We start from the raw sequence: 72,089 nt of genomic DNA on the forward strand, positions 1-72,089 counted from the left end.
TATGCTAACAGACTTCCATCTTTTGCATGTAGTTCCCATCACCCCAAAGAAAATCTCCACAACCACAAGCTACCCAGGAGAAGAGCACTTGGAAATAGGCGCATTGCTTATGCTCGTCTTCCATTGGTCAGAACTCAGTCACGTGGCTGCATCTACCTGCAAGGGATGCTGGGAAACATAGTCTACAGTGTGCTCAAGGAGACAGGAACACAGATATTGCTAAGCAGAGTGCTGGGGGAACTAGCCATCAATTCATTCCATGATCTCCTCTATCTCAGCACTTGCTTCCTGCAGCCCCAACTCCTCTTGCACGGGAATTCTTAGCCTTTGATAAGAGGTGAAACTTCCAGTCCCTACTCTGAGAGTGCTCCCATTCAGCCTTTAACTATAACCCAGACAAACCACCAGGATCATTCTGCCTGTCACAGCACAGAAAACTCCAACCTTTATACACCGATGACGTTGCACCCACTACCGGGTGCTCGAATCCGTGCTGGCTGAAAGGAGGTCTGATTGCCCAGCAAGTCCATTTGTTCCTGCTTTAAAGCGATCAATCATTTACTCAGATTTCAGTGAAATGGCCTGAAAAGGGTAAGGAAGAAAGAGCCCAGAGTTTGGGCACGGGAGATTAGAGGTGAGTCTCAGCAGAGGCACTGAGCAGGTAGCCACATCAAGAAGAACAAAGCCTCAGGGCTCCAGACTTCTCACCAGGAGTTGAGGGGTTGCTGCGCAATTGAGGCTCAGTAGGGTTCTGTTGCTGCAGCTTCTGCTAAACTTCAGCCACAGTCCCTTCACTGCCCCAGTAATTAGAGGCTTCTCAGTTCAAGGTCATTCCTGGAGCCCCTCCTTGAGCACCTGGAGCACCAGCCCCCTCTAGTTCATTTCAGACAGCTCTTCTTCTGTAACCACCAATAAATATACACCCCAAAGATTTCACCCATTCAGATCCTCTGACCCAGCTATTCTACCTTTAGGAATCCATCCTAATAAAATAGTCCTGAATCTGGAAATAGCCTTATATACAAAAATGCTCCAAAGAATTGATGCTTTCGTACTGTGGTTCTAGAGAAGACTCTTGAGAGTCCCTTGGACAGCAAGGAGATCAAACCAGTCAATCCTCAAGGAAATCAACCCTGAATATTCATTGGAAGGGCTCATGCTGAAGCTGAAGCTCCAATACTTTGGCCACCTGATCGAAGAGCCAACTCATTGGAAAAAGCCCTGATGCTGGGAAAGATTGAGGGCAGGAAGAGAAAGGGGAGACAGAGGATGAGATGGTTGGATGACATCACCGATTCAATGGACATAAATTTGAGCAAACTCCAGGAGACAGTAAAGGACAAGGAAGCCTGGCATAGTGCAGTCCAAGGGGTTGCAAAGACTTGGACATGACTTGGCAACTAAACAACAACAAAGATGCTCACCAGCGATACCATAACAAAACAGCAGCAACAACCTATATGATTGCTTGGAATATCATCACCAGTCCAATATTAGGAAAACTATTTAAATTAGAGGGTGAAATATCAAGACATTGAAATACATGTTTATCATGAATTTATTATGAAGTGTCTAGACAATTATATTGAGAGAGGAGTAAGAAACAATAGTAGTATAAGTACAGTTCCGTATAAAAAAAGTTAATAATTAACAGAACCATGATTATATAAGATACTATCATAGGGTGAAACTGGGTGGAAAGTACACAGAAACTATACCATTTTTGAAACTTCTGCTGAGTCAAACTATTTCAAAATTAAAATTATTTTTTGAAGAAAGAAACTTGTGAGTGAGGAGACAGCCTAGAATAATAGCTAATAACACATGCTTTAGAAAACTAAATGTAGGAGATCAGTTATGAAAGGGATTTTAAATCCAATCTGCTTTTTTCATTTAATCTCTCCTCATAAAAGGCTCCCATAAGAATTCTTTCTGACAAACCCCTCTTCTTGCAGCTGACCATCCTATCACTTAAGTCTTTTTAGCAGAACAGGCCAGAAACCACAGCTGACAGACAAAGCTGGTTTCTTACAACTGTAATCATCAGAACAGTAGTAACATTTATTCATAATTTACCACTGTGGACCAAGCACTGTGCTACATGTTTTACAAAGATTAATCCTCTCCATGACTTTCAAAGGCAAATATTAATAATTCCGTTTTAAAGATGAGAAAATAAGATTGAGAGGTCAAATGAGTTGTGCACCATATCATGTGGCAGAATTTAAAACAGAGCCACATAACTTTAAATCTCAGGCTCCTTCCAACACAAAGCATTTATCATTTATTTAATTTTTTCAAGTTCCCTTATCTAATGTCACAGCAAATGCCCCTTAAGGGCCTCAGTTGCTCATCTGTAAAACTGAGCTTTTGGACTAAATAAGGGTTCTGCCTAAGACCTAAGGATTCCCCAGAAATTTCAGTTCTCTCTCTCCCTGAGATGTTTCTGCCACCAGACAATAGTCTCTTAGTTCAGTGATGCCCAATCACTTAGAGAACTTTGAATCGCATGGGTGGGACCGCAAACCCAGAACCTCTGATTTACCTAGCCTGGGCTGAGAGCTACTCTCCTGACATGCTGACCTTTCTCCTTCTCCAATGTGTATGCCATCCCATGACCCCACCAAACCCCTCTAGTCTGCCTTTCCCAATCATGTCTCTCACCGGAACCAGAATGATCTTCCTAAAAGAGACGTGACATGCATGGAACTCCTTCTTTATACAACTTCGCTAGCTCCCCAGAATTTACCAGGTAGAGTCCTTAAGATGGCTCACAAGGCCATTCCCAACCTGGCCCCAGGCCATCCTTCCAGCATCTTCTTCAGCCACTCCAGACCAGCACCCCACACTGAACACTTACATTTCCCAACATACCATGCATGACCACAACACCCAGCCCAAGCTCTCCCCATTTCCCCTTATCTGGAAGGCCCTCCCAACACCCCATACCTACTTTATCTTTTGAGCCAGGCTGCAAATCCATTGCCCCGTCCTGCCTTGCTGTTACTTTCACAACCCCCTGCATTTTCTGAGGATGCTTTCCTCGTTCCCTCAGGCAGAGCTTAGAATTCTGTCATCCATGTTCCTGTGTGTCTCAAAGATGGTTATTAAAGCCCGACCAGGCTGAATTATTAAGAGAACCAATGTTGCTTACTTCTCCTCTGAGACTGTGAGTTCCCTGAAAGCAGTGCCATGCTCACTGCTGCACCCCTAGAGCAGAGTTCAAGTCTAAAATATCCTATCAGATACCCTTGGTGCTCCAGTGGTTAAGAATCCACCTGCCAGTGCAGGGGACGTGGGTTCAATCCCTGGTCCAGGAAGATCCCACACGTCTTACAACTAAGCCCGTGTGCCGCAGCTACTGAGCCTGCAAGCCTAGAGCTTGTGCTCTGCAACAAGAGAAGCCACCACAATGAGAAGCTCCTGCACAGCAACCAAGAGTAGCTAGCCCCCGCTTGCCACTACTAGAAAAAGCCCACGTGCGGCAACAAAACCTAGCCCAGACAAAAATAAAATCATAAATATTTTTTAAAAAAAGAAAAAAAATTTTTAATTTTAATTTAAAAATAAAATATCCCTTCGATATTTGTTGAATAATGATTGAGTGAAAGAAGAGACTCAAAGGACAAGCATCCACTGCGTTCAGGTTTCACTGAGAAAGGTCCAAACACTTTCCACATAGTTTCTTTCTCAGCTCAACAAGGTCTCCCGGTTGACAGCCACTTCGATTGAAATCAGACCGGGTGGAGTGACAAGGAGAAGTGCAGAAAAAGTAGCCAAAGCAAGGACTTTTCCTCACAGTTGAAATCAGGGTTCTTATACCATGCTAAACAAGGTTCTTATACCATACACATGCTAAACAAGCCCACAGAAGCATTTTGTTTGCCTCAGAGTATCTCAAAAATTGGGAAATTTCACCCAAAATCCAGCTCCACACTTTCTCCCGGGCTTCCTCGATGGCACAGTGATAAAGAATCCCCCTGTCAATGCAGGAAACACAAGAGGCGCAGGTTCTATCCCTGGGTCAGGAAGATCCCCTGGAGTAGGAAATGGCAACTCACTCCAGTATTCTTGCCCGGAAAATTTCATGGACCGGGGAACCTGGCGGGCTACGATCCATAGGGTCACAAAGAGTCAGACACGGCTGAGCATGCACGCATTCTTTCTGCTGTACTATCTGAGGATCAGGCAAGCTTCGACCTGCATTCCCACCAGGCTGCAGTGACATGTGTGTATGTGTTGCTCAGTCCTGTCTGACTCTTTGCCACCCCCTGGACTGTAACTTCCAGGCTCCTCTCTCCATGGAATTTCCCAGGCAAGAATACTGGAGTGGGTTGCCATTTCCTACTCCAGGGGATCTTCCCAATCCAGGATCTAACCCAAGTCTCCCACGTTGAAGGCAGATGCTTTACTGTCTGAACCACCAGGCTACAATGACTGGAGCTGGGTAACTACAGAAAAAGCTCAAGCACTTTCCAATCTGCCACAGTCCCCACCCATCCCTATTGTCTTCACTCAGCTCACCTCTCTCAGTGATGTTTCCTGCCTGGCGCCCACAGGCATTTGAGTTTACAACCACCAGTTTAAACAAATCTGCTCAGCTTCAGTCAGTCAGTCAGTTCAGTCGCTCAGTTGTGTCCGACTCTTTGAGACCCCATGGACTGCAGCACGCCAGGCCTCCCTGTCCATCACCAACTCCCGGAGTTTACTCAAACTCATGTCCATTGAGTTGGTGATGCCATCCAATCATCTCATCCTCTGTCGTCCCCTTCTCCTCCTGCCTTCAATCTGTCTCAGCATCAGGGTCTTTTCAAATGAGTCAGCTCTTCGCATCAGGTGGCCAAAGTATTGGCGTTTCAGCTTCAACATCAGTCCTTCCAATGAACACCCAGGACTGATCTCCTTTAGGATGGACTAGTTGGATCTCCTTGCAGTCAGCTTAAGGAGTTAACATGCCTGTGTGTGCTCATTCCTTGCTCCAAGAATAAGAGAAAGGATCTTTTCAGCTCCATTTCTCTCCAGGCTAAGGAGTTTAATAAAACCCAGCAGATACTGCATGGATTTAGCCCCGAGAATGCCAGGGGCCAGGGCTGAGAAAAGAGATCCGGGTGGGGGAGGAGTGGGCACAAAGAGGCTATCAGGAAGTGTGACCCTCGCTCCACTGGGCTGAGATAAGCTGCTCAGCGGGACTGTTTGACGGGAGGTGAGGAAGGAGTTGGACACACACAGAGGAAACAGTCAGGCAGGAATTCCCCCGCAGTTCTGGGGACTAACAGCTTCTCACGAAGCTTTAGCTCCACTCACTGGCTGGCTATAAATTAAGCTCCAGAAAATCCACAAAGCTCAGCAAAGCCTCAGACAGCCCCCAAGGCACTGCTGGGAAAGGGAACTTTGATTCACACTTTAGCAGAGCCTGGTGATGGGAGTCGCAACCTGTGCTAGGAAGAGGGTCAGCCAAGAAAAGGGTTAACATTTCCTCACTCCTGACTACCCCTTCCCAGGGGTCCAGGTCACCTCATCTTCTTTCTCCTGCTCTGAGACTCCACCCTCTAGGAGAGAAGGCAGCTCACTTATTTTAAGTACCACCTCTGCTAGGCTCGGGATTACCTGGTGACTCAGCTGTGAAGAATCCACCTGCCAATGCAGGAGACACCGGTTCAATCCCTGGGTGGGAAAGATTCCCTGGAGAAGGAAATGACAACCCACCCCATTATTCTTACCTGGGCAATCCCTTGGACAGAGGAGCCTGATGGGCTACAGTCCACGGGCTCGCAAAGAGTTGGACAGGACTTAGTGACTAAAACACAGTAACAACAAGCTGATAGGCTCAAGGAAGACACGGGTTTGGGCTTCTCTGATTTCAGATGTCCCTTTTCTTAAATATTTTTTTTTTAATCAGAGGATAATTGATTTACAATGTTGTGTTAGTTTCTGCCATATAGAAATGTGAATCAGTCATAAATATACATCCGTTCCCTCTCTCTTGAGCCTCCCTCCCACCCCCGTCTCATCCCAGCCCTCTAGGTTGTTTGTCACAGAGTACCAGGTTGAGCTCTCTGTGTTATAAGACAACTTCCCATTAACTATCTGTTTTACATATGGTAATATATATGTTGCAATGCAATGCTCTCAATTCATCCCATCCTCTCCTCCTCTGTGTCCAAAGCCTGTTCTCTATGTCAGATGCCCTTTTTAAAAAAAGTGTTACAAAATTATGATTAGAGTGGAAATGAAATATGAGTAGACTCAGGGCCTCTAAAGGGCAAGCTTCTAGTTAATCCCACTCTGGTCAGGGGTTTTTCCATGTGCTTTCTCAGAGCACAGAGGCTGGGCTCATATTCTGATGCTGCTACCTCCTGGTTGGCAGGTAAATAACCTCTCTGTGCCTCAGTTTTCTCCTCTGAGAAATGGGAATAACACTAGACTCACCCAAGCTGTTGTTGGGAGGAAGGGGGTAATACATCTAGATGGTATTTGTTTATTTAATAAATGTGAGCTATTACTGTTAGCTCATTTATCTTCACAACAGCCCTGTAGAGCAGACATTATTCTCTAGATTTTACAGTAGGAAGTCTGCCTCCTCCCTACCCACTGAAGATTACACCCAAGCCTGCCATTGCTGAGTGGGATCCCAGAGTGCCTGGACTTTCTTCTATCTCTCCAGCTGCAACCAGGACCAGTTAGCTGTCTTCTGTTCTGCAAGGGAGGATCTGGGGCATCTGACAACCCAACATAACCCATTGAACAAGAAGCTGTGATGTGTTCATAGGTGATAAGGTAGAGAAGGTAACTAACTCCTCCTTGATAGACATTTCTGCAGGGGTCTTTCAAAAGATAAGCTTTTACTCAAGAGATGGAAATGTCAGGCACCCAGGAATAGGCCTCTTAGAGGTACATGAATCAAAAAGGAAGCCATGGTAACATGGAAGAGCACGTACTTGAAGGATGAAGACCTGCTAACCTTGTGACCTGCTCAAATCAGTTTAATTCTTTTAGCCAAGGGGCCTCCTGAGACGGTAACAGGCAGGAAGGCCAGGGGTCTCCAAATGGAGGAAATAGGCTGCAAGTGTCAGACATTTTTTATCTCTCTCTTAAGCTGCAGGAGGAGACAAACTAGTGATATATTTTTTTTCCCCTTCTCTATACAAATTTAAAAAGAGGTTTATCTTAAAATACTGTATTGCCATAATGACACCTGGTTCCACGTGAACTTAACTTTTCTCAAATCTTGAGTTAACCAACGCATTTTTCTTATAGAAATGTTTGTCTTAAGCTATGTTAATATACTACTATGCATTTACCCCAGATTCTGTCTTCAAGTCAGTTCCACCTAATGGCTCAGAACCAACTTAACAAGCCAGTATGTTATACTCAGACATTGTTCCCCTAATTTATGTAAACGAAACTATTTGTATGATAATCTGCCTCTATACAAGATTCAAGTCAATCGTTTTATGGCCCAGGATAACTCGTCTGGTGCCAAGATTATCCCAAAACACCTCTTATGGATGAGGGGCCTGGTGCCATTCTCTGAGTTTTAAGACATTTCTTTCTTTCATTAACAGACTGCTAGTAACTATATAACATCCAGCTATAAACTAGCAGGTGGGTATTCTTTCTGCCCCCTTCTGATGTCTATGTCAGAAGCTTTCTCTATCTTCTTTATACTTTAATAAAACTTTGTTACACAAAAGCTCTGAGCGATCAAGCCTCGTTTCTCGCCCTGGAGTGAACACTTCTCCTCTGGAGGCCAAGAATGCCAGCGTATTTCGTGGCTCAACAACAACCTTTCACTCCTTTGTAAAACAGGAAGAATAAAAAATAATATAGGGTTATTGTATAGCACAAATGAGGCTATATGTGTATGAAAACACTTTTGTTGCAGTAACAATAAAAAAGTAGTTTTTAAATGTTTATAATTGTTTTAATTTTTCAATAGAAATAACAGTTATCTGAGCTATTACTTCACACCAGACACTGAGTGCTTCATATACATTAAGATTCTCATTTAATGTGCCCAAAAGCTCTATTAGATACGATTATGTTGTCCTTTCTCAGGGGAGGATACTGACTGAGGCTGGGGAGACTTTGACCAGTCTTAGGTAGAGGAACTGTTAGGGGAAGCACACTGGTTGAAACCGTCCACCCTGGCCAGGCACCCTAGTAACCATTTGAATGAGTTGTTTTACGACAGGAGGTCCTGCTAAGGGACATGGAACTAATAAGCCACCACCAACCGGAAGAGTTCAAGAAAGGTCAAAAGGAGACACCACATGTCCAACCACCTCCCAGAATCCTTCTCTCTGGCATCCATCTTGGCTGAACAAGGCGTGCACCACCAGGAAGGACTCTGAGTCAGAATGACTGACTAAGGACAACCTGGAAACTAATCCCATCACCATAAAACCCGAGACTGCAGCCACGTGGCAGAGCTGTTCTCCTGGGTTCCCTTACCCTGCTGCTCTCCGCCCAGGTGCCCTTTCCCAATAAAATCTCTTGCTTTGTCAGCACATGTGTCTCCTCGGACAATTCATTTCCGAGTGTTAGACAAGAGCCCCGTTTCAGGCCCTGGAAGGGTCCCCCTTCCTGCAACAGAACCAGTAATAAATATGGTGCTTTAGAAAGCGTCCTCTGTGTAACTGAATTAGTAAATGAATAAGTGAGTGAACATTACCAAAGCTCATCCACCTAGGTTTTGATTTCTGCAAGCTAGGTGAATGTCCCTCCCCTCCCCAACCCCCCAACCACCCCCCATCCCCACCGCTGTCTCATACAGTCATTCTGGAGGAGGAAATGGCAACCCACCCTAGTATTCCTGCCTGGAAAAAATCCCATGGACAAAGGGACCTAGTGGGTACAGTCCATGGGGTCACAAAAGAGTTGGACACAACTGAGCAGCTAAGCATGCATGGACATGTAATCATAAAAAATAGGTAATTATATTACTTAATTGGATAACAGATTTTTAGTGCAGTAGAGATATAAATCAATTAACATTTTTGAGGGATTTCTCTGTGCCGTATGCTGTAGCTGTATTATCATGCAAAGTGAGACTCCTTACCCCATTTACAGATGAAGAAACTGAGGGTAAGCGATATCAAACAATTTACATCAGACAACCAAGACATCAGTAAGGAAACGTCTGTATTTGGATTCAGGCCTGTTTGACAACAAAGCCCATCTCTTTCCTCTACTCTACAACCTACATTCTATGAACAAAAATATTTATTTTGTTTGAGTAAAGACTACCATTTTCAAAGAGAAGGCAATTGCCTAATTAATTCAGTCATGTTTCAATATACGAGTTCTCCAAGGAAACCAACATATTTTAACTTACACTATTATGTCAGCATTCATCACGTGTGCGTGCTCAGTTGTATCTGACTCTTTGTGACCCCATGGACTGTAGCCCGCCAGGCTCCATGGGGTTCCCCAGGCAAGAATACTGCAGTGGGTTGCCCTTTCTTCCTCCAGAGGATCTTCCCAACCCAGGGATCAAATCCATGTCTCCTGCATTGGCAGGTAGAATTTTTACCACTGAGTCACCTGGGAAGCCCTATCAGATTCATACTAATTAAAAAAAAAAAAAAAACTTGTCCATCATGTAAAGTTTCTTACTTAGAAAACAGAATGTAAACGGTTCAAGTGAAGGTGCATCTGAACTGGAAAAACTACCTGAAAGGATACTACTGAACGCTGACAGCACTGCAGCCTCTGAGACTTCTTTAACAAGTGTTTGTTTTGATGCACACACTTCCTAAAAGCATGTAATCAAGGAGAATAAAAATAAAACCTTATCCTCATCAGTAGGGGATAGAGGGAAAAGTCTTAAATGTACAGACAAAAAAAAATGAGTTCAAGCTCTTAATTGCTGGTTAATGTGGGTCAACACAGTGATCTTTTTTTAACTGAAGTATAGTTGATTTACAATATTATGTTAGTCTCAGGTATACTGCATCAGTTCAGTTCAGTTCAGTCGCTCAGTCGTGTCTGACTCTTTGCGACCCTATGTATCACAGCACGCCATAGTGACTCAGTATTTTTGCAGATTATACTTCATTATAGGTTATAACAAAATAACAGCTAGAATTCCCTGTGCTACTCAGTATATCCTTTTTACGTATTTTATACATAGTATTATATATTTTATACATAGTTTGCTGAAGCTGAAACTCCAATACTTGGCCACCTGATGCGAAGAACTGACTCATTGGAAAAGACCCTGATGCTGGGAAAGATTGAAGGCAGGAGGAGAATCGGATGACAGAGGATGAGATGGTTGGATTGGCATCACCAACTTGATGGACATGAGTTTGAGTAAGCTCTGGGAGTTGGTGATGGACAGGGAAGCCTGGTGTGCTGCAGTTCATGGAGTCGCAAAGAGTCAGACACGACTGAGCGACTGAACTGAACTGATACATAATAGCTTGTATTTATTCATTTTATACCCCTAATTCTTCCCTCCCACATTCCCTCTCTCCTTTGGTAACCACAGGTTGTCTTCTATATCTGTGAGAGACAGTGATCTGTTTTGAGCCTCAGTTTGTTCATACGTAAATCGGGAATAGTAATACCTACATCACAGAAGGCAAGGTGAAGACAGTTTGAAAACTGTAACCCCCTATTCTATATGAATAATCAATCCTTAACACATTAGAGAAAAACAGTTTAAGAGCTTAGAATAGTTTCTTGTTCCTAAGAGTATGTGCATTATAAAGAGAGCCTAGAGAAGATAATGTTATATTAAAGAAATAGGTCACAAACTGGTTTGGTTTTATTTTATTTCAGCGTTTGGCCCGTCATGAAAGGGCAGTATTTGGGGGCTGTTCTAGCATCCTTTACATCTTCTTAGAAAGATGGCCTCCTGATTGAGATAGCACCTCTTTGAAGATATACAGGTTCACCACACACAGTCACCCAGCCAGGGTATTTGCCCAAGAGCTAGGGGTGCCATTCACCTAAACTGGCACTTCATGGGGTTGGATTCCAGGGCACAATCTGTAAAACTGTTGACCACAGAACTGGTTGGGAGTTAGCAAGAGGCTTATTGAATCAAAATGGGATTTCCCCATGAATTGTCAAATGGGAAGATGCCATTGTCAGAGTCAGGAATTTCATACACATCAGCTTCTAACACACCTTGCTGTGAACCTCTCTTCTAAACAACAGCACAGAAAGCTACCTGCTTCCATGCAGGGTTAGGTAAGAACCCAGTTTTCTCATTTTGTGAATGAGGTTAGTAATCACTGACCTCATGGGGCTGTTGTAAAAATCAAGTGGCATCAAGACAGGGCAAAACTTGCGCAGAGGTAAAGAATTGCCATGAGTAAGGTGAAGGGGCTCATGCAGGGAACAGCTGAGACTTGGATTTCTGTTTCCAATGTTAACAAACATGATCTGCCTGGAAATACAATCTCCCTTCATCTCTATAGTCCAAGAAAATGTCACTGCTACAAAACAAAAGTGTGACATCACCAGGGCTGTGGCTCTCTACCTTTGTATAGATCAGGATAACTTCAGTTCAGTTCAGTTGCTCAGTCATGTCTGACTCTTTGTGACCCCATAGACTGCAGCATGCCAGGCTTCCCTGTCCATCACCAACTCCCGGAGCTTACTCAAACTCAGGTCCATTGAGTCGGTGATCAGCTTTAAAAATACATTAGTGATGGGGCTCCTTCCCCTTGAAACTCTGAGTTAACTGGTCTAGGGATAGTTCCAGGTGTAAGAAGACCATGCTCACAAGATAATAGAACAAATGTCGCCAAGTTAGGAAGAAAACTTCTGTGAGATGCTAGGAAGAGCCAAGAGGAGTCAGAAGACCTATGTCTAGTTTTGCCAGTTTGATCTTGGGCAAGTCACATGTCTTCTGTGGGGCTCTTAGCATATTATAATATAAAGGGTCTGACCTCCTGAGCTCTAAGCTCCCACCCACTGGCACATTACAAAACAAGACCCCAGGTTTGTCATTAAAGTGTGACTTTCAAAATGTTAGCTTCTCTGAGCTTCAAATTCTCTACCTGTCAGATCAAAAGTCAATGGATTAAAAGAACAAGATCATGGAGTGTTGTGAAAACCTTGTGCTCCATCTCCCTATGATTTTGCCAGCCAATAAAATACCTCTCAGGTATATTTGGCAGAAAGCGTTGGTCCCTACACTCCCGCTGGTTTCTCCTCAGAGGAGATTGAGTGATTCATCTAACAGGGGAGATGGTAAGAAGCAGGCATCCCAACATCCATATACTTCCACTGGGGAAAGGTGAATTCTGCTACAGGTCCTGTGCGTGGAAGAGCTTCCCGTCCCAGGCTCCCTGCACTCACGTGGTATGAGGCACCTGGTTACACACCCAGTGAAAGAGAAAGTGTTAGTCACTCAGTCATGTCCAGCTCTTTGCAACTTCATGGGCTGTAACTCTCCAGGCTCCTCTGTCCATGGAATTCTCCAGGCAGGAATACTGGAGTGGGTAGCCATTCCCTTCTCCAAGGAATCTTCCTGACCTAGGGAACAAACCTGGGTCTCCTGCACTACAGGCAGATTCTTTACCATCTGAGCCACCAGGCAAGCCTGGTTAGAAGCCCAACCCTTCCCAAATGTGGATCCCAAGATCTAGCTGCAGCAAGGGTTGGGGTAGTAGAGAACGAGGAAGGGCATTTGGCCACAGACACAAGATATGAGATCCAATCCAACCAATAAACCTGAAACTAGGATCCCTGACTATCGCATATATTCTACAGATGATCCAGTATTCAAAAGCAGGATGAATCTGATTAACTGGCCAATAAAACCCCAATACAAATTTCCCCCATGTATCTCCAAAGGGTTGTTGTAAGCATCCAAAGAGATAATGGATGAAGGAATCCTTGCTTCCGCATCAGTTCTCCAGTAAAAGAAGATGAATTTATTAGACACTGAACAAGCAGGCTCCAAGGCAAAATGAAGAGTACCACTTATCCCGGGATTCTCTTAGAAAGGCAGCTTCATGTTTTAATCATGAGTTTCAGTAATTGCTTAATGAGCATGGCCTTTTTTTCCTCCCTGGTGCCACTGCTGTACACTTAGCCTCAGAATTCTAATGGGAATGTCTCCTCCAGCCAAGTCCACTCCTGGACTTTCAAGAAAATACGCAAAATGGTTTTGTCATTCTCTCTGTTTTTTGGTAAAGCGAGGAGAAATGCAGAACTGGAGTGAAGCTGTCCGCATAGAGCACCGTGGGGAGAAGAAAGGTAACATTTTTACAGACTATCAGCTTTGGGGCCAAGCATCTGGACTTTCCACGTGGCACAGTGGTAAAGAATCTGCTTGCCATTGAAGGAGATGCAAGAGACATGGGTTCAATCCCTGGGTTGGGAATACTGCTGGAGTAGGAAATGGCAACCTACTCCAGTGTTCTCGCCTGGAAAATTCCATGGACTGAGGAGCCTGGTGAGCTACAGTTCACGGGATCAGAAAGAGTCGGACACAACTGAGCAGCTAAGCACACACAGGCTGGGCATGAATCCTTGCTCTGCACCTGTTGTCTCGGGCAACTCAGACTGCTACAGCAGAATACCATAGACAGGGGGTCTATGAAAAGCTGAAATGTACTTCCCACAGTTATGGAGGCTGGGAAGTTGAGCCCACATCCTGGCTCACAGATGGCTGACTTCATACTGCATCTTCACCTAGCATAAAAAGGCAAGAGAACAAACTGGAGGCTATAGTACAGGTGTTAGTCACTCAGTCATGTCCTACTCTTTGCGACCCCATGGACTGTAGCCTGTGAGGCTCCTCTGTCCATGGGGATTCTCTAGGCAAGAATATTGCAGTGGGTAGCCATTCCCTTCGCCAGGGGATCTTCCTGACCCAGGGATCGAACCTGCATCTCCTGCATTGGAGGCAGATTCTTTACCATCTGAGCCACTAGGGAAGCTCTAACCATCTCCCAAAGGCCCCTACCTTTTAATACCAGCACATTGGGGGATAGGATTTCAACACATGAATTTGGGGAGGACACAAGCATTCAGTCCATAACACCAACTGTGAGACTCAGGATGATCTGTTGAATTTTACTGGGCCTGTTTTCCGGACCATAAAACGAGGATAACAGCGGCATTTCTCCTCTCAAGTGTTGAGAGGACTTCATAAGATGCTGTGTGTTCAGGGTCTAGAGCAATGCCTAGAACATGCTACCCACTCAATTAATTTAGCAACCATTTGTATTTTCAATCAGCCACTTACTAGTAGCTGGGCAATATACTTAGCCTCTCCGAGCTTCACTTTCCTCCTTAGCAAACAGAGATAATAAAATGCCTCCATTAAAGGGCTGTCATGAGAACTGTAAAAAGACTAACATATCTATCACTTAGAAGATACTCAATAAATATCTCTATTATTAGAGTTATTATGAAACTGGGGAAATTGAATGTAAGTATTTATCAGAAGATATTTTAGGATGAGTTTTTTAAAAGCTTCTGCTCAAAAATAAACTATTCAAGAGAAGAAATTGCATCTCCTTTCATCTTTGCACTCCCAGTGCCTGATACCTGCAACACAGCAGGAACTCAGAAAAATTCTGGTTGTGTGGACTAGAAAAATTCCCCAGCCTATCCCTCAGGCTTGACTTCATGGGTCAACTATGGCAAATTTTCAGCCCCTGATGAAACATTCATTAAGATTGTTGTTGTTGTTGCTGTTGTTTAGTCACTAAGTTGTGTCCAACTCTTTTGTGACCCCATGGACTGAGTCCACCAGGCGCCTCTGTTCATGGAATTCTCCAGGCAAGAATACTGGAGTGGGTTGCATTTTCTTCTCCAGGGGATCTTCCCAACCCAGGGATTGAACCTGCATCTCGTGGATTGACAGATGGATTCTTTACCACTGAGCCACTTGGGAAGCCCATTCATCAAGATATTGGTCTTTAAACTTTAACCTCCTTCTAAATGTGGTTAGAGATAAAACAGTTTTCTCCTGCAATATATGGTCAAGAAAAAGCTCAAGACTTTTCATTAATCTCACAGTATTCCCACTGCCAGGAGCTCCCACCTCCCTTCCTTCTTCTGTCCCATCTCTGCTCCTTCTTTCACACCTAAACCTCAGCAAATGCTTTCCTGGTCAGTTTATGAGCCTATGCGTGCTCCCTCTCCTAAGGACTCACAGAATCAAAGCATCATAAAGTCATGTGAGTATTTTAAAGATCATCTCAGAGAAAAACTCAGCAGGTGCAATAATACCATCTACAAATACTCTGGCTAAGTGCTTATTCAGACTAGCTTAAATACCTTGCAAAACATGAAACTCACCTCTACATGGTCCAACCTATCTTTGATCAGTTCTGTCAGAAACTTACATTTAACTCAGACCCTTTTCTCTGTAGTTTCTACCACTTTCCTGGCAGTAGCTTTGCCTTTTGCAGGTTCCCAGTATGAGATGCCCCACTCCAGTACCCTTGCCTGGAAAATCCCATGGATGGAGGAGCCTGGTAGGCTACAGTCCATGGAGTCGCTAAGAGTCGGACACGACTGAGCGACTTCACTTTCACTTTTCCCTTTCATGCACCAGAGAAGGAAATGGCAACCCACTCCAGTGTTCTTGCCTGGAGAATCCCAGGGACGGCGGAGCCTGGTGGGCTGCCGTCCATGGGGTCGCACAGAGTCGGACACGACTGAAGCGACTTAGCAGCAGCAGCAGCAGCAGTATGAGATGATTCTGCCTTCAATATTACAAATTGAATTTAATTTATGGGGCATGTATCCTATCCTCACAACCAGATTAAAAGTATCTAGCAGGCAGTCACCACATTTCATGTTCTTGATGCCCAATAGGTGCTTAATAAATATAAACTAAATAAACATTGGAAATGCTTCCTTGCTACGTTGCCTTCTTTCTCCTGGTCAGGCTCATCCCACTGGGACCACCATAAACAATTCCTTTTTCTTCTCAGGTGCTTAACAGCAGGGTCACGTAATGCTGAGTAAATGGAAAGAGAAAAGGAAGAAGGAAAAAACGTTTTTTAAAATTCTACCTTCAGGTAGTACATCGGGAGGCAATTTTCTTTCGCAGGCACATTATTTGCAACCCTGACAGTCACATATCAAAGTAAGGAACAATCTAAGTGCTGTCCACTTCCCAATATGCATGGGAGCTCAGGTTATGTCCTGGTGAGCTGTAAACAAATGGAAAGAAGTAGAATATATCTCTAATTGCTGTTTGCTTGGATTATTTTGAAAGTGGTCAGAGGGCTTTCCACTTTGCTGAATGCTTTATACATCACATTCAAATTTTCCACTGACTATTTAAATGTTTGGTACACATTCAAGCGTTTGACAGCTAGTTGTGTTTTTTTCCAAACAAAAAGAAGATAAAGGGCTCCACACTTGCCATAAAATATTGAGGTAGGAGTTGTTTGACTAACTGAATACTGTCTAGGGTAAAGGAACTCAAATCTGCTCCAATTTAGAAAACATTCTGATTTTTAAATATAAGAACGATTAGTGTTTTGTTTGTTTTACATGGGGGATGGGGAAGTGATGTGACTGGAGACTATATTCATAAAATTGTGTGAATAATAACCATCTAACCATATATATCACTTTGTAAGAGAATATCAAAATGGCACTTTTTCTACTGTGTGTCTGGACTGAAGCCCCCAGAATAAGAGTAATAGATGTCAGTTACATTCACACTGTAGCACAAGGTGCTAGGTTTGCAAAGATGATAGTCCAAAATAAGGCTTGCAATAAGCCCAATAGGTTGATCAGCCAACTGAGGAGTGATTAGGAAATCTTTGGTGTGGGGAAGCTTCAGAGAAAGTGTATGGGGACTTCCCTGGTGGTCCAGTGGTTTAGAATCTGCCTTGCAATGAAGGGGACATGTGTTTGATCCCTGGTCAGGCAACTAGTATCTCGCACGCCACAGAGCAATGAAGTCTGCATGCCGTAACTACTGAAGCCCACACACTCTGGAGTCAGTGAGCCACAACTAGAGAGTCCATGCACTGCAACAAAAGTTCCTGTATGCCACAACTAAGACCCAACATAGTCTAATTAATTAATTATTGGAAAAGAAGCATTTGGAGAGCTTGGCAATGGCCCCTGGAATTTGGGAAAACACAAAAGCAGTTCTTTGAACTATCCCTGAAAAAAGTCTAAACGCAAGAGTTTGGTCAGCCTAATGGCAGAGTGAAAAGGAGTTGAGATTGTCTGAAAAATGATTACACTCTTGTTGGAGCCAAGTGACACAGGGACACAGTGCCTCCTCCTGCAGATTCCCTGTCTCAGCCACCCCTAGAGTCTCCTGGAGAAGGACCACTTGGGGGTGACGGTAAGCCCGGAAGAAAGAAGCTGTATGAGAACTGGCAGAGATTAGGGACTGAAAGCAGAGGAATGGGGGAGATCGTGAATCTCCAGCAAGAGAAGCACTGCGGGCAGTAAGGAAATCGCAGGTATGTTAAAGAAGTCTCCCAGGAAAGGGTTAGCCTCATGCCTTCCTACCTGCCACCCTAGAGGAGTCAGAGATAGCCCATTCAGTGGGAGAGAGGGAGGAGAAAAGCCATGTGGAGAAGCAGGTAATCACATCCTTCCTGGAAAGTGAGTTTGAAGCCCACGTTAGGCTTTGGCTAAGGGCGAGAGAGAATTTTGTAATTGGATGAAAATGTAAAGCTCTGATATTAGACTGAACCATGTATTTCATAACCTAAAACAGATAGATATTTGTTCATATCTAAGAAGAATCAGAAAAGTAATGCTACCTAGCTGTCATCCATAATCTAGGAAGAAATGACTTAATGGACAAGTTTAACAGAAAGTGATAAGAAAGAATAAATGTCTGGTTTTACCCCACCGAGTCCAGCTGCCAAACCACATTAGTTGTAAACATCTTGCTTTACAAAAATAAAATGAAGACAATAACAAAATATTACTCTGAGATAAAGCCCCAAATCCTCACACAGCTTGTGTTTGTGTATCTGGCCCCTATCAAGCTTCTGAACTTCACTGCATGTCCCTCTCCATCTCAGTGGCTCCAGCCATATGGCTTTCTCAAAACACCTCAAAAATACCAGTAGCTTATTAACTCAGGTACACACTCTGCCCTCTGCCTTGGAATTATTTGCCTCCTCTTCACATGACTTCATTCCTCCTTGTTCTTAGAGTGCTTTGGTTGTAAGCAACAGACATTTGCAGAAACTTTAGCAGGAAATTAATTTACTGGAAAGGTAGGAAGTAGCTCACACAATCAAAGACTATTAAAATAAATAGCTAGTTTAAAGATTCAGAATGGGAACAAGAGAGATTCCCCAAATAGAAGAAGAAATGGGTCAGGTGATGGAAAACCATAAAGGACAGATGAATACATAATACAGTCTCATACCCAAAGCTTACAGTAAACTTATTTTCAAGCATCAGACTTGAACAAGAATTCACAAAACCAGAATGTGTAGTCATGCATCTAATGACCTCCTGTGTTCAATCACTTCTAAATTCAAATTAAAGCAGGTAACAAAATATGGAAGCCATTGAGGTTAAATATGCCTTCTTTGATCTCTAATCTGATCATTAAATTAAATGAAAATGCCTTAAGGAATTTTTAAAGACCAATTTCCTTGGCCAGGTCACCAAATAGCATGAAGAAATGCTTAGTTTTATCTCTCCATCACATTGTCCCATTAGATTTAACTGAAGTCATATCAATTACCTGTCAAAAAAAAATAAAGAATACCTTATTTGTGGCTCAGATCATGAACTGCTTATTTCAAATCCTCAAAGGTGATGCTGTGAAAGTGCTGCACTCGATATGCCAGCAAATTTGGAAAACTCAGCAGTGGCCACGGGACTGGAAAAGGTCAGTTTTCGTTCCAATCCCAAAGAAAGGCAATGCCAAAGAATGCTCAAACTACTGCACAATTGCACTCATCTCACATGCTACTAAAGTAATGTTCAAAATTCTCCAAGCCAGGCTTCAGCAATACATGAACCGTGAACTTCCAGATGTTCAAGCTGGTTTTAGAAAAGGCAGAGGAACCAGAGATCAAATTGCCAATATCCGCTGGATCATCGAAAAAGCAAGAGAGTTCCAGAAAAACATCTATTTCTGCTTTATTGACTATGCCAAAGCCTTTGACTGTGTGGATCACAATAAACTGTGGAAAATTCTGAAAGAGATGGGAATACCAGACCATCTGACCTGTCTCTTGAGAAACCTGTATGCAGGTCAGGAAGCAACAGTTAGAACTGGACATGGAACAACAGACTGGTTCCAAATAGGAAAAGGAGTACGTCAAGGCTGTATATTGTCACCCTGCTTATTTAACTTACATGCAGAGTACATCATGAGAAACGCTGGGCTGGAAGAAACACAAGCTGGAATCAAGATTGCCGGGAGAAATATCAATAACCTCAGATATGCGGATGACACCACCCTTATGGCAGAAAGTGAAGAAGAACTAAAGAGCCTCTTGATGAAAGTGAAAGAGGAGAGTGAAAAAGTTGGCTTAAAGCTCAACGTTCAGAAAACTAAGATCATGGCATCTGGTCCCATCACTTCATGGGAAATAGATAGGGAAACAGTGGAAACAGTGTCAGACTTTATTTTTGGGGGCTCCAGAATCACTGCTGATGGTGACTGCAGCCATGAAATTAAAAGACGCTTACTCCTTGGAAGGAAGGTTATGGCCAACCTAGATAGCATATTTCAAAGCAGAGACATTACTTTGCCAACAAAGATCCATCTAGTCAAGATATGGTTTTTCCAGTGGTCATGTATGGATGTGAGAGTTGGACAGTGAAGAAAGCTGAGCGCCGAAGAATTGATGCTTTTGAACTGTGGTGTTGGAGAAGACTCTTGAGAGTCCCTTGGACTGCAAGGAGATCCAATCAATCCAACCTAAAGGAGATCAATCCTGGGTGTTCATTGGAAGGTCTGATGTTAAAGCTGAAACTCCAATACTTTGGCCACCTCATGCGAAGGGTAGACTCATTGGAAAAGACCCTAATGCTGGGAAGGATTGGGGGCGGGAGGAGAAGGGGACGACAGAGGATGAGATGGTTGGATGGCATCACTGACTCGATGGACATGGGTTTGTGTGGACTCCGGGAGTTGGTGATGGACAGGGAGGCCTGGCGTGCTGCAGTTCATGGGGTCGCAAAGAGTCGGACACGACTGAGCGACTGAACTGAACTGAACTGAACTATTTGTGGCAACCAAATAACTAGAGTTTGGAGTAAATATTAATGTCATTACAATAAAGAGAGAATAAAAGTCCCAGACTTTAGCTTATCAGAGTCTACCATTCAAAATAGCCATACAACTAGTATTTTGCCTTCTTTTGTATATCTCCAAACTCAAGTTGTATGCATATATTAAATATGTACATATTTTTATGTCAATCATACTTCAGTAAGAGGTTTAAAAAATAAAATCTGAAGGGTCCCTCACTCTACCAGCCTCAGCAAATAACCAGAAATGATACAATAATTATTAATATATGACCACACAAAATGCAAAATGTTGACTTAGTATATCTTTAATGATTATAAATTAAGTATTCTTGATGAGAGACTATAGTCTCACACTCAATCATGAAGAACATTTTCATAATCTGGAAAATTTAGTTAATGGAGTAGAGTTCTCAAAACACATTCTAAGTTACAAAATGTTTAGCACAAATGTCTATAGATTGTTCTTTCATTAATTCCACAAATATTTATTGAGAGAAGCTTTATGCTAGGCATTGACCATTAGGCATTGCCAAGTTAGAAAGATACATTAGTTATATGCTAAATGGAAACATAGTTTTTTACAGAATGTATATGTCAATTCTAAAATTCATATGCAAGAGTAAAGGGTCAAGAATAATCATAATTATTCTGGAAGAAAGAATGGGAGACTTACCTTACTGGAGCTTAAGATATATTGGGTTAGCCAAAAAGTTTGTAAGTTTGTTTGGGCTTTTTGGCCAATCCAGTATAAAGCCATAGTAAGGAAGACAGTACTGTTTTGCTTCAAAAAGGACCAATATACTAAAAAAACAAAATAAAAATGCTAGAAGCAGATATATGTGTGTGTGTGTGTGTGTGTGTGTATGAAAATGTCATATAAGACAAAACTAGTATTTCTGATTCCTAGAAAAGAAATAGGCATCCAATAAATTGTGTTAGAACTGTTGGCTTTCTATATAAAATTACATCCCCTTATCACATCATGTATGAAATTGTTATCAGTTCCAGATAGATGGGAGACCTAAATGTAAAGAGCAAACTTTTTACAGCTATCAGTGAAAATACATAGAGGAATGCCTCTATGACTTTATGGAGGTATTTCTTAGATAACATATAAACTTGACCACATCAGAATTAAAACTTCTGCAAGATCAGCGCCACAATAAATGAAATTTATAAATGAAAGTCAACTCACAGTTTGAGTATAGACCTTTACAGCAGTATATAACAAACAAAGAATTAATTATATGAAAGGATGATGTTAGGAAAATCAAGACTAGGCTGAGAAAAACAGATCCAGAACCACACAGTAAAGATCACAAAACTCCAGCTGTCAGTCCCGTCAGAGCTTCCTGAGAGATGCAGTTTCAATAGAACTGACACTACCATAACCCCTAAACCTCTGATTTATCTGTAGCTGGAAGGTAGTTACATATAAATTGCCATTTGTTTGTAAACAGTAGCTATTTCCCTTTTTTCCCCCTCTCTCTGAGGGAAGGAAAGGAGAGGTTTCCTCTCCCTCAAACCAAAGGAACACTCAAGACAATGACTGGTAGTCTGATGATGGCTGTGAGAAGGTCACATTGATAGGTGCTTCTGGCAGGCTGCTTGATTAGCCACTGAACTTGATGGTCTCCCTTGCACTGAGGGAGTCAAATAGAGGACTGGGAGGGATGGCATGATGGCAGATCACAGGGCAAAGAGAAGGAAGGCCGGGATTCCTGGGTCCCAAACCTGTACTTCAGTTTCCTCAGATGTGGGACTACAGTCTTGCCAGTGATGGCTACATCATAAAGCAAAGGGGCACTCGATTCAAAGAAATATTCTGTAAAGCTCTCAATTGAGGATCAGTGGGAGATATAGCCAATGATGAAAGGAACCCACAGTGCCTTCAGAGGCTGCTTGAGAGGAGATTATCACCAGCTGAATCTGTTGGAACCATTATCTTGCCCCCTGGAGCCCGCAGACATCCAGTTCAAACACCGTTAGAAAGGAACTAAGATTCAGCACTTTAGGAGCAGTGGAGCCCAGCAGATTCTTTCTCACATCACTGCCACCGCCCAGTGTCCCACGTGTCTAGAGATTAGACATGTACCATATGCACCCACACATACCATTCCGAACTCCTAGTCCTGCAAGCCCCACCTATTTAGGAGAGAAATCTAGAGGAGCTTTTTAAATCAGAGTACAGGTGTTTCACAACGCAGTGTTAGTTCCTACCGTACAGCAAAGTGAATCAGCCCTATGTATACATATATCCAGGAGAAGGCGATGGCACCCCACTCCAGTACTCTTGCCTGGAAAATCCCACGGATGGAGGAGCCTGGTAGGCTGCAGACCATGGGGTCGCTAAGAGTCAGAAACGACTGAGCGACTTCACTTTCCCTTTTCACTTTCATACATCGGAGAAGGAAATGGCAGCCCACTCCAGTGTTCTTGCCTGGAGAATCCCAGGGACGGGGGAGCCTGGTGGGCTGCCGTCTATGGGGTCGCACAGAGTCGGACACGACTGAAGCGATTTAGCAGCAGCGGCAGCATACATATATCCCTTCCTTTCTGGATTCCCTTCCCGTTTGGGCGCTGTGTGTGCTTGGTCACTCAGTCATGCCCAACTCTTTGGGACCCCATGGACTGTAGCCCACCAGGCTCCTCTGTCCATTGGGATTCTCCAGGCAAGAATACTGGCGTGGGTTGCCACGCCCTCCTCCATGGGATCTTCCCAACCCAGGGATCGAACTCAGGTCTCTCTCACGGCAGGTGGATTCTTTAGCATCTGAGCCACCGGGGAAGCCCCTCCTTCCCATTAGGTCACCAAAAAGCACTGAGTCGAGTTCCCTGTGTCATACAGTAGGCCCTCCTTAGTTATCTATTTTATACATAGTATCAAGAGTGTATATATGTCAGTCCCAGTCTCCCAATTTATCCCATCCCCCTCTTTCCTCCTTGGTATCCACAGTTGTTCTCTACATCTGTGTCTCTATTTCTGCTTTGTAAATAAGATCACCTATACCAATTTTCCAGATTCCACATATATGTGTTAATATGTAGTATTTGGTTTTCTCTTTTTCTCTTTCTGACTTAATCAAATAAGAGACCTAGATTTTTAAACACACAGGAATAAAACTTAGTAAAAATACGATGAGCCTGTTCTAATTACAGAATGTGGCTCAAAAGTAATGAAGATGCTGAGATATTGTCCTAGTGGAAAAGGGGGCTTCAACATAGTACAGTTGGTAGCAATTAATGGAAAAAAAATAAAAGCACTCGAGTTTATACCTTGATGAGTCAAGATTCCTCATCAAGACACTAGGAATTGGTATCCATAATATAAAAAGGATACTTTCTAATTGACACTAGAAAAGATCAACACAAGAAAAATGGGTATTTTCATTATCTAAACTTGGTGGTTCAAAACCACAATCATCATTTCTTTGCTTTTGAGTGAGTCTGCAGTTTTGGCAGGGCCCCAGTGGGAACAGCTTGTCTCTGCTCCCTGTGACATTTGCCACGGCTGGAATGTCCAAGGTGACTTCTTCACACATATGTCTGGTGCTTCAGCTAGGCTGGCTGGAATAGCAGGGAGAGAGGAGTCCTTTCTCTCTCCTCATGGCCTCTCCATGTGGCTGGATTGGACTTCCTCACAGCATGGCAGGCTCAGAGTAGCTGGGTCTCTTCCATAGTATTTGGCTTCCTCCAAAGAACAAACGTAGAGCTTGCTATGTCTTCTCAGGCCCAGACTGGCACCACATCAATCCTGCCACATTCTACCAGTCTTCCTAGAGAAATGCGCCCTCCTTGCACCAGGACATAAAGATGCTCATCACAGCATCATTTACAATATCAAAATACTGGAAATGGGGTGGGGGAAAGATAAATGTATAAGTAGAGCTGACTCACTTTTCTGTACAGTAGAAACTAACACAACATTGTAAAGCAACTATATGCCACTGAAAATTAATTTTTAAAAATTCCAGTTCTCACAGGATGATACAAAGAAGACTGCATTGTAAGTGATTAACATTGAGCTGTGTTGCTGTTGTTTAGTCACTAAGTCATTTCCAACTCTTTTGTGACCCCATGGACCCCTCTGTCCATGGGATTTCCCAGGGAAGACTACTGGAGTGGGTTTCCATTTTCTTCTCTAAATCTTCCCGACTGAATTCTTTACCCCTGAGCCACCCATGAACTGTGAAATTCCAGATGTTCAAGCTGGATTTAGAAAAGGCAGAGGAACCAGAGATCAAATTGCCAACATCCACTGGATCATTGAAAAAGCAAGAGATTTCCAGAAAAGCATCTACTTCTGCTTTATTGATTACATCAAAGTCTTTGTGTGGATTACAACAAACTGTGGAAAATCCTTCAAGAGATGGGAATACTAGACCACTTTACCTGCCTCCTGAGAAATATGTATGCAGGTCAAGAAGCAACAGTTAGAATCGAACATGGAACAATGGACTGGTTTGAAATCGGGAAAGGAGTACGTCAAGGCTCTATACTGTCACCCTGCTTATTTAACTTATATGCAGAGTACATCATGAGAAACGCTGGGCTGGAGGAAGCACAAGCTGGAATCAAGATTTCTGGGAGAGATATCAATAACCTCAGATATGCAGATGACACCACCCTGATGGCAGAAAGCGAAGAGGAACTAAAGAGCCTCTTGATGAAAGTGAAAGAGGAGAGTGAAAAAGTTGGCTTAAAGCTCAACATTCAGAAAACTAAGATCATGGCATCTGGTCCATTACTTCATGGCAAATAGATGGAGAAACAATGAGAGACTTTTCTTGGGCTCCAAAATCACTGCAGATGGTGACTGCAGCCATGAAATTAAAAGACACTTGTTCCTTGGAAGAAAAGTCATGACCAACCTAGACAACATATTAAAAAGCAGAGACATTACTTTGCCAACAAAGGTCAGTCTAGTCAAGGCTATGATTTTTCCAGTAATCATGTATAGATGTGAGAGTTGGACCATAAAGAAAGCTGAGTGCCAAAAAATTGATGCTTTTGAATTGTCGTGTTGGAGGAGACTCTTGAGAGTCCCTTGGACTGCAAGGAGATCCAACCAGTCCATCCTATAGGAGATCAGTCCTGGGTGTTCATTGGAAGGACTGATGTTGAAGCTGAAACTCCCATACTTTGGCCACCTGATGCGAAGAACTGACTCATTGGAAAGACCCTGATGCTGGGAAAGATTGAAGGTGGGAGGAGAATTGAACGACAGAGGATGAGATGGTTGCATGGCATCACCGACTCAATGGACATGACTGAAGAAACACAAAGACATACACTTAAAGTTTTTAAATTTGATGTAGTACTTAGCTAATTATTACTATAAACCCCTGTGTTGGGGGAGGTCATTGAGATATGACTGCTGGTTGACTGGAGAGCTGGATCCAGGTCATTGGAAATTCCTCCTCACCCACACCCCTATCCTTGGGAGGTACGCTCTGCCCACCACACCCATAGCCAGAGCCGTTTAAAGGATGCAGCCTTGAGAGAATAAGGTGTTTTTGAGACCATCTGAACCTAATATGTGACTGAACTCAGATAAGGCCCCTATATAAACTTTTAAGATGATGATAGGCGGATGCAGAGATCTACTTGTCTTGCAGACATCCAAGACAAGCCTCGTAAGTAATTTCCCTTCCTCATTAAAACTGCCACCAGGCTTCCCTGGTGGCCCAGTGGTTAAGACTCTGCACTTTCAGTGCAGGGAGCAATGGTTCAATTCCTGGTTGGGGAACTGAGATCCCACATGCCACGTGGTATGGCCAAAATAGAAAAAGATAATTTAATTTAAATTTTTTTAAAAAACTGCCACCTATCAATCTGGAGTGGTCTGCCCCTTTCTTCAGTCTCTCCTTTCCCCTGTGTATAGGGGAGACTTTGCAAACCAACACTCCACAAGCTAAAAACTAAGAATTATGAAAAAAGCCAACTTGTAACAAAATAATAAAACAGCTTGCACCTCAAATACAGTGTTTCTTAAAATATTAAATGTCATTTTAAAATTTTATCAGGAAGGAAATAAACAACTACATAAGACCATATTATTTAAAGGTATTCTAACCCATAAATATACTATACTATAAACAAAGTGCCATAGCATAAAATAAAAAGAGCCCTAGATATGCTTTAGAATTAACTTCAGTACACATTATGATGCATAATAGCTGCTGGAATCTTTAAACAACTTATAATGTATGTTTTACTCTTTCTGTTAGTATGAAAAAAATTCAAAATGCTGTACAAAGTTTTTCTAAAGGCCTACATTGAAATTCTAAGAAAGTCAACCTGAATTCTGTCATAAGGATAATGGATAGTTCTATAAAACTTTTCAGTCTATAAAACACATAAAATGATTTTACATGCAAAATATTAAAATGCTAATTCCCATACAACTTAGAAGCAAAAAATTATTCAGATATATACCACTTCTCTGTCAGTGTGCTAAGGACTTTTTAATACACTGTGGATACTGGTTAAAATGCGATTATTGTAGTACACAGGGACTGGACAGGAGCTGGAGACAGTGTGAAAAAGCACAAGCTTTAAAGGCCAACTTTGCCAGCTTTGAATGCCAACTTTGCCACTTTATAGCTTTGTGACCTTTAAGCAAGTCACAAATTCCATAATAGTCAGTTTCTTCAACAGCAAAATGAAGAGAATAATATCTAAATTATATTTCAAATGGGCTGCTCAAATGTCTGGCACATAAGTCTCAATATTAGTTCATTAAGTTCTAAAGTATTTCTGCTGTAATCTTAAGTAAGAAGATTAAAAAGTACAAGTCAGGGCTTCTGTGTTGGCTCAATGGTAAAGAATCTGCCTGCCAGTGCAGAGACATGAGTTTGATCCGTGATCCAGGAAGATCCCAAATGCCAGGCAGCAACTAAGCCCTTGCATCGTAACAGTTGAGTTTGTGCTCTAGAACCTAGGAGCCACAACTCTTGAGCCCACAAGCTGCAGCTACTGAAGCCCCCTCACCCTAGAGCCTGTGCTCAACCATGAGAGAAGCCATCTCAATGAGAAGCCACAACTAGAGAGTAGCTCCCACTCTTCGCAACGAGAGAAAAGTCCTTGTAGCAATGAAGACCCAGCACAGCCAAAAATAAATTGATCAATAAAATTTTTTTAAAAAATTACAAGAGAGTGTAGCTTTTAATTGCAATTTACTATATGCCAGTAATCTTACTCCATAACTGAAGATCATCCAGAAAGGGGCATGGTTGATTGATTCTTATTCAGGGAAACATTTAAACGTACTGTCTTTTACTTAAGTTCCAGGAGAAACTCTTGCCTTCTGTAAGTTAAGCCGTTCTATCAAAACATCCAACAAATACAAAGAAAGCATGTTGCGTTTAACTTTTCTATAAGGAATGAGACAAAAACCAGGAAGGAAAGAGTTGACTTTTAATTGTCAGAATAGCCAAGTCCTTCAAGAGAGAGTTAATATCAGAGCACAGTCTTCATTATGTGCTGATAAAATTGCTCTGGATAAAATGGTACAGAGTGAATCATTCTGCCTTTTATTAAGCAGGAATGCATCCTCATTCCACACATTTCACAAAAGAGTCATTAACCGCAAAAGAACTAATCAAATGCATATAAACCAAGTTCCCTGCTCTTCCAAGCTGTCGTACAAAGGTGTATCCTACTCTAAAAGGCCCTGGCGTGGAGGGCCATCACACAGAGCTGCACAAGCTGTGTGCTACACAGCCCTGGGGATGCTATTCACCTGTTAACTTATGTGAATGGCACTGCGTGGCGCTGCAGAGTGTGGCAACCCTGCTGACACACCCTGTTCAATCTCGCCTTCTTTCCATGTTCCTCACACCTAATGGGTACTTGAAAAATAATTGAAGTGCCCAACCAAGTGACTGGGAAGCACAATAGAAGCTGAACGTATTCATACACAATACATGTTCTCACACACCTACACACACACACACAGGCCCACGTGATCATAATGGCACACTGATTGTGTTTAACCATTTCCCTATTCCGTGTACTTATGTAAGAGATGGACCAAAGGCCATCTTCAGTGACAATACCACCTGGTATTGTCCAAATACCATACTCTAAAAAGGTGTCATTAAAAAAAAAACCTTATCTAGAATCTCAAGATTATTCTGGTGTCTAACCAGTCAGGACAAATTGAGAAAGTTTCTCAGGAATGTAGAGTCACACAAAGCAGTGAGAGCTTTGAATCAATCTTGCGGCCAGTAAATGTAGTATCTCAACTGCCAAGTTTATCTGTCACTTTACTAAGTGTTTACTCTGTGACTGGTATTGTGCTGAGTGCCTTATATCTATTATTTTGTTTAATATTTTTTGGACATGTGACATATGTGTATGATACTGATGGAAAATTTGGAGCTCCAAGGAGGTAGCAAATTGCAGTGTATACTGTTGGTCATCTCTCTCTTCTTTCCTAAAAGGGCATCAGTTTTGTTCAGGTATCCACTCCTCCCCCAAATTATTCAGTGTGATCCTCATCTCAAGCTCCCAGACTAGAAATTCTTTAGGCTAGGTTTCTCACAGTAATCTTGTTTGCCTGTCATGACTGGCTTAGAAATGGGCCTATTAGCCTATTCTGTCCAGTGAAAAGCGAGGAAAGGTTTGCCTTGAGGCTTTTAGGAAAGGTATTATCACTCCTACAGAATAGACAGAGAAATAAACTAGTTGGGCTTATTCTTGAGATTCTCTTGTCTAGACGTGGTACCCAGAATCACCGCTGCTATCCTTCTGCTCTCGCAAATTAAGCCAACTCCTTGCGAAGGACAGAACCAAGAGAGTCACGGGGTAGAGCCAGAGTCCTGACAAACTAGCCTTGCAGCTACCTTGCCTCTGGATTTCTTGATGTGTGAGACAACAAATAGTCTTATCTAAAAATTCAATCTAAGGTGGGTTTCCTATTAAGTGCGTTTGACAAAACCAATGGTAGAGCTGAGGTTTGAACACAAATATATCCATCTCCTTTTCATACTGTCCATGGGGTTCTCAAGGCAAGCATACTGGAGTGGTTTGCTATTCCCTTCTCTAGTGGACCACCATTTGTCAGAACTCTCCACAGTGACTCATCCGTCTTGGGTGGCTCTGCACCACATTGCTCATAGCTTCATTGAGTTACACAAGGCTGTGATCCACATGATCATTTTGGTTAGCTTTCTGTGATTGTAGTGTTGATCCATATAGTCAAAGCTATGGTTTCTCCAGTAGTCATGTATAGATGTGAGAGTTGGACCAGAAAGAAGGCTGACTGATGAAGAATTGATGCTTTCAAATAGTGGTGCTGGAGAAGAGTCTTAAGAGTCCCTTGGACAGCAAGGAGATAAAACCAGTCAATCCTAAAGGAAATCAACCCGGAATGGTCACTGAAAGGACTGATGTTGAAGCTGAAGCTGCAATACTTTGGCCACCTGATGTGAAGAGCCGACTCATTGGAGAAGACCCTGATACTGGGAAAGACTGATGGCAAAAAGAAAAGAAGGCGACAGAGGAAGAGATGGTTGGATGGCATCACTGACTCAATGGACATGAACTTTGGCAAACTCCAGGAGATAGTAAGGGACAGGGAAGCCTGGTGTGCTGCAGTTCATGGGGTTGCAAAGAGTTGGACATGACTTAGTGACTGAACAACAGCAACATATCCATCTCCAATGCTTGAGCCCTTAACCAGGGCACTGTATTTACAGTGAGGGCTGAATATTTCTCTAATGCTTGAGGCATAAGCATAAGCATTTCTTCACATCCTTCCCAGCACTTCCACGTGCACACACCTTTGTCCAAGTCTATGAAACTCAGCTTTTGACTTGTTTTCCCCCACCCCCAGCCAGCACTCACACTCATGACCACTTGAGCTCATCCAGAAGTTAGCCTATTTGGTGGAGACAGAAATTGATTTAGGCCTAGTTCAAAGCGCAAGCTCCATCTCAGCTTGCTCAGTCACTGGAAGAGCTTCTTCTTAGGAACACCACCAATACCACACCAAGGACTACTCATTACAATCTCAGATGTATTTACACTGTTGAGCATATGCAGAAATCATTTAGCTTGTATCTGCTGCCACTGTTTGAATGATCTGCTATGTCTCACCTTGTCTCTCAACCCAGGTGATAGAGAGCTTTTTCCCAAATAAAAAATTTCCCTCACTCCTATACAATGTCTTTAGGAAACCCACATATCAAATCTTATATCTGCTGTGTCGTTGCTTTTGTTTAGTCACTAAGTCATGTCCAGCTCTTTTGTGACTCCATGGACTGTAGCCCACTAGGAGCCCCTGTCCTTGGTGTTTCTCAGGCAAGAATACTGGAGTGCGTAACAATTTTCTTCTCCAGGGGATCTTCTCAACCCAGGGATTGAACCCACATCTTCTCTATTGGCAAGAGGATTCTTTACCACTGAGCCACCAGGGAAACCCATATCTGCTTTAACTTGAAATAATTTCATTTTTAAAATACAAGAAAAGAACCTAGACTCCTAACTTTGTAATCAAAAATTGTCAGTGTCCTTCAGGAGCATTGAGACACCATCCACTGCTATTCAAAGAAGAAAAATAAACCAGCATCAATTGAGAATCTATGTCAGGTTCTGTGTTAAATATTTTATATTATCTCAGATTATACTCAGAACAATCCGATGAGATAGCTATTACTAGTCCCTCAAACGGCAGATAAGCAAATGAAGTAGTAAGATTAACTAATTGTGTTTAGACACAATAACTAGTAAATTTAGAGTGAGGATTGGAACCCATGTCCAGCTAAGGCTGGTCTCTGCAGAGAAGGAGGTCATCCATGAGCATTCTGAACCATCCCAGGAATACTTCTCTGATTAAATAAGTGCACAGACTGGGTCCCAGCTCTAGCCTTTGATGTTATTTTAGCCAGAGATATGCCTGTGGTTTTCCTGCCAGATACATTGCCCAATGCATTGATGATGGGGAAGCATAATAAGAAATTAGATATGACTGTTGTAAAAGATTTAATAATAGTCATGACTGCAGAGAAAGAAGTAAACTGTGTCATTATCTACCTCAAAAGAAAGTATGGGCCAGGAAATAGCTAAGGTTAAACTAAGTCTGGGTCTCATCATAATTCAGTACCATGGGCTGCGAAAGAGGTTCAATAAAACTGAAATATGAGACAGACAGGAGATAAAGGGAGAAGAAAGAAAATGCTTAACTCCCAGGTTCCTCCAAAGGAATTTCAAACTGTCGAGGGTTTTATTCACCCTTTCTTTCAGGGCTATTTATCTTCCTTATGCTATCCAACTCCTTCCTGCAGGAGAGCCATTTTCCCTCTTCCTTGACAGGGCAGATCACTTCCTCAGTGGGCCTCAAATCAGTCTGTTTAAACTTCACAGCGGCTTTACCAGCTCGGGAGTCAAGCAGCTTCCTAAAAATCATTTTGAGGAGCATGAGGTGGGGGCCAACCACTTCTTCCTCCGTGAAAAAGTCAAGCAGCACCTAAGACCAGGAAGGATATGGCACCAGATACATCTGTATTAGTTATGCAAGCAAAAATTGTTTCCATTTTCCAATTTCCATCTGTGTTTTCCAAAACCACAAAGAGCATCTAGTAAAGTGAAGACTCTGATAAAAAGTTGTGACTCTACATCCTTCATAAACTACAGAAATGACTCATCAGGTCTGACGAAGGGTGTTGGGAACAAAAATGAGGTTAAATAGGGGTATATTGTGAAGACGAACAGGGGTACACATGAAAGACAAAGATAGAAACTTCTGGAAAAGAATAGTGCATTATATGAATTTAACCAAGTGATTTGTAAATACATTCATTCAACTTGTGAAGCCAAGCTACAAATTTGTAGGAATATACCCATTGCAGTCTTAAAAGAATTTCTCTAGTGTTCACGTGCTAATGGATTCCCAACTTCACTATGGCCAGCAGATCTTTACTGGATCATAACGCCCTGTGCTTATACTATTCTTTGAGAATTGTACTATTATTATATTATAACTATACCATTACACTACACAGTATGATACTATTACACTATATATGCATGTGTGCTTGCTAAGTCACTTCAGTCGTGTCTGATTCTTTTTTTTTTGTGACCCCATGGACTATAGCCTGCCAGGCTCTTCTGTCCATGGGATTCTCCAGGTAAGAATACTGGAGTAGGTTGCCATGCCCTTCTCCAGGGGATCTTCCTGACCCAGAGATCGAACCCTGAGTCTCTTGTGGCTCCTGCACTGCAGGCAGATTCTTCATCACTGAGCCACCAGGGGAAGCCAATTAGATTATATAGATAGATAGATACAGATATATATAGATATACACACACATACCATATATGTATATATATACACACACATTATATATACTATACATTATATATAGTGTAATAGTATAGCACATATTATTATGTTTTTGCTATATCAATAATACAATGTAATACTATTATACTATTCTTTGAGCTTTATTGGGCAAGGATATCACAGCTTTTCATTCCTAACAAGCTGTTTCTCCCAAAATGAGCCTAATAACATATTCAGATTTTAATAGGAAAAGAGAACTACTTTATGCTTTTTTCCAAAGAAATGCTTTCTTCTGTCTAAGAAAGTTGTCCTTGCCACTGGAATAGAAAGCTGAACCTGAAACACTGCAGAAAGAATAGAATATCTACATAAGCTATCAGATCAACCAAACAAACCACGACGGAAGTCATTCATGGAGTCACATATATCATGAGCTGACATACACCTCCATTCCCAGAATTAAATGCCAAGTTGATTTATGAGCGTTTGAAGAACCTATATTCAACAGCTTGGACTAAAGGGCAACTCCCATGTTGTTGTTCAGTCACCTAGTCATGTTTGACTCTTCACGACCCCATGGACTGCAGTACAGCAGGCCTCCCTGTCCCTCACCATCTCCCGAAGTTTGCCCAATTTCATGTCCATTGCATTGGTGATGCCACCCAGCCATCTCGCCCTCTGATGCTCTCTTCTCCTTCTTCCCTCAATCTTTCCTAGCATTAGGGTCTTTTCCAATGAGTTGGCTATTTGCATCAGATGACCAAAATACTGGAGCTTCAGCTTCAGCATCAGTCCTTCCAATGAGAATTCAGGGTTGATCTCCTTTAGGATGGACTGGTTGGATCTCCTTGCAGTCCAAGGGACTCTCAAGGGTCTTCTCCAGCTCCACAGTTCAAAAGCATCAATTCTTTGGCATTCTACCTTCTTTACAGTCCAGATCTCACAACTGTACATGAGCACTGGAGAGACCATAGCCTGGACTATATGGATCTTTGTCAGCAAAGTGATATCTTTGCTTTTCAATACACTGTCTAGGTTTGTCATAGCTTTCCTGCCAAGCAGCAACTGTCTTCAGATTTCATGGCTTCAGTCACCATCCACAGTGATATTAGAGACCAAGAAGAGGAAATATGTCACTGCTTCCACATTTTCCCCCTCTATTTGCACTGAAATGATGGGCCGGATGCCATGATCTTAGTTTTTTTTAATATTTAGTTTAGAGCCGGCTTTTCACTCTCCTCCTTCACCCTCATCAAGAAGTTCTTTAGTTCCTCCTTGGTTTCTGCCATTAGCGTGGTACCATCTGCACATCTGAGGTTGTTGATGTTTCTCCTGTCAGTCTTGATTCCAGCTTGTAACTCATCCAGCATGGCATTTCTCATGATGTGCTCAGCATATAGGTTAAGTGAACAAGGTGACAACAAACAGCCTTGTCATTCTCATTTCTCAATCCTGAACCAGTCTGTTGTTCCATACAGAGTCTTAACTGTTGCTTCTTGACCCACACACAGATTTCTCAGGAGACAGGGAAGATGGTCTGGTATTCCCATCTCTTTAAAGAGTTTTCCACAGTTTGTTATGGTCCACACAAAGGCGTTAGTGTAGTCGATGAAACAGAGATAAATGTTTTTCTGGAATTCCCTTGCTTCCTCTATGATCCAGTGAATGTTGGCAATTTGATCTCTGGTTCCGCTGTCTTTTATAAACCCAGCTTGGATGTCTGGAAATTCTTGGTTCACGTAATGCTAAAGCCTAGCATGTAAGATTTTGAGCAACTTCCCATAGTGGGATACTACTTGGTATTACTGAAAGTGATTCAAGAAGTCAACTTAGTTTGGGAAATTTTGGCTTAATTTTTTTTTTTTTTTTTTGCTGACACACCTCTTGTAGACTAACCTCTTCATCTGTATTAAGAATTTCCAAGAGTGGTGGTATCTTATGGCGGAATTTTCCATAATAAAAAAAAACTTTTGGTTGGAAATTATTTTAACATGGACACCTTTCTATCCTATTGTTCTGAGGAAACACTGGGAAATAATTGTACATGATTTAAAGAGAATACTATCTTGAAGCTTGCATTTAATCATGGATGTAATAACCAGATGATAGAATCTTCACTGACACAAAAAGAAAGAAGAAAAAGGGGGAGGGGAACTAAAAAGTCTCTCATGTTTATGATTTCTATGACTCTGATAATGTTTGTTGATGTGTCAAGTGGAGATCGGATAATATTTAAAAAGAAGATAATTTCACTGAGAGAACAGACTCAAAGACTGTGACTATAACGTGAAATTATCTGAGATTGACTAACATGTGTAGATGATTATATCCCTTAATAAAGATGAGGAACTTGGGCTTCTTTTTGTAAAACTCACTGGAAGGAAGGCCTCTTTTGATAAGAGACTACTGCATGCAGTTCAAGAATTAGACAAAAGAGGTGATCCCTGATGGCTCAGATGGTAAAGAACCTGCCTGCCATTTCAGGAGACGTAAGAGATGTGGGTTTGATCCCTGGGTCAGGAAGATCTCCTGGAGAAGGAAATAGCAACCCACTCCAGTATTCTTGCCTGGGAAATTCCATGGACAGAGGGCCTGGCAGGTTACAGTCCATGAGATTGCAAAGAGTCAGACACAACTGAGCAACTAATAGAACACACACATCATAAAGCTACTTCTGTGCAAATTATCCTTTCCTAAGTAGTGATGAGGGGGGACACTCATACCCTAAGCCATATTTTTCTTCCCTACAATTTTGAAACTCTACTTTTAGATTGATGTTATAAAGTTACCAATCTGGCATAACATGGTACCCTACATGAATGACCAATCCTGTGACAACTTAGGGGAGAGAATTAGATATGACTTGTATTTTTTAAAGGTTCCTCTGGCTCACTGTGTAACATAGATTGTTGGAAAGGAAAGAGGGGGTGCAAGATTCCAGCCATTACCTGACTTTTCTATTGAAGATTAGCTCAAAAAGTTCTATGTCATAACTGAGATGCTCTTAGCAAGTTGACTGGGTGATTTTATGGGAACCAGGAAAATCCTCTTGCCCAGAAAACCCCTAATCTGTGATTTCTGAAATCGTGTTAAACACAAAAAGGCCTTTAATTTCACAATTCAAGGGACTCTTTCAAATTCAAACATTCCTTGGAAGACTGATTTAACAAAGGAGAGTGAAGAGAACTGGGGGCTTCCCTGGTGGCTCAGCAGTAAAGAATCTGCCTGTGATGTGGAAGATACAGGAGGCCCTGGGTTCGATCCCTGGGTTGGGAAGATCCCCTGGAGGAGGGCATGGCAACCCACTCCAGTGTTCTTGCCTGGAGAATCCTATGGACAGAGGAGCCTGGTGGGGTACAGTCCATAGGGTCACAAAGAGTCTGACACAACTGAGGCGACCGAGTACACAAGCACGAAGAGAACCGAGGACGGCTGCAATGCTCCCCTGGAAGGAGAGAGGCACTAAAGCACACTGCTAGGGGCTTCCCTGATGGTCCAGTGGATAGGACTCTACACTTTCATTGCTGAGGGCCTGGGTTCAAGCCCTGGTCAGGGAATAAAGGTCTCTCAAGCCATGCAGAGTGGCAAAAAATAAATAAATAAATAAATTTTTAAACACACACACACACACACACACACACACACACACACACACACACTTGTACTTCTTCACCCTGGTGCCTTTACCACATACATTTCTCTGTATTAAAAGAGAATGGCACTAATAGTGGTCTGAGAACCAAAATCAAGCACCCTGACATGACAAAACTCTCATCTCTTCCAAGGTTCAAAATATGTTTTCTCTGATCCCGTATCTGTTTGCTTCCTTTTATGAGTTAAGACAGCTTCACTACTTCTGAAATTACATTGTTCTAAACACAATAAAACACATTTCTACATGAAGGGAAAATTAATAAGCCAACTTTCACGTAAGTTAATTTCCTATTTTTCCTTCAGCTTTTCAATGTTTCTATTGCTTTCATAAAAATAATGTAGAGAGACCTCCAAAGGATAATTAAATACATTCTTTTAGTTTTTACCCAGGGACTATGTAGCCTACAAATAATTTCTCTTTAGTATCTTGTGAATTACGCTAGCCTGTTCACCACGTATACAGAGTACTACTGATAGTCTCACTTGTAAGTCTTAAACTACAAAAACATCCTTTTAATACAGGATGATCTATTTGATACAGGCTCAATTAAACCTGGAATTTGTTTTAAATGAGCTATGAGCACTTTAGGCAATTGATCATTTGATTGTGTTACAGTTCAGCAAGTGGCTTCTACTCTTGGCAACAGAACAAGACTGCTTCAGTACCACAGACAGTACCTGGCCCCCACCTTTGGCTGTATATCCTAATCTCTAGCTTTCTTAGGTCACCACAACTTCTAGCAATAAATACAGAAACTCAATACTAAGTGTTATAATAATAATGTTTAGGTGTGAATAAGAAGTTGAAGAACCAAGAGAGTACTTGATTTGTGCTTAAAAAAAAAAATGCAGCTTTTCTTTAAAAAAGAGATACCAAAAGCTGAGTCAAGTATATAAAAGCTCTGCAGAAATTATACTTTCTCAGACAGATGTCTAACTGAAGGATATTCACAGGAGCTGTGAGCCTAAATTTCTAACCAAATTTCTAATGAAATTTCAAAATAAATTTCATTCATCCAACTACTGTCATACTATCATAAAGTTCATAAGGTTCAGGCATATTTGGGGGGATTTCAACTCTTCTCAATAGCATTTACTAAGCAACTACTATAGCTAATGTGAAAGGGCCTTAATAACTCAGTCAAACAAAACCAGAGTATGGAATATTTTTTATCTTATCATAAGACCCACTGAGTTCTAGGTATTAAGGTCTTTGTCATGTCTGAACTCTGGGGTAGTTACCAGAGGTTATAATCATAAATCTTAGCTCAGATAGTATGAAAATAACCCTTCAAAAAATAGACAAAATACTAGAAATTATTTTACCAAAATGACTACATGAGATATCAACTAGAATAGGCCAATATAAAGAAATTTTTTTCATATTAATTCATTCAGAAAGCAGGAAATAAATATAGGCATAAAACCCTTTATCAGAAATCTCTGGGGCCATGAACATTTCAGAAATCAGGAAATTTTAAAAAGATATTAAATTGTACATTTTGTACCTCCCCTAGAATGGCCTGAGACAGCACAAGTCATCAAACACTAATATTTATGCAGTAAAACATATGAATATTCACCTTGAGGAGGATAAAGACCATAAATAGTTTCACATGATTGGTAAAAATTTCTACCAAGTGAAATCCATTGAGATTTTGCCACCAAGGGGATTCCAAGAAAATAATTTTACAACTTCTAGATTTCAAGATTTTGAATATGAGGTTGTTGTTGGCTTAGATTTGTTGAAGAGTAGGCCTTACCAGTATATTAACATTTGATATTTACAATAAACCTCTAAGGGACATTAGTTAGTCATTTGGGGCAGCGCTGTGTCTTCATTGCTATGAGGGCTTTCTCTGGTTGCATCGAGTAGTGGCTACTCTCCAGGGTAGCAGGGTGCAGGCTTCTTATTGTGGTGGCTCCTATAGTTGCAGCGCACGGGCTCTATGGTACACGGGCTTCAGTCCTGGTGGCTTGCAGGCTCAGTAGTTGTGGCACATGGGCTTACTTGCTCCGCGACATGTGGAATCTTTTGGAACAGGGATCGAACCTATGTCCCCTGCATTGGCAGGCGCGCTTTTAGCTACTGGGCACCAGGGAAGTCCTCTGAGGACCATTTTATTATTTCCATTTTATAGATAAGAACATGTAGGCTCAAAGAAATTGTGAAAGTTGTTCAACTGTGTCCAACTCTTGGAGAATTCTCCAGGCCAGACTGCTAGAGTGGGTTGCTTTTCCCTTTTCCAGAGGATCTTCCCAACCCAGGGATCAAACCCAGGTCTCCCAAATTGCAGGCAGATTCTTTGTCAGCTGAGCCACAAGGGAAGCTCAAGAGTACTGGAGTGGGTAACCTATCTCTTCTCCAGTGGATCTTCCTGACCCAGGAATCGAACTGGGGTCTCCTGCATTGCAGGTGGATTCTTTACCAACTGAACTATCAGGGTAAAGAAATTAAGTAACATGATTAAGCTCACACACAAGTAAGAGGGGTGATCAAGAATCAAAGAAGTCTCTTGTGCTTCCACTACCAGCACATTTCCTTCCATACCTTCTCAAAGGAGCACCACTGTGGCAGGTAATTGGACAGTCATTATTCTGTCTACTTTCCACTAGGCTCAGAGAGTAGCGGAAAGGGGTGCAATATTATTTTTATAAGTCAAAATTGTAACTGGAGGTTTCTTATACTTCACTGAACATGTTTGTGGCAGAGAACTTCATTTCACTTTACTCCACTTCAAGCATGAGAAATAGGGCCCAGTTTCTAAACTCGTGTCATTTTGCTGTCTTTACGAAGTCCACTCTCCTTCTGATTTCAATGTGTCAGGAATATTATCTGACACTCATCAGTTTATGAAAATCACAAATTCTGCTCTCTACAGCTGGCAGGAAATGAATGAGCAACATTTCCTGGAATACACTCAAATTTGCTGAAAAAAAAAAATTGTTAACATGATCCCAGGTCCCGAAACTTCTTCCATTGTTGTGACTAATGGAAAGTTCAAGGAACCTGAAAGGTGGAAAAGTCTTTAGTGATCATCTAGCCTAATCCTTAATATAGTGGATGAAGGGTCTGAAGCCCTGATACATATTTTCACTATTACTTTAGGGGCTTACTTTGAACTTAATTGCAAATTAAAACTTGAAGTAAACCAATATTTATCAAGGAAACAAATGTGATGATGTACTTATGCAGGCATCACCTTAAAGTATGTGTGTGCACCCATTCATGTCTGATTCTTTGCAGCCCCATGGACTATAGCCCACCAGGCTCCTCTGTCCATGGCAGTTTCCAGGCAAGAATACTGGAGTGGTTGCCACTTCCTACTCCAGGAGATCTTCCGATCCAGGGATCAAACCCATGTCTCCTGTGTCTCCTGCATTGCAGGCGGATTCTTTACCACCAGTGCCATCTGGGAAGCCCTGTCTTAAAGCATAGGGCTTTATGCTCAACAAAGCAAACAAACACTCCCATCAATAGAAGTAGAGTTTGAGGAAACACAACTTAGAGAAGAGGTGACCTGGGACCACCCATGGCCAAACAGTGTGCCAAAAATTACCAATTTGCATATAATGTGACAGCATTGCCATCAAGCTAGACGTAAATTTTCCAATGACTTCTTGTGGTTGTTGTTGTTCAGTTGCTAAGTAGTGTCCGACTCTTTGCGACCCCATGGAGAGCAGCACGCCAGGCCTCCCTGTCCCTCACTATTTCCCAGAGTTTGCCCGAGTTCATGTCCATTGAGTCAGTGATGCTATCCAATCATCTCGTCCTCTGTCACCCACTTCTCCTCCTGCCCTCAATCTTTCCCAGCATCAAATTCTTTTCCAATTAGTCGGCTCTTCACATCAGGTCACCAAAGTATTGGTGTTTCAGCTTCCAATCACTAGATAGTCTCTAAAAGAGATCAGTTTATCACATATGGACATCAATTCCATTTGCCTCACTGGCTTTTCCAGTTACATTTGCTATCATGAGGATGTTACTACTCTCCCCAAATTGGGCTTCCCTGGTGGCTTAGATGGCAAAGAATCTGCCCGCAATGTGAGAGACCCAGGTTCAGTCCCTGGGTTGGGAAGATCTCCTAGAGAAGGGAATGGAAATCCACTCTAATATCCTTGCCTGGAGAATTCCATGATCAGAGGAGCCTGGCTGACTATAGTCCATGGGGTCGCAAAAGAGTCGGGCACAATTTAGTGACTAAATGACAAGAGCAACAGTGATATAGCAGATAAGAGGTAGAATTTAAATTTGAAACTTAGTGAGACAGCAAAAGAGACACAGATGTAAAGAACAGACTTTTGGACTCTGTGGGAGAAGGCGAGGGTGGGATGATTTGAGAGAATAGCATTGAATCATGTATATTATCATATGTGAAATAGATCACCAGTCTGGTTCGATGCATGAGACAGGGTGCTCAGAGCTGGTCCCCTGGGACGACCCTGAAGGATGGGATGGGGAAGGAGGTGGGAGGGAGGGTTAGGATGGGGAACACATGTACACTCATGGCTGATTCATGTCAATGTATGGCAAAACCACCACAATATTGTAAAGTAACTAGCCTCCAATTAAAATTTTTTTAATGGCTAAATAAATAAATAAACAAAACCATATCTTTATCTACAGGAAAAAAAAAAAAAAGAAAAAAGAAAGAAACTTAGCAATCTGGCTCCCAAGCATTTGCTCTTACAGTCCATGGAGTCGCAAAGAGTCAGACATGACTGAGCAACATGCACTTTCATGTGGCCAAGACAAGTTCCATATTGTTAAACCCATGTTAAAGACAGATGGAACTGTGCAAAGCAAACAAATGCCCTGAACTGAGATGTGCCAGTGTGTTAAATAGTAATGAATTTGACCCTGAGCATGAATCAGCCAAAGAAGGCCAACACAGGGAAATGGTTTCATACAAAACTGTGGCTGAGAACATATATACCCAAGAAAGATTAAGCCTCGACTGTGCCACTTGTTAGATCGGCATGACCTTAGGCAAGTTATAATTCTATTGTTTCAAACTTTTGTATATTGATTATGTATTACTTTCATAGTAAGGAAATAATTAAATATGTTAACTGGAAAAAGCTGCCTTACTGTCTATGACTGAGTTGTGCTTCACACACGTGTTTAGGGCATCTGGAGGTCAGAAGAAAAGTTCAAACTAATATATTAGAGAAAACTGTGTCAGAGAAAGAGCATGAGCTAGTACTACTCCCCTTTGTAAATGTCTCAATTCTGTTCATTTTAGTTTCCTCATATTCCCTCAACAGAATATTTATCTAGCAAGATAATAAAAATATTTGTATTTTTTAAAAATCCAGCGTTATACTTAGTAAATAGTATCTGTTCAAAAAAATGATAGCTCTCAGTTTTATGATGCATATAAGGCCTACGTATTTTCTTTAAACTCTAATCCAAATAAGTTCTTCACAAAGATTGTTAGGAGTGATGTTTTCCTTTTATCCAATTTATTTTTCTGAGCAACTTAAACCCCCAACTCTCTCCTCCTGTAGGGTTCACAGTCTGTTAACTTTGGATTCAGTTGAATTGAAACAGCCTGTATTCAGGTAATACCCAGGATATCTACTCAGGAGGAACCCAGACACTGAGGAAAGCCCAATCTGGTGCTTGGGAATAACTTGGCAGGCGCAGTAATATATAAGGAGGAAAAGAACTACAGAAAATGCAGCATAGTGTCCAGCTATAGTGGTCAGCCACTGAAGGAAGGGGGACCAGAATTAGACGATGGTAATGAGGAGGATGAAGATAAGGATGCTGGTGATGATGATGGAGAAGATATCAACAATGGTAATGAGAAAACAGAGTCACAGAGAAGTAAAGGGAATTGGGCAAGTTTATACAGCAGGTAGGGCTTCCCTGGTGGCTCAGCGGTAGAGAATCCACTTGCCAACACAGGAGACACAAGTTCCATCCCTGGGTTGGGAAGATCCCCTGGAGAAGGAAATAGCAACCCACTCCAATATTCTTGCCAGGGGAAACCCACAGACAGAGGAGCCTGGCGGGCTACAGTCTATAGAGTCGCGAAAGAGTCAGACACAACTTAGTGGCTAAACGCCAAGAGCAACAATAATACAGCAGGTAAGATGTAGAATTTAAATTCAAAATTTAGCAATCTGGCTCCCAAGCATTTGCTCTTAAATTCAAAGCAATGAGATAAGTACAACTCCTAGTTCTTGAAAATGGAAGATAACCCACCTCACTCCCACGAGAGCAGATCCAGCTATTTCTATAACAAACCTGCCTCGTGTCTACCACTCAGAGGTTGGTTTTCAAACACTGTTCCTCACTCAAAGCCATTTTTTTCCTGACTCTGTGCAAAGGAATCAGCCCTGTTTGTAATGATTTAAGTAAAGTACTTCCTGGACGTGGGATAACCTGTTAAGTCTCCCTTCATCCCTATAATCCTAAGACTTGGACAACATTAAAAGGGAAATACAAAGCAGGCCTGGTTTTATTTCATTGATAGTCATTCTGAAGTGGTTTAGGTGAACAACATCCTTGACTCATTTCCAGTATAATTATAGCCTACAGCTTTGATGAAACAGAATTTGAGGAGCAAAATGATCTTTTCTTAACAACCGATGGGGAAACATGCATGTGAACATACAAGAGCTGATGGGTGTGTCTGCTTATGTGTAGAGAGATAGAGGCAGAGAGGTTTTCACAGAAAACTCGAAGGATTTCAGCAAAGCATCTTTAGAGGCAAAGTGAGGAGGGTCGTGCACAATTCTCTGATTGGTTGATGTTGAGGTGGCAGGGCAGTTAACATTATCAATCCTCAGGCACCAGAGGATCTGAGGGCTACTACATGTTCATAATCATCAAGTAGTTAATTTCGTTGGAGCAGGCAGAAAGCTAGAGATGAGCAGAGAAAGGAGGGCATGAAAATGGCTGGAAACCATACATCTTGTAAACAACAAGGGTCCTTGGGCAGACAACAAAAAAGCAGAAATCTCTGAACTGACAAGAAACCACACATTTTGGGGTGACAAGTGTCCTGGAGGCAGACAAAGAAAATGAGGAAATGGAAGGAATCTCTGGTTTTTGCAAGTAACTTTTGCTCATTATGCTCTCATTACAATAAAATTAGCCTTGCAAATAAGAAGAAACCATCATGCACCAAGGCTGTGACACTTCCTATCAAGGCTAAATAAGGACCAAAATCCCTTTTCCTCTAGGGAAATTACACCCTTCCAGGATCAATAGAGAAGCACCTTTCTGATTCTCCCTACCCACTCCATATCCCTCTCTGGATCAGTGCCTTTCCCCCAAGTTTATGCCCTGTCTAGCATTTCAATGCCAGGTAAGCTCTTAGAATACGATTTCTACCTTATAGCCCTGCCATGAAATCATAAAGATGGGAAGGTGAGGGCATCAAAATCTCTACTGCTTCCAGGAAAAAGTAGTCCATTCCTACCAAATGGTAGTAACAGTGACTCAGCAGTCAAGGGCCATTATCCCATTAAGAATTCCATTGTACGGGAATTTGCTCTAGGACTCAGGGAACTGAAACCAGGGCTCTTTTACAACCTAAAGGGGTGGGAAGGGGTGGGAGGTGGGAGGGAAATTAACGAGGGAGGGGACACATACGTACCTATGGCTGACTCATGTTGATGTATGGCAGAGGCCAACATAATATTGTTGTCCCTCACTTGGTCAGTGATTTATAATCTGATTTATAATCCAAATAGATTAGAGTTTCATAAAGCACAATAAAGCAATTTTCCTTCAATTAAAAATAAATAGGTTTGGAGAAAAAAAGGAATCCCACTGTATGATGCAAAGAACTAGCTCTGTAGTCTGGCTGACCTTGGTTCCAAGTCTGGTTTAGTGGCATAAGGATTCCATGCTCTTCTAAACAACTTACTTTACTGCTGTGAATGTTTCCTTATACATAAAATAGGAATGATCCAACCTACATGGAAAGGTTACAGTGAGAATAATTTATTTATGTATTCATGTATTTAAAGTGCCAAGGTAGTGCTTGTCTCATAGTAGGCTCTTATTAGTAGATTAACTCTTAAGCCCCACCCACAGTGTACTTTCAAGGCATTACCATTTTAATACCTACTACATTTTGAGTCCTGCAGGAAGCTGCCTTCAAAAAGGAGAAGATTTATAATCTGAATAGATTAGAGTTTCATAAAGCACAATGAAGCATGCAAAGGGCTCTATCAAAAACCATAAATAAACCAACATGCATGAATTATGCAGTCAACTCTCAATATACATGTAAGGAAAGAAAGCAGATGGGGACAGTCCAAAAAGAGTGAGCAATCTAAAAAAACTCTTTTAGATTTGTCTTGACATTTGCAGTGAATTCAGATGTTTGTGATATTCAAGGAAAGGGATTTTTAACGTATTTTCCATACAGAATCCTGACTCAGGACCATCAGCCTGACCATGGCATTTTCCTACATCTCTTCCCACCCAAGAACTAAACAGCTCCTCGATGAGGCTGATTCAAAAAGAGCAATGGAAGCCAGCCTTCACTCACTCAAACTTCCCCAACTGAAGAGACAGCTTCATTCCCAGGATAAAATCTGCACGTACAATAAGTGCAAATAGAACTGCCAAAGATTAAAAAAAAAAAAAAAAAAAGGCCCAAAATGACATCACTTGTGCTAAATCCCAGGATACCAAACCTAGACTTAATAACACCTAACCTAATATCCCTGGAGAAGGGCACAGCAATCCACTCCAGTATCCCATGGACAGAAGAGCCTGGTAGGCTACAGTCCATGGAGTCAGACAAAACTGAAGCAACTTAGCACACAAGCACACAACCTAACTGCAGTTTCAACCTTCCCCAGAAAAGTAATGTTTAAGGTTTTCCTTTTTTTCTGTTTATTTTATTTTATTGGAGTATAATTGCTTTCAATGTTGCGTTAGTTTCTGCTAATGAAGTGAATCAGCTATATGTATACATATTTCCCCTCCCTCTTGGACCTCTCTCCCACCCACCCTCATCCCACCCATCTAGGTCAGCACCAGACCACCTGACCTGCCTCTTGAGAAACCTGTATGCAGGTCAGGAAGCAACAGTTAGAACTGGACATGGAACAACAGATTGGTTCCAAATAGGAAAAAGAGTACATCAAGGCTGTATATTGTCACCCTGCTTATTTAACTTATATGCAGAGTACATCATAAGAAATGCTGGGCTGGAAGAAGTACAAGCTGGAATCAAGATTGCCGGGAAAAATATCAATAACCTTAGATATGCAGATGACACCACACTTATGGCAGAAAGCAAAGAAGAACTAAAGAGCATCTTGATGAAAGTGAGAGAGGAGAGTGAAAAAGTTGGCTTAAAGCTCAACATTCAGAAAACTAAGATCATGGCATCTGGTCCCATCACTTCATGGGAAATAGATGGGGAAACAGTGGAAACAGTGGCTGACTTTATTTTTCTGGGCTCCAAAATCACTGCTGATGGTGCTTGCAGCCATGAAATTAAAAGACGCTTACACCTTGGAAGGAAAGTTATGACCAACCTAGATAGCATATTTAAAAGCAGAGACATTCCTTTGCCAACAAAGGTCCATTTAGTCAAGGCTATGGTTTTTCCAGTAGTCATGTATGGATATGAGAGTTGGACGGTGAAGAAAGCTGAGCACTAAAGAGTTGATGCTTTTGAACTGTGGTGTTGGAGAAGACTCTTGAGAGTCCCTTGGACTGCAAGGAAATCCAACCAGTCCATCCTATAGGAGATCAGTCCTGGGTGTTCATTGGAAGGACTGATGTTGAAGCTGAAACTCCAATACTTTGGCCACCTCATGCGGAGAGTTGACTCATTGGAAAAGACCCTAATGCTGGGAAGGATTGGGAGCAGGAGGAGGGGACGACAGAGGATGAGATGGCTGGATGGCATCACCGACTCAATGGGCATGGGTTTGGGTAGACTCCAGGAGTTGGTGATGGACCGGGAGGCCTGGCGTGCTGTGATTCATGGGGTCGCAAAGAGTCGGACACGACTGAGCGACTGAATTGAACTGAACTGAACTGAGGTCATCACAGAACACCGAGTTGAACTCCCTATGCTGTACAGGGAGGTTCTCACTCTATACAGCTATACAGCAGGTTCTCACTAGCTATCTATTTTATACATGGTAGAGTATATGTCATACAGATGGCCAAGAGGTACATGAAAAGATGCTCGACATCACTAATTAGTTGTTGTTCAGTCAGTAAGTCGTGTCCCACTCTTTGCAACCCCATGGACTGCAGCACGTCAGGCTGCACTAATTATTAGAAAAATATAGATTAAAACTACAATGAGGTATCACCTCATACCAGTCAGAATGGCCATCATCAAAAAGTCTACAAACAATGAATGATGGTGAGGGTGTGAAAAAAAGGAAACCTTCTTGCACTGCTGGTGGGAATGTAAATTGGTACAGCCACTATCAATGGAGAACAGTATAAAGGTTCCTTAAAAGACTAAAAGTAGAATTACCATATGACCCAGCAATCCCACTACTGGGCATATATCCTGAGAAAACCATAATTCAAAACGATATATGTACCCCAACGTTCATTGCATCATTATTTACAACAGCCAAGGCATGGAAGCAACCTAAATGTCCATTGACAGGTGAATGGATACATATATTCAATGGAATATTACTCAGCCAGAAATGTAATCTTAATCAACCAGTTTGGAATTTTCTGGCCAGCACCAGTAAAGTAACAACACTTGCACCCTCTCCATCCCTCAGTGGAAGAAGAGGTAATCTGCCTGATCAAACTCTTGCATTCCTTTCCCCAAAAAAATGTCCTGGCCTAAAAAAAATCTTTTCTTTCCTCTTGCTAACAGCTCCTTTGCCCCACACTTCTTCCTATAAACCCTTCCATTTTAAACAACCCCTGGAGTACCCTACTAATTGCTGGATGGATGCTACCCAATCCATGAATCACTTAATAAAGTCAAGTAGATCTTCAAATTTACTTGGTTGAATTTTATGTGTGTGCATTAATATATGATATTTGTCTTTCTCTTTCTGACTTACTCCATTCTGTATAATAAGCTCTAGGTCCATTCACCTCATTAGAACTGACTCAGATTCGTTCCTTTTCATAGCTGAGTAATATTCCCTTTTGTATATGTACCACCACTTCCTTAGCAATATTGTAATTATCCTCCAATTAAAAAATTCTATGATTTCCAGCAAAGTGGCTTCTCCTAGTTCTATGGTGCTTCACAGGCTCATAGAACTTGTCCGGAGAAAGACCCAACTGAAGGCCTCTGAGTCTCTCTTACATCGAGACTAATTTCCACACTCTCCTGATCTGATGGCAACAATTGTTGGAAATATCTGAGGACCAAGAATTGCCTTTGGGAATTGGTCCAAAATGACCAAACCACTTCCATCTTTACTTAAATCTTCATCTGTAGGTTCCCTCAAGAAAATGAGATTTAGTTTGACAGCAATAGCGCTTCCCAGAGCCATTTGTTAAAGCAATTTATTTCAGTCTTTATGAGTTACAATTAAAGAAGAATCAAAAGAGGCCAACCATATTAAGCCTTCACAACTTTTTATAGGCAGCAGACCACACAAAGTTACAGCATATTGCTTCTGCTCCTTTAAAAAGCAAGTTTCTCTGGACCCATGGAGAATGCTGGGCTTAATGTTCAGTCACAGACAACTCAGGCTAAAACAGGGAATCACCTGTATCTGCAAAGTTGTGTTGTTTAGTTGCTAAGTCGTGTCTGACTCTTCTGTGACTCCATGGACTGTAGCCTGCCAGGCGCCTCTGTCCATGGGATTCTCCGGGCAAGAATACTACTAGTGTGGGTTGCCATTTCCTCCTCCAGGGGATCTTCCCAACCCAAAGATAGAACCCACATTGCCTGCACTGGCAGGTGTATTCTTCACCACTGAGCCACCAGGGAAGCCCTATCTATAAAATGGGTACCCCTTATTAACCTGGGAGGCGAGGGTGAAATCCATTTTGGTTTAGAAGCCATCTTTCTGGGAAAAACAGAAGTTTGGGGGAAAGTTTTAAATGGAGCAAATGCCCAAGAGGATCAGCTTGGGGAAGAAAAAGAGAACACAAGAATGTGTAGAATGAGGCACAATTCTTGGAACAAAAATAAGTTCCGACAGATGCTCTGGGTTGGTCGTTTCTGCTCTATGGATTAGTAACAGGGGAGAGAAAAAAATGACCTGAAGGAAGACATAAAGCTCTCCTCCTCCAGTCCTGAAAAAAAGACATCGCGTTCCTTTCCCCTCCTCCATGACAGTGTTGAGGCTTGGATCCCCTTTCTCTGGTCTTCAGAGACAAGAGACTGACAAGAGCCACTGTTTCCAAAGGTAGCTGCAACCTCCCAGCCCACTCTAATCCTGGCCCTACCAGGAATGGAAGAGCTTGGCACTAATGGCTCTTGGATAAATGCAGCTCAGAGGACAGGAAAACCATGCGAGAGCTGTGTAGTCAATATCAGGCTCTCCGAGACACAAGGACAAGGAGCATTTTGACCTTCTGAGAGGCTGCCTCACAGCTCATCTCTCATCTGCACCCGGGGTCTCACCTGCTCTCTCAGAGTTAATGTATCATAAGAGCTCTCTGCTCAGGCAGACAGAATAAAAACAGTCATCTTCTCTTGACAGCCTCCTCTCTATCTCGTGCTCTTTCTGTCTCTTCTCTCCTGCTGCTTCCTCTGAGGCTCGAGAGATTCATATGTAGGGCCTGAATGGAGGAATTACTATTATATGGAAATATCTGCACAGAATCCCAGGCCAGTTCTGTTGGTTAGCGTAGCTCTGCGGTTAAATCCCAGAGGCCAAGAGATGGAAGGTGGGACTTTCCTGGTGGCCCAGTGGTTAAGAATCTGCCTGCCAGTGTAGGGGACATGGGTTTGATTCCTGGTCTGAGAAGATCCCACATGCTGCAGGGCAGCTAAGCCCATGCGCCACCACTACTGAAGCCTGACCACCCTAGAGCCTGTGCTTCGCAACAAGAGAAGCCACCGCAGTGCATCGCAAGGCGAGAAGAGTCCCGCTGCAACTAGAGAAAGCAGCATCAAAGACGCAGGGCAGCCAAAAATAAAAATAAAGCAAGAAATTTTTAAAAAGAGTTGGAGGGTGGTTCTTGGGACAGACTGTCACACACCATCTCTCCAGCAGCCTTCTTGGGAGTGCTGATGTGAGAGACTCAGCGCTGATCCAGTCCAACAATGAGGAAACAAACAGATCAACCAGCACACCGGGGGTGAGCAGGTCAGGCATGCCATCGTCAACTTAAACAAGGAACAGCTTCTTATTGCAAAGCATTGTATTTCTTTTCCCCCATTCAGAAATCATACCCTTCTTCACCTGTGAGAAAGTTGTAAGACTTTATTCCATTGAAGTGTTGGTTTATTCCTGCTTATTCCTTTGAAAATTTCCCCTAGAAGGCTTAGGAACATGTCTACAAAGGGCAAACCTTCAAAACAACCAAGGAGGAACTAACCTCTCTTGCAAGTTTTTCCGTATCCAACATGAAAAGTTCACGGGAACAGGTCTCCTTGGGGACTTTCTCTTGGCAGTGAAGTTGAAGAACCTGCCTTGGGTCCCTTCATTCCAGAGCAAGCCGCATGGTCTTGGCGACAGCACTAAATGCCCAGGTGTGTAGGTGTGGATGTGTTTGGAGATGAAATCCTGCCTGTATTTTGGCAGATGAATCTTTTTAAAAAAATTCATAGTTCTATGTCCATTGGCTACTTGTCTTCAGCTCTCCTCTCCGTGATTTCACACTGGGGAAGTCGGTAGCAATTTTGTTGATTGCACAGTGCCAGACCTCCCTGGTGCTCTCTCCACCCAATCAACAATTCCCATTATCAACACTGATTGTATACCTGGTAGTGCAATCAAGCTTTACTTACAGTATCCCATCTAATTCTCAATTCTATATAGCATATGTAATTATCCACTTTTTACTGATCATAAAAGAACTCAGAGAAGATGAGTGGTCATAAAACTAAGAAATAGCAGAGGTCAGAATTCAGAATCTGGTCTAACCGGCTCCAGAGCCAAATTCTTAATGACAGTGTTCTATCATCCTTGAACTCATTCACCTGCTGATTGACTCAACCCTCTCCATGAAGGCTTCCTGAGTCCGTCGCCTGACTCAGGCAGGACCAGTTCTTGACATCCAGGAAATCGTAATAGGAGTGCTTGCCAAAGGGCAGTGCATCTCACTAAAGATGTCATCAGCTCTTCTGATCACAAAGTCCAGGACCAGAATTCACACAAGTCCTCTCTCCTAAGGCCCACCAGTCTCCTGTGAGGTCACTAGCAACAGTGCTCCACTTGGAGTCTCCATCATTCAGTGGTCAACTGTGCCTGCCTGGAGGGAGTCACCTCTGGATTAGAATAGCAGTTCCACCTTTGAGCACGTTCCTTTATTGCATTAAACTCAGTTTCCTCACATGTAAAAGAGGAAAAAAATCACATTGCCCTGCCTCCCATAGGATAGTGTGAATGATCAAAGGAAATAATAGAGATGAAGTGCTTTGTTGGCATATCATCTGACACTAAGGTTTGAAGTGAAGTGAAGTCACTCAGTCGTGTCTGACTCTTCGCGACCCCATGGACTGTAGCCCACTGGGCTCCTCCATCCATGGGATTTTCCAGGCAAGAGTACTGGAGTGGGGTGCCATTTCCTTCTCCAGGGGATCTTCCTGATCCAGGTATCGAACTGCATTGTAGGCAGAAGCTTTACCGTCTGAGCCACCAGTAGGTGGAAATCAGGTATGTTGGTATTGGAGATATGGGTTAACATTTTCACACAGTGAAAATCAGATGTGCAGGGGAAAAAAATTAGCTTGCTTTCCTTTATTGGACATTAAGTAGCATCATATTAGGTGACCCCATGCCATTAATGATTGAAGAAATAGTGGAGTGGAAGAGCCTCTCCTCTCTGCTCTGTCCTCTCTGATCTCTGCAAGAAATGTCTCTACCTTCACTTCTTGTTGGGTAGAAATTACTTGTACATCATACCTTCCTTCATTCTTACTCTGGGGACATCATTGCCCAGGCGGCCCCTCCTCTTCTCCCACGGCTCTTCCTAAATGGCAGACAGGAAGTAAGGAAAGATGTGGACATTCCAATAGTGCTATGAAGATTAAAGGATACTTCACAAACTCCTTAAGCTAAGAAATTCCATAGTAGAATGGAGATGAGATCTATTTCATATTTATCAGATTTGAAAAATTATATAGTCTGGGTAATACCAGTGTTATGGAAGATGTAGAAATTCCCCTCAAATGGCTGAAAAAAAATAAAAATTGTTACAATTGCCCTGAAGAGTAACCCTCTACCATGTGATTCCAACCTACCTCTTTCCCAACTCTGAGAATCATTGATCTTCAATACTTAGAATGTGCCTGGAGCTCCCATATATATGTATATGTGTGTGTGTGTGTATATATATATATATATTGCACTTCACAGATACTGTGTTTTCTACAAATTAAAGGTTTGTGGCAACCCTAGTCATTGAGCAAGTCTAGTGGTGCCATTTTTTCCAACAGTATTATTTTTAAGTATGTGTATTGTTTTCTTAGACATAAAGCTATTTCACACTTAGTAGAACACAGTGTGGTGTAAACATAACTTTTACATGCACTGGAAAACCAAAAAAATTCATGTGGCTCACTTTATTGCAATTATCACTTTATTGCAGTGGTCTGGAACTGAATCTGCAGTGTCTTCGGTCAGTTCAGTCACTCAGTCGTGTCCAACTCTTTGAGACCCCAAGAACTGCAGCATGCCGGGCTTCCCTGTCCATCACCAGCTACCGAAGCCTGCTCAAACTCATGTCCATCAAGTTGGTGATGCCATCCAACCATCTCATCTCTGTTGTCCCTTTCTCCTCCTGCCTTCAATCTTTCCCAGCATCAGGGTCTTTTCCAATGAGTCAGTTCTTCGCATCAGGTGGCCAATTGGAACTTCAGCTTCAGCATCAGTCCTTCCGTTGAATATTCAGGACTGATTTCCTTTAGGATGGACTGGTTGGATCTCCTTGCTGCCCAAGGGACTCTCAAGAGTCTTCTCCAGCACCACAGTTCAAAAGCATCAATTCTTCGGTGCTCAGCTTTCTTTATGGTCCAACTCTCACATCCATACATGACTACTGGAAAAACCATAGCCTTGACTGGATGGACCTTTGTTAGCAAAGTAATGTCTCTGCTTTTTAATATGCTATCTAGGTTGGTCATGGCTTTTCTTCCAAACAGCAAGTGTCTTTTAATTTCATGGCTACAGTCACCATCTGCAGTGATTTTGGAGCCCAAGAAAATAAAGTCTGTCACTGTTTCCATTGTTTCCCCATCTATTTGCCATGATATGATGGGACTGGATGCCATGATCAATGTCTTCAAGATATGCCTGTGTATATATATATATATATATATATATATATACACCTTATATATGTGTGTGCATTTGTATCTTATATATATATAAATACGTTTTTACCTTTTATATATAAATATAAATGAAGTGTATATATATATATATATGTGTGTGTATGTGTGTGCGTGTGTGTGTGTGTATACACACTTTCTTCCTGCTATTTTTCTGAGGAAAGGGACTGCTTATGAAGCAAGCTGGCCTGAAATCAGAGCCTGCAGAATTGAAATAGCTGAGCACTTGCTTAAGAAGAGCTTGTTCTTGTCTTAGACCTACTATTGTTGCCTTCTGTATGCCCCTGGATGAACTGCTTCACCCCTGGGAACCTCAGCTGTCTCATCTAGGACACGAGAACAATAATAATCCATGTCCTACATACCACACATGTGTGCATATGTATGTATAGTTGGTTGTTGTGCAGATAAAAGAGGCATTGTGTGGAGAAGCTTACTGGATTACAAAATGCTATGCAGTTTGAGTTATTCGTCCGATTACTCTTAGAATAATCTTTCTTTATGTGAGTTACCCTATAAAAGAATCTAAAGCAAAAGTTCATTATGTATGCACAGTTTATTTGGAAACGTTATACCTGGGAGCTGGAAGAAGTAAGGGACAGGGGGAGTGAAACAGGAAAAAAGGAATGACCAATACAAGGATGTATTTTTTTTTCACAGTTTTCTGTGATTTATTTAAGGCCCCATTTGACAGTTTTTCACAGAATATAACACAAGTGACTGATCTCTCTCATGCTTTCTGCATCTTTAACTTAAATTCCACCTCAATCTAGTTCTAATGGGTTTTTTCCAGTAAGCTAGGAGATACCCAGAAAGATTATCCTCCCAGAAAAAAAACCGAGCACACAAGCAGAAGACCTCTTTGCTCCTTTCCTCCTTCTAGCTGTAGACAGTTTGGTGGGTACATAGCTAGATGCTCTATGCGAGCTTTTTGAATGAATGAATGAATTATTTTTGAGACACCACATTGATCAGTTGGTTGTAGGTAGTCAAGAAAAGATTCAGTCCCAAAACAATCCTTTGGTATTCTCACAAGGACGTGTTTTGAGTTGGCCACCACGATGGGCTACTGGTTACTGGCTTCCCCAGACCCTTCCTGGACACATACCGAAGTGCATATCAGAAGCCATCCTCCAGGAAAGTAAAAGAGGAGTGTTTTATGTATCAGTTTCTGTCTCATCATCAGGGGCACCACGGAGTCACTGACTTCTTTGCATTTGAGGGGTGCCTCTACTCCCATAGGTGGCTGACATCATTAAGTCAGAGGGGTCTTTGGTGAGAAGTAGGAGAGGGGAGCACTTGGGTGGGCCCTCCATGAAGCTGGAGAACCGATTGCCACACAATAGCTGGAGTAAATGCCTTGAGATGATCTGAAGCAGACAAGGAATGTCCTGCAGAGCCCTGCTGAAAGATTATCAACTTTATTATCCCTCATCGGGATAACAAAGAAATGCAAGCACAAAGTCATTACAGTTTAGAGAAGGACAGGGTTCTAAATTACCTTTTTCTTGTCCTGCAGGCAAACAGATGGTCACATGATCCCATTTTCCCAAACCTCTGCCATTCACCCCCAGCCCTTCCTCTCCCCTTGACCCATCCTTCAGTTACAAGATGTAGCTTAATGTAAAAGCCACAGTTCAAAGATTTTTCAAGAGAGCTCAAGGTTGGCTGGATATTTTTCTCTTTTTTCTTGTGGGATGAAGTGAAAAACTATAATTGGAAACCTTGATGGCTGCATGAGCACAATTTGCTGTCTTCCCAACTGCAGCAGGGAGGTAATTCAGCCCTTTTGAACTGCCATTCTGATGCAGTCGGTCCTGATCCGTAATCAGTCAAGTGATGTACAAATTAGCATTTGGATGGCTTTGTTAGCCACATTTGAGCAAAAAGTCTCAACGGACAGTGTTGTCCAGAGAAAAAAATGTGTCAAATACCTTGGTGTCAGACATACAAGGATTCCTTTTCTTGCTTCGACACATGCAACTAAGTGACGTTAGCCACCATCACCCACCGAACAACAAGCCTATATTTCCCCATCTGTAAAAAGGAACCTAAATCACAGAGTGGACTTCCCTGTTGCTCTTACGGTAAAGAAACTGCCTGCAATGCAGGAGACCCAGGTTCAATCCCTGGGTCGGGAAGACGCCCTGGAGAAGGGAATGGCAACCCACTCCAGTATTCTTGTCTGGAGAATCCCAGGGACAGAGGAGCCTGGTGGGCTACAGTCCATGGAGGCACAAAGAGTCAGACACAAATGAATGACTAACACTACTACTACTATATCATAGAGTCCTCGTAAAGATGAGAAATTAGAGATGATATGTGTTCTCACCTAAAACGATGCCTAGGAAATAGGAAGCATTCAATAAATCACATTATCATTATCACCATCACTGTTATTTTGGTTAACCTTTAAACTTCTGATGCTTCTTACAGAAAATCTAAGCTGATGTTCCCAGCTCCAAAGTTGAGATCAGTGACAAGCCAGGGAGGAAATTCAGATCTACTAAACAAAGAGACCCTCCAGCTCAGTGGTATGTTTACCAGGTATAGGAACTCAGTCCATTCAAGCAACATTTACTGAGTACCTATGGCACCCCACTGCAGTACTCTTGCCTGGAAAATCCCATGGACGGAGGAGCCTGGTAGGCTACAGTCCATGGGGTCGCTAAGAGTTGGACACGACTGAGAGACTTCACTTTCACTTTTCCCTTTCATGCACTGGAGAAGGAAATGGCAACCCACTCCAGTATTCTTGCCTGGAGAATCCTAGGGACGGCGAAGCCTGGTGGGCTGCCGTCTATGGGGTCGCACAGAGTCGGACACGACTGAAGCGACTTAGCAGTAGCAGTAGCATTATTGTATGCCAGGCACTGTGCTAGGTACTGTGGAGATTACAGACATGGTGAAGGCCCACCATTTGATGGATAGACACTCTCTACTACTGTTCAATTTTTTTTTCTTTAAATTAACCTTCTTTTAGTTATCTATTTCTGTTACCTTTTAAGAATTGATAATTGTGAAATTCTAAATTTGACGTGATAGTTTCACATTTTTCTAACCCAGTTAATACCTTGTAAATAAACAATATTCAGCTTGCGCTATGATAAAAAAAAAAAAAAAGAGTCATACAAACCACATATTTGGAAACATTAAGCTAGTACCACGCCAAGGACACAAACAAGTCAAACAGAAAAACAGGTGAATAAATGAATGAGTATATATTGATCCACCAGCCCTGAGCCTGATCCTAATAAGAACCTAGCTGGGAGACTGAGGGTCTCAGACTGACTTTTGAAATTCCTTCCTGAGCTAATAAATTATTGGCCATTAAACGAACTCGTCAATCAACCAATTCTATACCTAAAGCTAGAAACTGGAAGAAGAGGAGGGAACAGGCTTCTGATAGTCCTGACTTGGTCACATAAAGTGTGTTTTTAAAAAAAAGACATTTCAGGAATTCCCTGACCGTCCAGTGGTTAGGACTCCCCGCTTCTACTGCAGGTAGAACAGAGTTGATCCTTTTTTGAAAAACAAAGCTCCCACATGCTGTGTGATGTGACCAAAAACACAATAAAATAATAAAAGATAGACATTTGTAATCAGGCAGCAGTTAAGAGCTCCTTCCTTGGTTGCATTTGGAGTTGTGTGAACATACTTCCTCTCATGGTCCATTAGCTTCCAGAAAACAAGTGAAGGGTCTGGCAACTGTCCTTTACTGGATCTTTGCTTCCCTCAAAGGAAGGAAAGTGCTTTCAGGCTGAGTGCTAATGGAGTTGGAATCCATCTTTTCTTTGGTCGTTTTCATCAACAACCCTTAACCCTCCCGCATCCAACAGCTGCCTGAGCGCTAGGTGATCATTCACACGGGAGGAGGGGGCACCAGTAAGGAACAAAGAGGGCATTCGGATTTATTTCTTCCTACACAGCACGCTCCGTGTCTGTATCAAGCAAGTCTCAGCATTAAGTTTAAATGGCTTTTTTTTTTTCTTTTGCTCACAATCTGTACTTATTAGTTAGGGTCAAACCTAAAAGCTATATACTCTGGTACAATGGAAATATCATGACTGTTAGAACCAGAAAAGCCCCAATTTTTAACCCACATTTTGCTATATATCCCTTGTGGGATCTCAGGTAAACAAGGAACCAGTGACCTTCAATTTTAGTTCCATAAAAGGAATATAGCAGGAGATGACCACCCAACCTGTCTCACTATGAAAATCAACCATGGGGACTTGCCCTCCTTTATTTTTGTTTCATTAATAGTGGTGCAACCTACTCCTGAGAAAAGAACCACCTGCTCTGTCCCTAACTGCTCCCTATCTATTCCATCCAGAAGGAAATGAATATTTTTCCTCTAGGGGAGAAGAGAGTAGTCTTAGGTTTGTTTTGCCTTTGTTTTGTTTTTAAGATTGAGTTTTTTCCCCAGGTGCTAATGGTTTGGGATGTTGACAATTGTGTGTGAAATTGCAAGAGAGAGAGAGTGTGTATGTTTTTCCTGTTGGGCGTGGTGAGGACTTGGAGGGGATGAGAGATGGACCACGCTGAGTCTGGAGTGGTTTGCTGTGGCTTGATCTGACACTGGAGAGTTTTCCAGAAAGCCTCTCTGCCGTTCCCACCGTCCGTCCCAATATACACCCATGGGATGTGGTCTGAGAGCCCAGTAGCCACATTGGGCTGAAGTTTTGCCGGACGACTGGCCCACTGGTACTCAACAGAGAATTCATAGTAGGCACCTGAGTCCTGCCATCAAAGCCAGTCTCTAAGAAAGGGGGAACTGTTCCACCTGTAGCAGCCTTGCCTGCTGGCCTCCCAGCAGAATGATGGATGGCCATTTCCACAAGGATTCACTCTGTTGTCCACATAACCTGTGCAGGTAGGTGGCTCCCTAACAAAGTTCTAATGCAGTTGACTCTATTACAAGGAAACTTGCCTCAGTGTGAGATGGTTAATAAATGCTACAATTAAATGAGAATTATGTCCCTTCACCTTTTGGGGGCTTTAGGGGATTTGTTTTGTTTTTGTTTTCTGGTTTTTTCGGCCACACCATGTGTCCTGCAGGATCCTAGTTCCCCAACCAGGGATTGAACCCTGGCCCGCAGCAGCACAGAGTCCCAACCGCTAGGACCACCGGGGCATTCCTATCACCTTAAGAGTATCTTTTTAGGGACTTCTCTAATGGTCCAGTGGTTAAGACTCTGTGATTCCAGTGTCTTCCACTGCAGGGGGCTTGGGTTCAATCCCTGGTTAGGAAACTAAATACCATGTACTGTGCTGTCCAGCCAAAAAAAAAAAAGGTGGGGGGTTCTTTTAAGATTTGAATAAGCTAACGGAAAAAGAGAAAAAATCTGTTTGATTTATTTACGTCTTCTTCCTTTATCTGTACATTACCTACTCTGAGTTTTGCCATGGCCAAGAAAATGACTAAATTCAACAGCTCTACCCCTCAATACTGTGATGTCATCTCTAATTACACCAATACCTTTTCCTTTTTGAGTTGAAGAAAAGGCAACCCTGGTGATCCCAAAAGCAAAACTCAGGATAGCCTTTTCACAAACTTGAAAGTATAGAATGTCTAAAGAAATGTTATCCCATTTTTTGATTACTTGTATTAGAAAATATTAGCATTAACACATTAGAAACCATGTTGATGTTGGTACTGAGAATATCCTTAAGAAGGGAAAAAAGGAACTATGTAGCAACACTCACTGAAACCTCCTGACCCTACCCTCTTCTTTGTGAAGGGGACAGGGGAAGTGTAGGCGTTTGGGAGATGGCTCAAAGAGGAAAATGGCACATTATATTCTGGACATTTCCGGATTTAATATTTGGAGGTAATACAGAAGACTCAGAATATGGAATAACTCTTCAGGCCATTCAGCCAGAATTTGAGCCTTGGGTCACAAAACTGGTGTTCTGGACCAAATCATTTAATGGGTGAGCCTAATGGATCATCTGACCTCAGCCTCCCAAGGCCACTACTTCTCCTCTGGATTCAGTAACTTTCATGGAGTTATAAAAGAAAAATACTGCTTAGTATCAAGAAAGCCAACTACTAGTGCTGACATTGGAAATAAAGAGATCTAAGAAACCAATGACTTCATCAGAAAACAGAACTTGTGGATAAATTAAAGAGTAGGGAAAATTGGGATCAATTGCAGACCAGAAACTCAGGTATGCTAGAAATGTGATTTTAAATTTAATTTCTATTTCAATCTCCAATTCCAGTTAGTGAAGGACAGGGAAGCCTGGCGTGTTGCAGTCCATGGAGTTGCAAAGAGTCAGACACGACTTAGTGACTGAACAACAAAGTGCCCTCAAAGTGGCTGTGCATACAGAACTTCTGAAAAGATGGTCCCTCTTTCAAAACAGGCTGATTTGGGGTCTCTCTCATTCAAAAAGGTTCCCCCTTCCCCAGGAAAAATAGGAGAGTAGACAGAGCTTAATTTGAGATGTATTGGATGTTCTCATCACTCCAGAGATATCTTTATTTATTGCCTATATTTGGAACCTGAAATTTCATAATTTATGCTTTCATCTTTTGTACCTTTATTGTTATATTTTTTCTTCTTCAAGAGTCTTGGGGTAATGATAATGCCTCAAGCCTTTAGCAGAGATTAATTCCCACTTGAGTACTGGATTCCGTGTCATCTGAGATCAGGAGACCCAATCCTGAGGTTGCAACTGACCTGCTGGGCAACGAAGTCAGTTTCAAATTTCCTATCTATACAATGAAGGGTCTGGACTGCTGCTCCGTGTGACTCTGAAACACCACTGAGTCCTAAGACAGTGTGACTTATAAGACAATCAACAGACAAATGCCATTGAGAGAGGAAAATGGGATAGATGGGAAAGAGGATGAGATGGAGTATGGGAACAAGAGAGGGCAGGATTCAAGTTCAGTTCAGTTGCTCGGTCGTGTCCGATTCTGTGACCCCATGGACTGCAGCACGCCAGGCTTCCCTGTCCATCACCAACTCCTGGAGTTTACTCAAATTCATGTCCATTAAGTCGGTGATGCCATTCTACTATCTCATCCTCTGTTATCCCCTTCTCCTCCAGCCTTCAATCCTTCCCAGGATCAGAGTCTTTTCCAGTGAGTCAGTTCTTCTCATCAGGTGGCCAAAGTATTGGAGTTTCAGCTTCAGCATCAGTCCTTCCAATGAATATTCAGGACTGATTTCCTTTAGGATGGACTGCTTGGATCTCTTTGCAGTCCAAGGGACTCTCAAGAGTCTTCTCCAACACCACAGTTCAAAAGCATCAATTTTTCAGCACTCAGCTTTCATTATAGTCCAATTCTCACATTCATACATGACTACTGGAAAAACCATAGCTTTGACTAGACAGAGCTTTGTAGACAGAGTAATGTCTCTGCTTTTTAATATGCTGTCTAGGTTGGTCATAATTTTTCTTCCAAGGAGCAAGCATCTTTTAATTTCATGGCTGCAGTCACCATCTGCAGTGATTTTGGAGCCCAAGAAAATAAAGTCTGTCACTGTTTCCATTGTTCCCCCATCTATTTGTCACGAAGTGATGGGACCAGATGCCATGATCTTCGTTTTCTGAAGGCTTTGTAAAAAAGCAGGCCAGAGGGCCTCCATATTCAAGCTTTGTCTATTTCCCAATTAAATCCCTAGCTGCTTCACCTCTCCCTTCCCCATCCTCTTGTCTCCAGCTGCAAAGACAGGTGTGCAACCATGAAACCCAGATGGATAGGTTTACACATGCCACCTATCCTGATGGCAGCTCCAACTTCCCTGCCCCTGCCTTTTCACCACCCCCTGGCCACTCTCCATCCTCTGTGGCCTGTATATCATCTTTATAGGCTCAGGTACTAAAAACCAGGAAGTTATTAAAGCCCAGGTCTGGCAATTTCACTGAACTTGACAGATCATTAAGAAGATTCATTCTAAATACATTCAGACCTGCTCTGGCACTTTCCCCAGGCCTGAAAGATAGACTCTCATCACACAGAGCAGAGGAAAGCTAGCTTTGTCATATCAGCCTCTCCTTGCCGCTGACTGCTACAGACTCCTTTGGCACACAATTCCCAGAGCAAGAACTGGAATTGTGGATCCCGGTAGCCAGTTTTCTCATCATGGAGCAGCTCTTTCTATAACAGATGGCTTTGAACTACCTGTATTTGCATATGGTTTGCTTATATAGGAGACATAATTAATATTTGTTACTTGTCAGTTCTTTGTCACTTCTCAAACTGATGTTTTTGGCACTATTTTTATTTTGTGATTATGTGATTTTATTTCTTGGTCTATATTTATATGAATTGACAGTGTTAGTCATTCAGTCATGTCTGACTTTTTGTGACCCCATGGACTGAAGCCTGCGAAGCTCCTCTGTCCATGGAATTCTCCAGGGAAGAATATTAGAGCAGGTAGCCATTCCCTGCTCCAGGGGATCTTCCCAACCCAGGATCGAATCCACGTTTCCTGCATAACAGGCAGACTCTTTATCATGTGCTGCTGCTGCTGCTGCTGCTGCTAAGTCGCTTCAGTCGTGTCCGACTCTGTGCGACTCCATAGTCAGCAGCACACCAGTCTCTCCCGTCCCTGGGATTCTCCAGGCAAGAACGCTGGAGTGGGTTGCCATTTCCTTCTCCAGGAAAGCCCTTACGTATATACATAAATGACCATAAACCCCTTTATATCAAATGTAAAGAGCAGAAGTCAAGAAGATAAGCAAAGCCAATAAATTTTAAAAACCACCTATTCCAGTGGTGTTCTATCTGGTATGTATAGGGCACTCAATATATTTTTTAATTAATGAAGGAACAAATGAATGAATAAATCCTTACTCCAAATGAGCTTTAATTAGATGTGTGTATCGGTCAGTTGCTACTGCATTATAAACAACCATAAACTTATCAGTGTCACACAATAAGTTTATTATTAACATGTGTCTGGCTATGCCGTATGTGTCTTACTCTGGGGATCAGGCTAGAAGAACTGCAACTTCCTTGGGCATATTCTGTCTGTAGCTGAATCTGAAAGCTCTCAGGAAGGGTGAGTAGAAAGAGCAATGCCTCTCTAAGGTCAGGTTCAGAAAAGGTAACTTGTCACTTCTATTCACATTTCGTTGGCCAAAGCATATCATAAAGCCAAGTCCAACATCAATGAATATCTGCCCTCCACCAAAAAATCTAATCTATCAAATGTAGAATAGGAGCTACAGCTTCCCTGGTTGATGGTTAGGACCAACCAGCCCAGAATCTTCTCTAGATATCTAGTTTCTCTCTCCTGCCTCTTATGGTGGTTCCTGAGATGCTTCATCAGAAACCAGGACCCAAGAGGACACAATTTAAAAAGAAGAGCAGTGCTTTTATTTGCTCTTGATATGATACCAAAACACTTCTCAGGTGGCATTAGTGGTAAAGAACCCCCCTGCCAATGCAGGAGATGTAAGTGATGCAGGTTCGATCCCTGGGTTGGGAAGATCCCCTGGAGGAGGGCATGGCAACCCACTCAGTATTATTGTCTGGAGAATTCCAGTGACAGAGGAGCCTGGCGGGCTACAGTATATAGGGTCACACAGAGTCAGACACGACTTAAGTGACTTAGCACAGCACAACAGCATGGTACCAAAGTAACAGGTTCATGAGTGGGGAGGGAATTCTAGGCTGAGAGAACAGGATACACAAAAGACAGTTGTTGTTGGGTTTATACATATGAAGTGAAAGTGAAAGGCGCTCAGTCATGGCCAACTCTTTGTGACCCCATGGACTATAGAGTCCATGGGATTCTCCAGGACAGAATACTGGAGTGGGTAGCTATTCCCTTCTCCAGGGAATCTTCCCAACCCAGGGATTGAACCCAGGTCTCCCACATTGCAGGCAGATGGTTTACCAGCTGAGCCATATAGCACCATCCTTAGTACATTGTAAGTACTCCTTAATCAGTGTTTGACAAAAACAAACAAAAATCATAGTGAAAACAGACTCCCTCGCTGAACAAAACAAGGTGGAAAATTTTCACCTAGGTTTACAATTTAAATTTAGTATCAAACACCCTTGATGCTTCATCCAAAAGGCTGTCAATGAAGTCAGTGTAATTAGGACTCTCAAGATGCAGACAATATCGTGTAAGAACCTCACACCTGGTTTGTTGGGAAGAGCAGAGCTAGTTTCCATGATCCTAAAAAACACCGAGAAATTACTAAAAAGATGTCGAGGCACAAGTGAGACAAGTAAACATACCTATGCGAATAATCCTTATGGAGCAAATTGAGCCAGATCCACAACATTTGTCCAACTATTCGGCCATTCCAGATCTGGCCTTTGGACCTCAAGATCCCTGGGCAGGATGATCCACTTTCCAAACTACTGATATTTAGCCACTGCTTGGGGAAGTGTTCATGCAGTCCAACCAAAGGGCCATAAACTTCATGACCAGCCCACTCATCCTAGGTATAATAACCAGCAGCAATGAGGCTGGCTATATTTATTACATTGAGATGATTACCAGGTAAGAGAATTCATTGCTGGAGAATTTCCCTCCCAGTTGCCCCAGTGCAGCTTTTAAAATCTGGACTATTTCCCCTCATCCTAATGGGGCCACTTAGAGTTTATCATCCGCTGATAGGAAAAGTTATCTGCACAGCTGTGGATCCACATTAGTTATGCTCTGAGCAGGACAACACTGTAAATTATTTGCAATATGCTGGAACTCAACATGGACTGAGTTTATAAATATGATATTAAACTCTTAAGAGGGAGTTGCAAGCCTTTTATACAGCCATTAATTTTTAAAATGGTTTAGAAGTCCAAATTAGCAGCTGGAGGTGAGTGCCATCTTCCAAAAACAGATGGCATTGGCTTTTCTAAGAACAACAAGATCCCGAGATCAAATAGGAAGATTAGGACTTGGATGCCTTGGAAATCTACTTCAAAGCTCAGAATAATGAGTAAGATTCAGAGTGTTATTCCTAGAGGCTTCCCTGGCCACCGCAGTACATGGTCTGAGATTCACACTGAACGCCTATCACCGTGAGGCGTGCTGTGCACACTCAGTTGCTAAGTTGTGTTCGACCCTTGCGACCCCATGGACTGTAGCCCACCAGGCTCCCCTGTCCATGGAATTTTCCAGGCAAGAATACTGGAGTGGGTTGCCATTTCCTCCTTCAGGGGATATTCCCGAGTCTCCTGTATTGGCAGGCAGACTCTTTACTACGGCACCACCTGGGAAGTCTTTGCTGCATGCTGTACTCATTTGAAAACTAGTCACACACAGTTTTGCATTATATGCAAAATTTCAGTTCTCTTATTTACATCCTATTGTTTCCCCTGACTAAACACTGAAACACTAAATGACTAAAATACTTTTGCTTTGTATAACACCTTCTAGAAATATATTACATAGAAAAAGTTCCCCATAATCTGACTTCACAAGGTAACCACTATTAACCATTTAGTGCAGAGTTCTTTAGATATTATTTTTAGTCCATGGACTGATATATATGTATTTTTAAACAAAAATTATACCACTTAAACTATTTTACAATTTTCTTTTTTCCTGTTTGCTCAATGTACACAGTAAGCTCTTTAAAGGCAAGGATTTTAGCTCAATAAATTATTTACTCCACACTTATTAAATATCTACTATATATTGTTGTTGTTGCTATTGTTTTTAATCATTAAGTCATGTCTGACTCTTTTGTGATTCCATAGACTGTAGCCCACCAGGCTCCTCTGTCCATGGGATTTCCCAGGCAAGAATACTAGAGTGGTTTGCTATTGCCTTCTCCAGGGGATCTTCCGAATCCAGGGATCAAACCCATGTCTCTTACGTCTCCTGCATCGCCAAGCAGGTTCTTTACCACTAGCCCCAGCTGGGAAGCCACGTTTGGTCTATATCACAACCTATTTTGGTAACTGAGGACTATCTATCTCATTACTTCTATCAAAACTTCCAGTTTAATTCTTCTGTATTGGTAGCACATCCTTAATCTTCCTTTTTAACCAATCCCAGAGACTACAGAAAGATAGTGAGAAAATAGCTAATGTTGGATCAGTTATCTAATTGCTGAGATAACAAACAACCCAAACCCAGCAGCTTAAGACAAACAGCCTTTATTATGGTTCATGGGTCTATGGGTCAGCAAGTAGCTCTTTTGCTCTCAGCTGGCCACACTGATACATCCATGGGCAGCTCTATGTAGTCTGGCATGGCTTTCTCACAGATGTGGGAGTCAACCAACTATCAGAACTTGTCCAGGATGGCCTTAGTGATGGAGACAAAGGTCCAGGAGAGCATACAAGCTCTCCTGAGGTTCAGACTTGACTGGCACACTGTCACTTCTACTATATTCTAGTGACTAAAGCAGAGCACAATACCAGCTCAAATTCAAGGGGTTGGAAAAAGAGATTCCATCATCTCTTCGTGGGAGAAGCTTCAATGTCACATTGCAAAGAGTACTAATATAGGGAGATGTGAATAACTGGGGCCACTGTGCAGTCACTCTGAACACTGGGTGTGGTGGAGAATCTTACTGTCCATGAAAATTCACTCTCCCTTCTTCCACAGCAATAGAACGTCAGCCAGCCATGTAGATAATAATTCACAGCGTCCTTGGCAGTTAGGTGTGACCACAGATGGCTATGTTCTCCTTATGAGCTAAATTTTCACCAGTGGAATCTGAGTAGAAGTGATGTGTATCACTTAAAGATACCTGGACATGACTTCTGGGAAGTTCTACCCATTTCCTCACCAACTAGCATCTCCATGAAGCAATAACCCAGTATCATTTATGCTGCTGCTGACGAAGTGCTGGGGATAGAGGAGTAATGTCTTGCGAGAAACTTGGGATCCAAATGACCAAGATAAGACCTGACCTGGCCTGCTCACATCAGGAATGTTATGTAAAAGAGAAACTGACTTTTTGGCTCTTTAAACTGCTCTGTTTTGGGACCTCTTTGTTACAGCAGCTTACCATCTCCTAATCAACACGTTGGTTTAACAAGAAGGACGATCTCCAGTCATTTAGAAAACTGGGTCAACAGATAACTTTACTCTGCTGTTTTGTAGAAAGAACTCAAAGTCAGTCCTAAGACACCCATGGCCCAAGGCTGAAGAGAGAGGAAAAAAGAGCAATGATCTGAGTACTCCTTAGAATATTTGGGTTAGGAAGACAAGAGTTGTAGGAGGTGGGGGTTGTGGTTGGCGGCTGTCATTCTCTGTCAATGCTTGGTAAACATATTCATTCATCTAGAAGCTGGTACACTTCTTATCTGATGAATCCACATCATGAATCTTCAACCTTTGCCTGAAGTACTTTTGATTATGATTGCTAGGGCTGAAAAGCACCAGAACATTGAAATTCTGACATCACAAGTCACTGATGGAGAGTCTGTCACTCACTATACTTTCCTCCCAGCTGGAATCTCTGAAAATGCTGAGGGATGGTGGAAACTGACTTGAAGAGTGATCAAAGAGATCTTCCAAATTAAGACGGACATTATGACCGAAGTTTAAAGGAGCCTGGTGACTAATAAAGGAGAATCATATTGCTCCTCTATTTTTAAAATCTTCAAAGAACTCCTAATTTAAAAACTTAAACAAGGGCTACAAGGACCTGAAGGATCTAGCCCTTTCTACTGCACAGCCTCACCTCACCTCTCTTGCTTTCTCCTTCCTTTGATCCTCCCTGGTGGCATCCTCAACATCTCTTTATTGCACTCAATTTCCTCTTGGCCTTCTCTCTACCTGGATGACTTTCTCTAGATCCTTTGCTCAAGTTCCGTTCCTATTTCAGATCAAAACTCTCAGTTCCTCAGGGAAATCTTTCTTGAACCCTCAGACTGGGATAGAGACCTCTTTTACATTCTCATAGAACCCTGCATAGCACTACAGTAATGATAAGTAACAAATAGTTCTTTACTGTTGAATGCTAGACTGGATTTCCCAGGTGGCTCACCGGTCAAGAATCTACCTGAAATGCAGGAGATGCAGGAGACCTGGGTTCAGTCCCTGGGTAGGGACCATCCCCTGGAAGAGGGCATGACAACCCACTCCAGTATTCCTGCCTGGAGAATCCCATGGACAGAGGAGCCTGGCGGACTACAGTGCATGGGGTCGCAAAGAGTTGAATGCAACTGAAGCAATTGAGCAAGCACGTACAGTCCCTTGAGGACAGAAACTGTGTCTGCTTTCTCAACTGCTATGTCTCAGCACCCAACACAATAGACCCTAAATAAATACATATTTTTTAAAGAATTGTTTCTTCTTTATTTTTTCAGCTGCACCATGTAGCTAGTGGGATCTTAGTTCCCTGACCAGGAATCAAAGCTGGGCCATCAGCAGTGAAAGCACAGGGTCCTAACCACAGGACCACCAGAGAATTTCCTAGACCCTCAATTAATACTGAATGAAGGAATACATGGGCTTCCCAGGTGGCGCTAGTGGTAAAGAACCCACCTGCCAGTTCAGGAGACGCAAGAGACACAGGTTTGATCCCTGCGTCGGGAAGATCCCCTGGAGGAGGAAATGGCAACCCACTGCAGTATTCTTGCCTGGAGAATCCCATGGACAGAGGAGCCTGGTGGGTTGCAAAGGATTCCATGGGGTCACAAAGAGTCTGACACAACTGAAGCAATTTAGCTTGCTTGCTTGCTTGAAGGAATATATAAGTAGATGAATGGAGGAACAGTGTCAGAGACAGAAAGAAAGGGGAGAGACAGACAGACAGACATAGCAAAAGGACAGGCAGAGAGCATCAGCTTGCCTCCTGATAGAGAGATTTGCAGGTCAATGAGATCCTGGGGACACCCCCTCCCCCACTCCAGATTCCCAGAAGAGACAAACAACACCTCCTCTCCATGTCCAGCTAGTAATTTCAGCTGTCAGGCAACTCACTCGTTCTCCTTGGAGAGACACAGCCCTGAGAAACTGGAATACACTCTCTGCGCATTCTGTTGTAAGAGCAGACACGGTGAATTAAATCAGCAGCCTGGGCTTAGGGACAAATTGCATTTGGAAATTGTATTTATGTATCAAAAAACTAATTACTGCCAAGTTCCACCTCAGTAGTACTTGATGATTTCATTATTAGATCTAATTGCACTTCTATTCAGGATAAGAGTTTACTGTCTTTTAATTGATAATGGAAATTGAAGATACAAAAATATGAATGGCTGTGAGGCCTCTTTCCTTTGCTGATTTCTGGATCATGGAAAACAAAGTAGACTTCACCACTTTTGGGTCAAAAATGTAAAGATTTCTGTTATGTTTCCCCGCGTTTTATGGCTTTTTGGGTTCTGCTGTCCTCCGAAGACAAGACGACCTAGTATTTTGTACCCACTTTTAGGAACACACCAAACATCACGAGCTTTCACATCTGAAGTGTTCACATTCACAAAACCACAAACATCTTGTTCCTACACCCATCCTCCATTCTTCCTCTGACATAAGATGCAGAGCAGTGGAAAATGCATTTCTTCATAAGCATTTGGAGAGTGGGCTGGTGCCTTGGTCCCCAGACTCAGAGCAGGCCCGTTTCCAGCTGGAATGGAAGGAGCTTCCAGCTAGGGTCATGGAGTCATCAGCAAGAGAGGTGAGACAGGATATCACATCCACTCACCAAACCCTGGAGCATCAGGGCCTCCCGTCCCACTGGGTCCTGCCACATTTTAACGAAATAAAGCGCTGGATTTGCTCTGTTAACATTGTTTCTGATTTGTGGTTTTGTTGCATGGTGAAAGGGGCAGTCAGTTAGTATCTATTTTTATTTATTTATTTGGCTAGGCCAGATCTTAGCTCTGGCATGCAGGATCTAGTTCCCTGACCAGGGATAGAACCCCGGCCCCCTGCATTCTAAGCTCAAGTCCTACCCACTGGATCACCAGGGAAGTTCCCAAAGATTGATTGATCGATTGATTTTTCGCTGTGCTGGGTCTTCATTGCTGTGCCTGAGTTGTTGGACTCTAGGCTTGAACTTCAGTGTTAACAGTCACGGCACAGGGGCTTAGTTGCTCCGAGGCACGTGGGATCTTCCCAGATCAGGGATCAAATACATGTCCTGTGCATTGGCAGGTGGATTCTTTACCACCAGACCACCAGGCAGATTTCACTGGTGACTCAGACAGTAAAGAAGCTGCCTGCAATGCAAGACACCTGGGTTCAATCCCAGGGTCAGGAAGATATCCTGGAGAAGGAAATGGCAACACACTCCAGGATTCTTGCCTGGAGAATTCCATAGACAGAGGAGCCTGGCGGGCTACAGTCCATGGGGTCGCAAAGAGTCAGACACGACTGAGCAACTAACACTACCAGCCCACCAGGGAAGCCCAAGAGCAGCCAGTTAGTAGCTGAAGCACACGAGTTTGAACTCCCAAAACCTAACAGGAAGAGCCCAATCCCAAGGTACAACCAGAAAGAAGGAACCTCTCTGCTTTAATAATGAGTTTTAATTTAAAAAAAAAAAAAAAGGAAGAAAAAGATCAGGGCAACATCACATAGGGCTCTGAAGGTAGAAAACAAAAACAGCTTTGGAAAAACCCTGTGGCCTTTCTGCTACCTCCATTGAAGGAGCAAATGCTGGCTGATTGGGTGGATGGATGGATGGATGAATTGATGGATGGATGGATGGATGGTTGGCACGTGTGTTTCCTTGTTATGACCAAGGCCCCTGTTTCCTGGCTTCCCACACCTTTACCTCTTTGTTTGTTTTTAATTGGAGGAAAATTGCTTTACCACGTTGTATTGATTTCTGCCATACAACAACCCTTTACCTCTTTCGAGTGCTTCTGTTGGCTTGTGGCTCTTTAGCCCAAGTCTGTGCAGTCAGTCAGTTGGAGGATGAGAGCCGAGATCCAAGGCCAATGGGCAGCTAGAGAACAAGGACACATCCTCTGTAGAAGATGACTTTGGCGGGGTTCCCACTGTTTAATCACCTCCTTAATAGGCTTCACTTCCTGGTTCCACGGCATCCTGCTCTCATCGGAGCGACTGCTGGTCTCTCTGAGGACCCCCCATGTCTCTTTGTCTCGGTCTTTGTTGTTTTTGATTTCTTTTCCTATCGTTTGTTCTCATCCTCTGTGTCTCTTCCTTCCTCCCTTTCTCACTCCCCACTCCTTCTGTCTCTCTCTTTCTCTCTCTCTCATGGTCTGTGTATCTCTCATCTCTCTCTCTCTCTCTGTCTTCTTTGTGTCTCTGTCTCTCTACATGTCTCCAATTTCTTCTGTGTCCACTTCTCTTTCTCACCAGAAAAGCACAATCCAATGTAACCAGAGAAAAGCATGGTCCGAAAGGACACACACATCCCAGTGATTGTGGTGTGTGTATATATACATGTATGTATGTATATATAATGGAATATTACTCAGCCATTAAAAAGAATGAAATAATGCCATTTGCAGTGACATGGATGGAACTAGAGGTCGTCATCCTGAGTGAAGTGTTAGGGGGCCGATGGAAAGGCGACTCATGATTCTGGCCCCCTCTCCACCTGTCCCTAGAAATCCAGAACCAGCTCCTCTCCTCCATGGGTCCACACCAAACTGCTCCCCAACTGTGTTCCTCCTGTCAAACTCCACAGCTTTCCAGTGCTTGCTCCCTGCAGCCTGGATCATCTCCTCCTGACAACCCTTCTCTAGGGTCTCCTTCCCCCTGCCCTCCTACTCCACGGTGGCTCCAATATTTCCTGTCCAATATTCACCTGTCTCTTGGAACAACCCACTGCGGCACCCAATGCTTCTCCTTTTCCAAGAATCCTGAGTAAACCATAGAGCAACATTAAATCATCCTAGAAAGCCAATATGAGGGTGTCTAAAGTCCATTTTTAAGAAGATTGCTCCATTGTGTCTGGCCAATTCAACTAAGGAAATATCCAAAATCATGTCCATTTTGAAGATGAATGATGTTGCTATACAATCCCTGCAATGCCTATTTGAAAAATTTTCCTCCTGCAGTTTTGTAAAGAGAATGTATCTACTCATTTTACAAATGTATACTGAAGGCCTACTACATGCTACCACAAAGGGTCAGTGATTAAAAACAGGGAGTCTTGTTTCCTGACATGCTCAACAGGCCATGATCCAACACACGCATCCCCTATGTAGTGACTCTCATTTACTCCTGGAAATCCTGCCTCTATGGGAAAAGCCATTAAATAAAACAGTATTTTTATTAAATTTAATGGTGGCTCAGTGAGTAAAGAATCCACCTGCAGTACAGGAGACGCAGGAGATGTGAGTTCGATCCCTGGGTCAGGAAGATCCCTTGGAGGAGGGCATGGCAACCCACTCCAGTATTCTTGCCTGGAGAATCTCATGAACAGAGGAGCCTGGGGAGCTACAGGCCACAGGGTCTCAAAGAGTCTGAAGCAACTGAAGCAACTGAGCACGAGCAAGCATGGGAAAACCCATTAAATAAAACAACATTTCCATTAATTTTAATGGTAAAAATTAGAACATACATCATCCTAGCCAATGATAACCAATTTGTATAGGTAGACTAATTTATCAGTTGAACAGTGAAGGCAAGTTTCTATAAGTAATAAACAACAGTTTGAAAGTAAATGCAGTTGGTACATGAAATACGGTGCGCCTGAAGTTTATTACATGTCACATGGGATGAAGAGGAGGTGGCAGACGATGGGTGAAGGGAGGTGAGCGGGAATCCGGGTGGGGAAAGGCACATTCTTCTTTCTGCACCACTGGCTCCATTAAAATGCACTTGAAATAAACTTATAGCACAGAAAAAAAAAAAACGTAGGGGAAAACGAAGTCCAAACAGAAGAAGGCTTCTAAACATGGGGAAATGATGCTCTTACCTAACACACTGCAAATTCTAGTGGATATGACCTCCTCCTCTTTCTCTTCCTAAAATGGGCTGGCACAAAAAAGTGTGCAGGGTAGCATTGCTTGCAGTTAAATGATTTTTTAAAAAAATAACCCTGACCACCACTCAAACGCCCATTGATAAGGAATGGAAGTAAATCATGATACAACAATGCACAGTAATAATTTGTAGTAATTTTTTTAATCAACAAGGTAAAACTATAGTTAACAATATAAAACAATGTCCAAGATATAAAAAACAAGCTGTGGAAATACATGAGTATGATTTATACACTCATAAATATATGCTTTTTTTTTTAATGATCTTCGATGGATAACACAAGAAACTATTTATAGGTGTTCATCCTAAAGGGTGTAAAGGAAGAAGAGTCATTTATTTAAAATCCCCAATGACTGTTTGAATTTTATCATAAGCATTGACGATTTTTAGAATAAAAGGTAGGACTTCCTTGGCAGATGTGGTTAAGACTTAACCACTTAAGTAGTTAAGAAGTGGTTAAGATTTTGAGCTTCCACTGCAGGGGTTGCAGTTTCAATCCCTGGTTGGGGAACTAAGATCCTGCATGCCCCATGGTATGGCCAGAAAAAAGAAAAAGGACAAAAGTAAATAGGAATTTTTTAATTAAGATCAAAATATAGAGGAAATTTTGCTAACTCTGAAAATTTCATGTTGTTATCTAGATATCTGATTACTCCAGGATCCACAGCAGTGCTG

General features: G+C 42.4%; 1 non-coding gene across 1 annotated transcript; it reads left to right on the top strand.

The window, feature by feature from the left end:
* The first annotated feature begins 35,963 nt into the window (after positions 1-35,963).
* TRNAE-UUC (transfer RNA glutamic acid (anticodon UUC)) lies at positions 35,964-36,036 on the top strand. The gene has a single exon. It is a non-coding gene; the product is annotated as a tRNA-Glu (tRNA).
* Positions 36,037-72,089: the final 36,053 nt, after the last annotated feature.

The sequence above is a fragment of the Giraffa tippelskirchi genome, chromosome 11 (genome assembly GCF_054371585.1).
Source record: "Giraffa tippelskirchi isolate mGirTip1 chromosome 11, T2T-mGirTip1v1.2.pri, whole genome shotgun sequence".
NCBI lineage: Eukaryota > Metazoa > Chordata > Mammalia > Artiodactyla > Giraffidae > Giraffa > Giraffa tippelskirchi.